We start from the raw sequence: 72,089 nt of genomic DNA on the forward strand, positions 1-72,089 counted from the left end.
GGGAGCCATCTTCCAAGCCGTGGCTTCCTTGTCTACGCTGGGCAACCCAAACTTTGTCGCTCATGCGGCAAGTCTGGTCATGTGGCGGCCAACTGCAGCGCCGCCCTCTGCAAGAACTGCAAACAGGAAGGGCACCGGACAAAGGACTGCAAACAGACTAAGTACTGTAACCTGTGTGACGAGGCAGGTCAACTCTACAGGACCTGCCCCAAACGCTGTCTCACTTATGCACGGGCAGCCAAAGCCAATGAGGGGGAAGCAGAAGAAATGCTTCGTGTCACTACTACCAAAGACACTTGCAACACTCCAAGCAACATGGCCCCCAGTGAGAACAACGGGACAAAGGAGGACACAGAGAGAGACAAGGTGGAGGAAAAGATTGAGGCAGCAGATAGCCAATCAACAGCACTGCCCCTGAACCTCCCACTCCTCAGGAGAGCGAATCAATGGAGGAGGAGGCAGCAGCGGAAAATCAGCAGGGGGAGTGGCAGCTGGTGAAGAGAGCCAAAAGGAAGAAGGGGCTAAGAAGGGACCAAGCCACTTCCCAGACAAGAGGCAAGAGGCGTCTCCCATCCGACACGGATGAAAAGGGCAGCTGCTCTTCGGACGAAGATGTGCCGGGGCGGCACCTACAGAAGAAGCGCAAAAGCTCTAGGGATTTGGAAGACGAGACACCCGAGCTCCAGAACATTGGAGACAATGAGGAGACCAGCGCACCCCGACTTTGCCTACAACCCGAAGAGGCCAGCTCACCCCAGCCCCAGCAATCTGGGAGCAGTGAAGCGCTCAGCACACCCCAGCTCCGGGAAGCCGGGAGCAGCGACGCCAAAGAGGGGGAGAGGATTGGGGAAGCTTCTCCAACAGAGGACATTTCAAATCCCGTCCTCTACACGAATCCCCAGATGCCACCTGAGCAGAACATCTCCAATGGGGAGGTTCAGGACAGTTTCCTCAGCCCATCCAAAGTGAGGCAATTTGTGAACACCATGGGTATGCAGGAGCAGACCAAAGTTCTGGGACTCTCGGAGACAACAGGTTTGGTAAGAGACTAAATGCTTTAAAATGGGTGTAAAGATTGTATCCATAAATGTGCGTAGCATTAAATCTACTACACGATGTGCTGCGACCTTGGACTACCTTGCCAAGGTCAAAGCTGACCTGTTGTTTCTGCAGGAGTGTGCGATACCGCACCTCAGCTCCTACAGGCAACGGTCACGATGGTGGTCCCACGGGCCATCGATCTGGTCGGGAGGAAACGACTCTCGTTCCTCCGGCCTGGGTATTCTGCTGCAGGGAGGCAACTTCGCCGTCTCCGAGGTTAAGGAGGTGGTGGGCGGGCACCTCCTGGTAGCAGACGCAATGTGCAAGAATGCTCCACTCCGGTTAATTAACATGTACCCCCCGGCACAAAAGGGCAAGCGGCTGGCGGTTTTTCAGCAGCTCCCATTGCTGCTGGCGACCTCCAGGCTGGTCATTCTGGGCGGTGACTTCAACTGCATCATCGATGCGGCTGGACGATCCGGCAGGGCCAACAGCACATTGGACGCTACGTCCAGATCCCTGATGGAAACAGTAAAGGATGCCAAGCTGCACGACGTCTTCAGCAACCCTGCAGACGGAGCGCAGCGTAGATACACCTGGTCGCGGCCAGAGGGGTCCATCCGTTCCAGGATAGACTTCCTGTTTGTGTCCCGAGCACTCGCAGTCAGATCCACCAACGTTAAGCCAGTGTTCTTCTCTGACCACTGCCTCCTACTGGCGGACTGCCACTTGGAGGAAGACCTGAGGGTGGGCAGGGGGGCATGGAAGCTAAATGTGCAACTGCTGACCCCAGAGAACATTGAGGAGCTCAAGAGGGATTACAAAGGTTGGAGAACCGTGAAACCCCTCTTTGAGTCCCTGACACACTGGTGGGAAGTGATCAAGGGAAGCATCAAGAGGTTTTTCATCCGCAAAGGCACCCAGAAAGCTAGAAAGGAACAGAGGGAAATGTCCCGACTCCAGGAAAAGATGCAGAATCTGCTCCGGCTGCAGTCGATGGGGGTCGATGTCAAGGAGGAGCTCCAAGAGGTGAAGGGCCAGCAAGCCTCGCACTTTGCCTCGGAGGCCTCCAAGATCATCTTCCGTTCCAGAGTCCGCTCCGTGGAGCAGGATGAGACGTGCTCACGTTTCTTCTTCCAAAAGGTACACAGAGAGCGCTCTGTGATCAGCAGCCTGAAGGAAGAAGACGGCTCAGTAAAGTCATCACGGTCCGACATTCTGAGGATCAGCAAATCCTTTTATGCCGGACTGTATGACGTGAAGCCCACGGACAGCACGGCCTCCCAGTCCTTCCTGTCCTCTATCACGGAGGTCTTAGACCACAGTACGCGGGAGAGCCTAGACAAACCGCTAACTCCTGACGAACTGACTAAGGCCCTCGAGTCCTTCGAGAAGAGTAAAACCCCCGGAAGCGACGGCCTGCCGGCGGAGTTGTATTCGGCTCTGTGGGACTTGATCGGCCCAGACCTGCTAGAAGTGTACGAGAGTATGCTCCTGGCCGGCAGCATGTCAGAATCCATGAGGAAAGGCATCATCACCCTCATCTACAAGCACAAGGGGGAAAGGGAGGAAATTAGAAATTGGCGACCCATTTCACTGTTGAATATGGACTATAAGATTCTGTCCAAGGTCATCGCCAATCGGGTCAAATCCGCTCTGGAATTGGTGATTCACCCTGACCAGACCTGCTCTGTGCCAGGCAGGAAGATCTCTGACAGCCTGGCGCTGCTCAGGGATACGATTGCCTATGTACAGGACAGGGGTGTGGATACCTGCCTCATCAGCTTGGATCAGGAGAAGGCCTTTGACAGAATATCGCACACCTACATGGGGGATGTGCTCTCCAAAATGGGCTTTGGGGAGGGAATTCGAAATTGGATCCAACTGCTCTACACTAACATCAGTAGCGCAGTCTCAATCAATGGGTGGGAAACAGATAGCTTTCCGATGAAATCTGGAGTCAGGCAGGGCTGTCCTCTCTCGCCTGTCCTTTTCGTGTGCTGCATAGAACCCTTTGCCGAGTCCATCAGGAAGGATCCGGGCATAAGAGGAGTGACGATCCCAGGCAGTGGAGGCACTCAGGTAAAAGCCTCCCTGTACATGGACGACGTCGCCGTCTTCTGCTCGGATCCGCTGTCGGTGCGCAGACTGATGCACATCTGCGACCAGTTCGAACTGGCCTCGGGAGCCAAGGTAAATCGTGGGAAGAGCGAGGCCATGTTCTTTGGGAACTGGGCTGACCGATCCTTTGTCCCCTTCACTGTCAGGGCTGACGGCCTGAAGGTGCTGGGGATATGGTTCCGAGTGACCGGGGCATGCGTTAGAAACTGGAAGGAGCGAGTGGCTATGGTGAAAAGGAAACTGGGCATGTGGGAGCGACGCTCCCTCTCCATTGCGGGTAAGAACCTGGTCATCAGGTGTGAGGTACTCTCGCTGTTGCTGTACGTGGCGCAGGTCTGGCCCATTCCAGACTCCTGCGCGACGGCGATCACTCGAGCCATCTTCCGCTTTATCTGGAGGTCGAAAATGGATCGTGTCCGCAGGGACGCGATGTACAAGCCTCTAGATAAAGGGGGAAAAAACGTGCCCAACATCGCCCTCATACTGATGGCCACCTTTGTGTGCGGCTGCATCAAGCGGTGCGTAGACCCTCAGTACGCAAACACCAAGTGTCACTACGTGCTGAGGTTCTACCTGTCCCCGGTGTTGCGAAGGATGGGTCTGGCCACGCTGCCGCGGAACGCTCCAAGTAGTTGGACCGTGCCGTACCACCTGTCCCTGGTGGAAAAATTTATGCAGAAAAACACCTTTGACCACAAGTCCATCAGGCAGTGGTCAGCACGTAATGTCCTAGAGGCCCTGAGGGATAAGGAGAGGGTGGACCCTGTGGGATGGTTCCCCGAGCAGACTGTCAAAGTCATTTGGCAGAATGCCTCATCGCCAGAACTTTCCTACAAGCACCAAGACGTAGCTTGGCTGGTGGTGAGAAAGGCCCTCCCCGTCAGATCCTTCCTACACGCCAGGAGGCTCACCCCCTCTGCACGTTGCCCTCGAGGTGGCTGTGGTGGGGAAGAGACCGTTGTTCACCTCCTTGTGGATTGTGCCTTTGCAAAGAAAGTCTGGAGAGAGATGCAGTGGTTGCTGTCGAGGTTCATCCCGAGCAGCTCTGTGACACAGGACTCTGTGCTCTACGGGCTGTTCCCAGGGACACACACCGAGACAAACATCAACTGCAGCTGGAGGATCATCAACTCGGTGAAAGAGGCGCTTTGGTCTGCCCGAAACTTGTTGGTCTTCCAGCACAAAGAGTTGTCCCCGACCGATTGTTGCGGACTGGCACAATCCAAAGTCCAGGACTACGTGCTGAGGGACGCACTAAAGCTTGGGGCAGCTGCCGCAAAGGCGCAATGGGGAAGGGTCGCTGTCTAAGACCTTTCTACCACAGCGCACCGAGAGACTGGGAACTGTTTCGAGCCCCTCGGGCTGTACAGATCAAAATGAAAGGCTGTAAATGATTGTAATATTGTTTGTACTGATGCACCTGGTGATACATTTTGTAAAAGTTTAACCTGGATTGTACCCTTGTAATGTTGTTTTTGAAATGGTTTTGAATGTGATTGAAGATATTTTATGAATAAAGTATATTTTTACAAAAAAAAAAAAAAAAAATCTGTTCTTATCAGTTTAATATCTGATACGTCCCTTATCTGGGGACCATATATTAAATTGATTTTTGGAGCAGGGAGATGGAATAGGGGCTTGCTCCGTCCACTCCACGCATCGACCCGGTATTGCAGTATCTCTGGGAACGGTGCACCCTCCCCTTTCCAGGGGATTTTCAATGCTAAAAATAGTTTTCTTACAAACATCTGCTTTCTTTACTTCTCAACATGTACATGTTCCAAAATCCAACTTTCTTTCTTTCTTTCTCTCTCTCTCTCTCTCTCTCACTCACTCACCCGCAGCAGCTACACACAAAAAACACGCACGCTCACCCAACACTCGCCGGCAGGGCCGGCAGCAGATTGGACGCTACGTCCAGATCCCTGATGGAAACAGTTAAGGATGCCAAGCTGCACGACGTCTTCAGCAACCCTGCAGACCGAGCGCAGCGTAGATACACCTGGTCGCGGCCAGACGGGTCCATTCGTTCCAGGATAGACTTCCTGTTTGTGTCCCGTGCATTCACAGTCAGATCCACCGAGGTCAAGCCGGTGTTCTTCTCTGACCACTGCCTCCTACTGGCGGACTGCCACTTGGAGAAGGACCTGAGGGTGGGCAGGGGGGCATGGAAGCTAAATGTGCAACTGCTGACCCCAGAGAACATTGAGGAGCTCAAGAGGGATTACAAAGGTTGGAGAACCGTGAAACCCCTCTTTGAGTCCCTGACACACTGGTGGGAAGTGATCAAGGGAAGCATCAAGAGGTTTTTCATCCGCAAAGGCACCCAGAAAGCTAGAAAGGAACAGAGGGAAATGTCCCGACTCCAGAAAAAGATGCAGAATCTGCTCCGGCTGCAGTCGATGGGGGTCGATGTCAAGGAGGAGCTCCAAGAGGTGAAGGGCCAGCAAGCCTCGCACTTTGCCTCGGAGGCCTCCAAGATCATCTTCCGTTCCAGGGTCCGCTCCGTGGAGCAGGATGAGACGTGCTCACGTTTCTTCTTCCAAAAGGTACACAGAGAGCGCTCTGTGATCAGCAGCCTGAAGGAAGAAGACGGCTCAGTAAAGTCATCACGGTCCGACATTCTGAGGATCAGCAAATTCTTTTATGCCGGACTGTATGACGTGAAGCCCACGGACAGCACGGCCTCCCAGTCCTTCCTGTCCTCTATCACGGAGGTCTTAGACCACAGTACGCGGGAGAGCCTGGACAAACCGCTAACTCCTGACGAACTGACTAAGGCCCTCGAGTCCTTCGAGAAGAGTAAAACCCCCGGAAGCGACGGCTTGCCGGCGGAGTTGTATTCGGCTCTGTGGGACTTGATCGGCCCAGACCTGCTAGAAGTGTACGAGAGTATGCTCCTGGCCGGTAGTATGTCAGAATCCATGAGGAAAGGCATCATCACCCTCATCTACAAGCACAAGGGGGAAAGGGAGGAAATTAGAAATTGGCGACCCATTTCACTGTTGAATATGGACTATAAGATTCTGTCCAAGGTCATCGCCAATCGGGTCAAATCCGCTCTGGAATTGGTGATTCACCCTGACCAGACCTGCTCTGTGCCAGGCAGGAAGATCTCTGACAGCCTGGCGCTGCTCAGGGATACGATTGCCTATGTACAGGACAGGGGTGTGGATACCTGCCTCATCAGCTTGGATCAGGAGAAGGCCTTTGACAGAATATCGCACACCTACATGGGGGATGTGCTCTCCAAAATGGGCTTTGGGGAGGGAATTCGAAATTGGATCCAACTGCTCTACACTAACATCAGTAGCGCAGTCTCAATCAATGGGTGGGAAACAGATAGCTTTCCGATGAAATCTGGAGTCAGGCAGGGCTGCCCTCTCTCGCCTGTCCTTTTTCGTGTGCTGCATAGAACCCTTTGCCGAGTCCATCAGGAAGGATCCGGGCATAAGAGGAGTGACGATCCCAGGCAGTGGAGGCACTCAGGTAAAAGCCTCCCTGTACATGGACGACGTCGCCGTCTTCTGCTCGGATCCGCTGTCGGTGCGCAGACTGATGCACATCTGCGACCAGTTCGAACTGGCCTCGGGAGCCAAGGTAAATCGTGGGAAGAGCGAGGCCATGTTCTTTGGGAACTGGGCTGACCGATCCTTTGTCCCCTTCACTGTCAGGGCTGACGGCCTGAAGGTGCTGGGGATATGGTTCGGAGGGACCGGGGCATGCGTTAGAAACTGGAAGGAGCGAGTGGCTATGGTGAAAAGGAAACTGGGCATGTGGGAGCGACGCTCCCTCTCCATTGCGGGAAAGAACCTGGTCATCAGGTGTGAGGTACTCTCACTGTTGCTGTACGTGGCGCAGGTCTGGCCCATTCCAGACTCCTGCGCGATGGCGATCACTCGAGCCATCTTCCGCTTTATCTGGAGGTCGAAAATGGATCGTGTCCGCAGGGATGCGATGTACAAGCCTCTAGATAAAGGGGGAAAAAACGTGCCCAACATCGCCCTCATACTGATGGCCACCTTTGTGTGTGGCTGCATCAAGCGGTGCGTAGACCCTCAGTACGCAAACACCAAGTGTCACTACGTGCTGAGGTTCTACCTGTCCCCGGTGTTGCGAAGGATGGGTCTGGCCACGCTGCCGCGGAACGCTCCAAGTAGTTGGACCGTGCCGTACCACCTGTCCCTGGTGGAAAAATTGATGCAGAAAAACACCTTTGACCACAAGTCCATCAGGCAGTGGTCAGCACGTAACGTCCTAGAGGCCCTGAGGGATAAGGAGAGGGTGGACCCTGTGGGATGGTTCCCCGAGCAGACTGTCAAAGTCATTTGGCAGAATGCCTCATCGCCAGAACTTTCCAACAAGCACCAAGACGTAGCTTGGCTGGTGGTGAGAAAGGCCCTCCCCGTCAGATCCTTCCTACACGCCAGGAGGCTCACCCCCTCTGCACGTTGCCCTCGAGGTGGCTGTGGTGGGGAAGAGACCGTTGTCCACCTCCTTGTGGATTGTGCCTTTGCAAAGAAAGTCTGGAGAGAGATGCAGTGGTTGCTGTCGCGGTTGATCCCGAGCAGTTCTGTGACACAGGACTCTGTGCTCTACGGGCTGTTCCCAGGGACACACACCGAGACAAACATCAACTGCAGCTGGAGGATCATCAACTCGGTGAAAGAGGCGCTTTGGTCTGCCCGAAACTTGTTGGTCTTCCAGCACAAAGAGTTGTCCCCGACCGATTGTTGCGGACTGGCACAATCCAAAGTCCAGGACTACGTGCTGAGGGACGCACTAAAGCTTGGGGCAGCTGCCGCAAAGGCGCAATGGGGAAGGGTCGCTGTCTAAGACCTTTCTACCACAGCGCACCGAGAGACTGGGAACTGTTTCGAGCCCCTCGGGCTGTACAGATCAAAATGAAAGGCTGTAAATGATTGTAATATTGTTTGTACTGATGCACCTGGTGATACATTTTGTAAAAGTTTAACCTGGATTGTACCCTTGTAATGTTGTTATTGAAATGGTTTGGAATGTGATTGAAGATATTTTATGAATAAAGTATATTTTTACAAAAAAAAAAAAAAAAAAATCTGTTCTTATCAGTTTAATATCTGATACGTCCCTTATCTGGGGACCATATATTAAATTGATTTTTGGAGCAGGGAGATGGAATAGGGGCTTGCTCCGTCCACTCCACGCATCGACCCGGTATTGCAGTATCTCTGGGAACGGTGCACCCTCCCCTTTCCAGGGGATTTTCAATGCTAAAAATAGTTTTCTTACAAACATCTGCTTTCTTTACTTCTCAACATGTACATGTTCCAAAATCCAACTTTCTTTCTTTCTTTCTCTCTCTCTCTCTCTCTCTCACTCACTCACCCGCAGCAGCTACACACAAAAAACACGCACGCTCACCCAACACTCGCCGGCAGGGCCGGCAGCAGATTGGACGCTACGTCCAGATCCCTGATGGAAACAGTTAAGGATGCCAAGCTGCACGACGTCTTCAGCAACCCTGCAGACCGAGCGCAGCGTAGATACACCTGGTCGCGGCCAGACGGGTCCATTCGTTCCAGGATAGACTTCCTGTTTGTGTCCCGTGCATTCACAGTCAGATCCACCGAGGTCAAGCCGGTGTTCTTCTCTGACCACTGCCTCCTACTGGCGGACTGCCACTTGGAGAAGGACCTGAGGGTGGGCAGGGGGGCATGGAAGCTAAATGTGCAACTGCTGACCCCAGAGAACATTGAGGAGCTCAAGAGGGATTACAAAGGTTGGAGAACCGTGAAACCCCTCTTTGAGTCCCTGACACACTGGTGGGAAGTGATCAAGGGAAGCATCAAGAGGTTTTTCATCCGCAAAGGCACCCAGAAAGCTAGAAAGGAACAGAGGGAAATGTCCCGACTCCAGAAAAAGATGCAGAATCTGCTCCGGCTGCAGTCGATGGGGGTCGATGTCAAGGAGGAGCTCCAAGAGGTGAAGGGCCAGCAAGCCTCGCACTTTGCCTCGGAGGCCTCCAAGATCATCTTCCGTTCCAGGGTCCGCTCCGTGGAGCAGGATGAGACGTGCTCACGTTTCTTCTTCCAAAAGGTACACAGAGAGCGCTCTGTGATCAGCAGCCTGAAGGAAGAAGACGGCTCAGTAAAGTCATCACGGTCCGACATTCTGAGGATCAGCAAATCCTTTTATGCCGGACTGTATGACGTGAAGCCCACGGACAGCACGGCCTCCCAGTCCTTCCTGTCCTCTATCACGGAGGTCTTAGACCACAGTACGCGGGAGAGCCTGGACAGACCGCTAACTCCTGATGAACTGACTACGGCCCTCGAGTCCTTCGAGAAGAGTAAAACCCCCGGAAGCGACGGCTTGCCGGCGGAGTTGTATTCGGCTCTGTGGGACTTGATCGGCCCAGACCTGCTAGAAGTGTACGAGAGTATGCTCCTGGCCGGCAGCATGTCAGAATCCATGAGGAAAGGCATCATCACCCTCATCTACAAGCACAAGGGGGAAAGGGAGGAAATTAGAAATTGGCGACCCATTTCACTGTTGAATATGGACTATAAGATTCTGTCCAAGGTCATCGCCAATCGGGTCAAATCCGCTCTGGAATTGGTGATTCACCCTGACCAGACCTGCTCTGTGCCAGGCAGGAAGATCTCTGACAGCCTGGCGCTGCTCAGGGATACGATTGCCTATGTACAGGACAGGGGTGTGGATACCTGCCTCATCAGCTTGGATCAGGAGAAGGCCTTTGACAGAATATCGCACACCTACATGGGGGATGTGCTCTCCAAAATGGGCTTTGGGGAGGGAATTCGAAATTGGATCCAACTGCTCTACACTAACATCAGTAGCGCAGTCTCAATCAATGGGTGGGAAACAGATAGCTTTCCGATGAAATCTGGAGTCAGGCAGGGCTGTCCTCTCTCGCCTGTCCTTTTCGTGTGCTGCATAGAACCCTTTGCCGAGTCCATCAGGAAGGATCCGGGCATAAGAGGAGTGACGATCCCAGGCAGTGGAGGCACTCAGGTAAAAGCCTCCCTGTACATGGACGACGTCGCCGTCTTCTGCTCGGATCCGCTGTCGGTGCGCAGACTGATGCACATCTGCGACCAGTTCGAACTGGCCTCGGGAGCCAAGGTAAATCGTGGGAAGAGCGAGGCCATGTTCTTTGGGAACTGGGCTGACCGATCCTTTGTCCCCTTCACTGTCAGGGCTGACGGCCTGAAGGTGCTGGGGATATGGTTCGGAGGGACCGGGGCATGCGTTAGAAACTGGAAGGAGCGAGTGGCTATGGTGAAAAGGAAACTGGGCATGTGGGAGCGACGCTCCCTCTCCATTGCGGGTAAGAACCTGGTCATCAGGTGTGAGGTACTCTCGCTGTTGCTGTACGTGGCGCAGGTCTGGCCCATTCCAGACTCCTGCGCGACGGCGATCACTCGAGCCATCTTCCGCTTTATCTGGAGGTCGAAAATGGATCGTGTCCGCAGGGACGCGATGTACAAGCCTCTAGATAAAGGGGGAAAAAACGTGCCCAACATCGCCCTCATACTGATGGCCACCTTTGTGTGCGGCTGCATCAAGCGGTGCGTAGACCCTCAGTACGCAAACACCAAGTGTCACTACGTGCTGAGGTTCTACCTGTCCCCGGTGTTGCGAAGGATGGGTCTGGCCACGCTGCCGCGGAACGCTCCAAGTAGTTGGACCGTGCCGTACCACCTGTCCCTGGTGGAAAAATTGATGCAGAAAAACACCTTTGACCACAAGTTCATCCGGCAGTGGTCAGCACGTAACGTCCTAGAGGCCCTGAGGGATAAGGAGAGGGTGGACCCTGTGGGATGGTTCCCCGAGCAGACTGTCAAAGTCATTTGGCAGAATGCCTCATCGCCAGAACTCTCCAACAAGCACCAAGACGTAGCTTGGCTGGTGGTGAGAAAGGCCCTCCCCGTCAGATCCTTCCTACACGCCAGGAGTCTCACCCCCTCTGCACGTTGCCCTCGAGGTGGCTGTGGTGGGGAAGAGACCGTTGTTCACCTCCTTGTGGATTGTGCCTTTGCAAAGAAAGTCTGGAGAGAGATGCAGTGGTTGCTGTCGAGGTTCATTCCGAGCAGTTCTGTGACACAGGACTCTGTGCTCTACGGGCTGTTCCCAGGGACACACACCGAGACAAACATCAACTGCAGCTGGAGGATCATCAACTCGGTGAAAGAGGCGCTTTGGTCTGCCCGAAACTTGTTGGTCTTCCAGCACAAAGAGTTGTCCCCGACCGATTGTTGCGGACTGGCACAATCCAAAGTCCAGGACGCACTAAAGCTTGAGGCAGCTGCCGCAAAGGCGCAATGGGGAAGGGTCGCTGTCTAAGACCTTTCTGCCACAGCGCACCGAGAGACTGGGAACTGTTTAGAGCCCCTCGGGCTGTACAGCTCAAAATGAAAGGCTGTAAATGATTATAATATTGTTTGTACTGATGCACCTGGTGATACATTTTGTAAAAGTTTAACCTGGATTGTACCCTTGTAATGGTGTTTTTGAAATGGTTTGGAATGTGATTGAAGATATTTTGTGTATAAAGTATATTTTTGCAAAAAAAAAGGTTCTCCCAGGACGAGGCTAGCCCATTGCACTTCGGGTGTGCTGACGCCTGCGATGTCCCCAAATGCGGGATACTCGACTGCAAAATTTGTGGTAGTGGGGGACTGCGTTCGCGCTCTCCCCTGATTCACGATTCAAAAAATAGACTTCACATCATATCTTTCATTTTGTCTTCTACTTCCTTTCATATAAAAACCCCCGGTGTGTGCTCTTCAAAATCTATACCACACTGGTTGGTTATTCATTTTTTCTTTCCGCCTCGCAAATATTATCCAACCCCCTTCCTTTTCCTCCCTGTCATTATCAGCCGGCAATTATTCCATCTCCACGTCATTTTCGCCCGACCATTTGTTTTGTCGCCACCAAATTACTCGCGCCATTTTTAACCCCGCATTTGCCCACTCAAAAATCTCTCTCAAACCCCCATGTAACACCCAACCCACCATCACAACAGTCCCCCGACTCCCAGCACCGCCCTCCACCCCCTACCTCTCTGGACTTTTGTGTAAATACAAACTCATATCAGTCAGCTATTAACTCATATGCATTCACCATTTAAAACATGTAGCAGCGACCCCTCACTACTTCAAACATGAACAAGCACCCTGTCCCCATGTTCATTCTAATTACCCCCCTCCGAAACGAACAGCTGCCTCCCTCCCCCTTGATCAGCCCCCTCTGTCACTCCTACCTTCTGAAACTCCTGCCCCCTCTCCCCATGTGTAAAGTCTTTCCCTGCCCCTTCTGCAGCTCACTTCCCCTGCTGTGGGTCCATCAATTCACCTGTGATTATTCCTTGAAGACTTAAATAGCGCAAAGCGAAGAAATAAACAGAAAGAAAACTGGAGAAAGGCAGATAGAAATCTAAACCCTCAGTAAAATGACCACCGGCAATCCCGTTTAACCGTCAGAATGATCGCACAGCCCAAAATACACGCATTATCCCTGAATTATAACAAGATTTTAGGCAGCTTCACATTAGGACTTTTCATTTCCTCTTGTGGGGCTCCTGTTCCTCACGCACCAGAGGCTAACATGTAAGTTTTAGATTGCAAGGCCGGGCTACTTTAACCCCAGGATTATCTTTTTGAAACTCCAGGCCCGCAGTCCAACAGGAACTGGTTAACCGGAGCCACCGAAAACCAGGGTCCCGGAGAGGAAATGAAATCTCAGGGTAAGAAACCGACACAAACTCACGTGGGCCCATGGGGCGCAGCCTTGGAGAAGGTCTCAGTCCGTCCCCTCTGGAGGAAGCTCCTGAAGAGGAAGAGTCCTTGTCCCGATCTGGATCTTCAGATTGCAAGTTTCAAAATAAAAATTCCTTGAGGGGTGGGGGAGAAAATTAATTTCATTAAAACAGAAAGCAAAGATCATTTTCAAACAAAATAGCACAAGAGCCAATGATTCACTCTCAGTTGCAACTCAGCAACATTCAAATACAAACAAGTCAAAAAGTTATAAAGCAGATTGAGACAGAGGGAACACACACACATTAAGCCAGAGTGGGGACTAGCTCCGCACTCTGGAGGCGGTCTTCGGATTGGGTTCCTAGACAGGTATACCCTGAACGAGCAGTTTGCAGACTCCACCCCTGGCATGTTGGGAGGTCTTTCAATCTGCTCCCCAGGAGGCCTGTCCGTTGATATGTTCAGACAAGGCCATGTTCTTCGGGAACTGGGCTGACCGATCCTTTGTCCCCTTCACCGTCAGGGCTGATGGCCTGAAGGTGCTGGGGATAGGGGTCGGAGGGACCGGGACATGTGTTAGAAACTGGAAGGAGCGAGTGTCTATGGTGGAAAGAAAAGTGGGCATGTGGGAGCGATGCTCCCTCTCCTTTGCGGGTAAGAACCTGGTCATCAGGTGTGAGGCACTCTCGCTGTTGCTGTACGTGGCGCAGGTCTGGCCCATTCCAGACTCCTGCGCGATGGCGATCACTCGAGCCATCTTCCGCTTTATCTGGAGGTCGAAAATGGATCGTGTCCGCAGGGACGCGATGTACAAGCCTCAAGATAAAGGGGGGAAAAACATGCCCAACATCGCCCTCACACTGATGGCCACCTTTGTGTGTGGCTGCATCAAGCGGTGCGTAGACCCTCAGTACGCAAACATCAAGTGTCACTACGTGCTGAGGTTCTACCTGTCCCCGGTGTTGCGAAGGATGGGTCTGGCCACGCTGCCGCGGAACGCTCCAAGTAGTTGGACCGTGCCGTACCACCTGTCCCTGGTGGAAAAATTTATGCAGAAAAACACCTTTGACCACAAGTCCACCAGGCAGTGGTCAGCACGTAACGTCCTAGAGGCCCTGCGAGAAAAGGAGAGGGTGGATCCTGTGGGATGGTTCCCCCAGCAGACTGTCAAAGCCATTTGGCAGAATGCCTCATCGCCAGAACTTTCCAACAAGCACCAAAACGTAGCTTGGCTGGTGGTGAGAAAGGCCCTCCCCGTCAGATCCTTCCTACACGCCAGGAGTCTCTCCCCCTCGGCACGTTGCCCTCGAGGTGGCTGTGGTAGGGACGAGACCGTTGTTCTCCTCCTTGTAGATTGTGCCTTTGCAAAGAAAGTCCGGAGAGAGATGCAGTGGTTTCTGTCGAGGTTCGTCCCGAGCAGTTCTGTGACACAGGACTCTGTGCTCTACGGGCTGTTCCCAGGGACACACACCGAGACAAACATCAATTGCAGCTGGAGGATCATCAACTCGGTGAAAGAGGCGCTTTGGTCTGCCCGAAACTTGTTGGTCTTCCAGCGCAAAGAGTTGTCCCCGACTGAGTGTTGCAGACTGGCACATTCCAAAGTCCAGGACTACGTGCTGAGGGACGCACTAAAGCTTGGGGCAGCCGCCGCAAAGGCACAATGGGGAAGGGTCGCTGTCTAAGACCTTTTGTGCTACAGCGCACCGAGAGACTGGGAACTGTTTACAGCCCCTCGGGCTGTACAGCTCAAAATGAAAGGCTGTAAATGATTGTAATATTGTTTGTACTGATGCACCTGGTGATACATTTTGTAAAAGTTTAACCTGGATTGTACCCTTGTAATGCTGTTTTTGAAATGGTTTGGAATGTGATTGAAGATATTTTATGAATAAAGTATATTTTTGCAAAAAAAATCTCTCTCCAGACCTTCTTTGCAAAGGCACAATCCACAAGGATGTGAACAACGATCTTGTCCCCACCACAGCCACCTCGAGGGCAACATGCAGAGGGGGTGAGACTCCAGGCGTGTTGCGGATTCCCTCCCCAAATCCCATTTTGGAGAGCACATCCACCATGTTTGTCCAGACTCTCCCATGTACTGTTATCAAAGCCCTTTGTAATGGTGGACAGGAAGGACTGGGACTCCGTACTGTCTGTGGGCATCACATCATACAATCCGACATAAAAGGATTTGCTGATCCTCAAAATGTCGGACTGCGATGACTTTACTGAGCTGTCTTCTCCCTTCAGGCTGCTGATCACAGAGCTCTCTCTGTGTACCTTTTGGAAGAAGAAACGTGAGCACGTCTCATCCTGCTCCACGGAGCGGACTCTGGACCGGAAGATCATCTTGAGAGGCCTCCGAGGCAAAGAGCGAGGCTTGCTGGCTCTTCACCTCTTGGAGTTCCTCCTTGATATCGACCCCCATCGACTGCAGCCGGAGCAGGTTTTTCTGGATAAAAGCAAAAAACTGCGGACGCTGGATATCCAAAACTAAAACAAAAATACCGGAAAAACTCAGCAGTTCTGGCAGCATCTGCGGAGAGGGACACAGTTAACGTTTCAAGTCCGAATGACCCTTCAACAGAGAAGTTCTGTTGACGGGTCATTCGGACTCGAAACATTAACTGTGTCCCTCTCCGCAGATGCTGTCAGACCTGCTGTGTTTTTCCAGGTATTTTTGTTTTTGTTCAGGTTTTTCTGGAGACGGGAAACGTTCCCCCAGCCTCTCCCTCTCTCTCTTGCCTTCTGAATACCTTTGAGGGTGAAAACCTCTTCATGTTACTAACAAAAACACATGAACATATGAATTAGCAACAGGAGTCGGCCTCTCAGCCTTTCAAGCCCACTTCGCCACTCAATAAGCTCCCGGCTGATCTGATCGTAACCTCATTTCCACATTACCCCCTACCCTCGATAACCTTTCACCCACTTACTTCTCAATAATTAAAAATATTCAACGATTCTGCTTCCATCGCCTGTTGAGGAAGAGAATTCCAAAGTTTCACGACTCTCTGAGAGAAAAGAATTTCCCCTCACCTCTGTCTTAAACAGTGGCCCCAAATACAAGATTCTCCCACAAGAGGAAACATCCTCTCCACATCCACCCTCTCAAGGCCCCTCAGCTTCTTGTATGTTTTAATCAAGTCGCCCCTTACTCTTCTGAACTACAGCGGATACAGGCCTAGCCTGTCCAATCCTTCCTCATAAGGCAATCCGCCCAATCCAGGTACTAGCTGGGTAAACCGTATCTGAATGGCTTCCAACACATTGACATTCTTCCTCAAATAAGGAGACCAATAGTGTACACAGTGCTCCAGATGGGGTCACACCAATGCCCTGAATAACTGAAGCATCAGCTCTCTACTTTTCTATTCAACAGTGAGGCCCGAGTGCGCAGGCGCAACTGTTGCTGACGCCTTTCCAGTCAGCGGAAGGAGTTACAGTATTTTCAGTGGTAGCAATAGAATCAACATCAGTGCTGCCTCTATTAAATAGCTCAAGGAACGCTGCTTATGGAAAACAAAGAAAAGATTGCTTTCTATTATTCTGCCTGATTGCGTTGGTTTATTTTAGATTTTACTTTTCTGATTGTGCAATTTAATTAACGGTAATTAATGTTCAGTTCAGGGATCTGTCACCTGCAACATTAAATGACATTTGATTTTGTGTTATTGGCCTGAGTTTGCTTCATTTGTTCTGCAGGTGCAGCGTAGGCCAATGTTTAATGATGCACCGAAATATCGCGAGAGTGCGCGTTGACGTTGGGACGCTCGGCTGATGTCAACATGTGTCATTTCAGGCTCGAGTGAATGGGACACGCGTCCGCCCGCCAAGCGAAAAATTCTGCCCATTGAGTTCAGTCTTTAGCCTGATTTGGGCAGTGAAAGAAGTTGTTTTGGACAATGGAGCCCCAAATACTGGAAAACCGTTCAAACAAAAGCACCATTCACTTGCAAATACACCTCTCCACCACACTCTCTCTCTCTCCCTCACTCCACTGCAGCTTTTACCTCACAACATTTTAAACCAGTTCTCTGCTGCCGCTGCTGATACCGCTCTTAAAAGTACAGCAAGCTCCCAGCTCAAAGCTCATAGACTTTACACAGCTGCTGACAAGCGTCTAAATTCACGATCACACAATTGTTACGGTGCATAAGCAGGCCAATCGGCCCATCGTGTCTGTACTGGCTCTCTGAATGAGCATCTCAATACCGAGTGTCATTCTCCTACCTTCTCCCAGTAACCCTACAGATTGTTTCTTTTCAACTAATTATCTAATTCCCTCTTGAATGCTTTGATTGAACCACACTCTCAGTCAGTGCGTTCTGGACCCTAGCCACTCTGTGTGAAAAAGGTTTCTCTCAAATCGTTTTTGCTTCTTCTGCCAGTTGCTTTAAATCAGAGCCCCTCGGGCTGTCCAGCTCACAATGCATTGAATGCATTGAATGCTAATTGTATTATAATTGTATTGAAGCACCTCAGAGAGCAACTTGATGGATGTTGATAACTCCAACCCCATTGTCTGATTGTCTGTAATGACCAGATTGAAATGATTGTAATATTCATTGATCGTATTGATGCACCTGGTGATCCATGTGTAAAAGTTGAATCTGACTGTACTTTTTGTGATGGTGAATTTGAAATATTTTGGAATGTTCTTCCAGATATTTTATGAATAAAGTATATTTTTCACAAAAAACGTTTCAGTTCTTCAAAAGAATCCCACCTCAGCAGCACCCCTCCCCTAGCCATGAGGTGGAACCTGGTGGGGGATGGGGGCAACAGCTAAAGCGAGACAAGACCTGTTGGAGTGGATGGCTCCCTTACATGTGCAAATCAGGACCCAGACGCTTCATGTGGGGCCGACAGTAAACTATTAAAAAAAGCTTTACTGCCGGACATTCGGAAAACAATCTCAAAATTACAGAAGCTGCAACATGACACAGCTCAGCCCAATTGAGGCCGTGCAATACAATGAGACAAATTATCAACTTTTGCCGTCACACCATTATTTCCTTCACAATCACTTGAGATTCCATTTTTACAATGTTTATCCGTCCTTCTCCAAGGTTATTTTCTACAACATTTTAGGAATTTTTCAACCTCAACCTGCATTTGAATGCAAGGCAAACTTGGGAACAAAATCACTTGTGAGCACAGAACAATATCTGCCAGGTTGCACCAATTTCCTCTCACTTTACTTTTAATCATCTCCCCATCATTTCATGAAGCCCCTGTGCGACAGGCAAGGTGAGTGGGAAGGGGCAGCAGAAAAGAACAACCGTGCAGATTGAGCAACTTGCAGAAAGGAAAAGGCTTGTTCTAGGAAAGTGAAAATTATCTGCGCTGTAAATACATCTTGCACAACATTTTGAACTTGATCTTCAAACTAGCATGCTTACCTGAGTGTCTTTGCTGCTCAATTCTCCCAGATCTCAGCTTTCCTCTTTTCAATTGAATTTGTCTTGGTCTCTTGTGCTTAGCACAGTTTTCAGGTTCCTCCTGGCAATGCACTGGGCTGGTCAATTCTTGTGAGTGCTCCGTGATAGATCAACACTCGGTATTTCTGTCCTCAGCAGTGGCTGCTAACCTTTGATTGTTTCAATCAAGGCTTGTATCAGTAACATCCATGCGAAAATTAAAATGCCGCTACTCTCTTCGCTCACTGCTCCTAGTCTGGTCTTTTCCTCACACTGAATTTGAATAAACATTCCAGGCTGCTGAATCGATCAGATATCAGGGACAGAGAGAAGCCCAACACCTTGACTCCTCCCCTCAGCCCAGTAAACAACAGTCACTGTACTTGATTTGCTGTTGATCTCTAAGCTTGTGAAAAAGTACATTTTGTTTCATAAAATGTGTAAAGCTACATTCCAGAACAGTTCAAATTTAACACATCAGTTTCATTCCATACAGGGTGCCTCACTACACTTAGAGTTACAGGTTACATTACAGCATTCATTTCATGTTAAACATACAGCCCGAGGGGTTTTACACAGCTTCCAGCAAGACTTGGCTTGGCCGGTGGTGAGAAAGGCTCTTCCAGTCTTTTTTCATTCATTTACACAGGACGTGGGTATCACTGGCTAGACCAGCATTTATTGCCCATCCCTAATTGCCCTTGAGAAGGTGGTGCTGAGCTGCCTTCTTGAACCGCTGCAGTCCATGTGCTGTGGATACACCCACATTGTGTTAGGGAGCGCTTCCAGGATTTGGATCCAGCGACAGTGAAGGAACGGTGACATATTTCCAAGCCAGGATGGTGAGTGGATTGGAGGGGAATCTGTAGGTGGGGGTGTTCCCATGTGTCCGTTGTCCTTGTCCTTCAGATGGTAGTGGTCGTGGGTTTGCAAGGTGCTGCCTAAGAAACTTTGGGGAGTTCCTGCTGTGCATCTAGCAGAAGGTACACACTGGTGCCGCTGTGCGTTGGTGGTGTTGGGAGTGAATGTTTGTGGATGGGGTGCCAATTAAGCGGTCTGCTTTGTCCTGGATGGTGTCAAACTTCTGGAGTGTTGTTGGAGCGGCACTCACCCAGGCAATTGGAGAGTATTCCATCACACTCCTGACTTATGCCTTGTAGGTAGTGGACAGACTTTGGGGAGTCAGAAGGTGAGTTACTCGGCGCAGGATTTCTGGCCTCTGACCTGCTCTTGCAGCCACAGTATTGAGATGGTAGTCCAGTTCATTTTCTGGTCAATGGTAACCCCCAGCACATTGATAGTGGGTGATTCAGCGATGGCAATGCCATTGAATGTCAAGGGGTGATGGTTAGATTCTCTCTTGTTGGAGGTGGTAATTTCTTGGCACTTATGTGGCGTAAATGTTACTAGCCACTTGTCAGCCCAAGCCTGGATATTGTCCAGGTCTTGCTGCATTTGGACATGGGCTGCTTCAGTAACTGAGGAGACACGAACGGTCCTGAACATTGTGAAATCATCAGCGAACGTCCCCGCTTCTGACCTTTTGATGGACGGAAGGTCATTGATGAAGCAGCTGAAGATGGTTGAGCTGAGGATACTACCCTGAGGAACTCCTGCACTGTTGTCCTGGAACTGAGATGATTGACCTCCAACAACCACAACCATCTTCCCTAGTGCTGGGTATGACTCCAACCAGCGGAGAGCTTCCCCCCATTTCCCATCGTCTCCAGATTTGATCGGGCTCCTTGATTCCACACTCGGTCAAATGCTGTCTTGATATCAAGGTCAGTCACTCTCACGTCACCTCAGGAGTTCAGCTTTTTTGTCCATGCTCGAACCAAGGCTGTAATGAGGCCAGGAGCTGAGTGACCCTGGCCAAACCCAAACCTGTCAGTGAGCAGGTTATTGCTAAGCAATGGCCGCTTGATTGCGCAGTTGATGACCCCCTTCCATGACTTTACTGATGAACGAGAGTAGAGTGATGGGGCGGTAACTGGCTGGGTTGCGTTTGCCCTGATTTGTCTGTACAAGACATACCTGGGCAATTTTCCACATTGACGGGTAGATGCCAGTGTGGTAGCTGTACTAGAACAGCTTGGCTAGGGGCACGGCATGTTCCGGAGCACAAGTTTCAGTACCGTTACCGCAATATTGTCAGGGCCCATAGCCTTTGCAGTATCCAGTGTCTTCAGCCATTTCTTGATATCAAGTGGAGTGAATCGCTTTGGCTGAAAACTGGCATCTGTGATGCTGAGGACCTCAGAAGGAGGTCGAGATGGATCATCCACTCGGCATTTCTGGCTGAAGATTATTGCAAGTGCTTCAGCCTTATCTTTTACACTGATGTGCTCCGCTCCACACTTGGTCAAATGCTGTCTTGATATCAAGGTCAGTCACTTGACTCTGTCTGTCATTTGCTGCTTATGCTGTTTGGCTCGCAAGTCATCCTGTGATGTAGCTTCACCAGGTTGACACCTCATTTTTAGGTATGCCTGGAGCTGCTCCTGACATGCCCCCCTGCACTCTTCAATGAACCTGGGTTGAAACCCCTGGCTTGATGGTAATGGCAGAGCAGGGAACTTGCCGGTTTATGAGGTTAGAGATTGTTTCGAGTACAATTCTACTGCTGCTGATGGCCCACAGAGCCTCATGGATGCAGTCTTGAGTTGCTAGGTCTGTTTGAAATCCATCCCATTTAGCACAGTGGTAGTGCTACACAACACAATAGAGGGTATCCTCAATGTGAAGATGGGACTTTGTCTCAACAAGGACCGTGTGGTGCTCACTCCTACTGATACTGTCATGGACAGATGCTTCTGCAGCAGGTAGGTTGGTGAGGATGAGGTCAAGTATGCTTTCCCCTCTTGTTGGTTCCCTCACCACCTGCCACAGACCCAGTCTAGCAGCTATGTCCTTTAGGACTCGGCCAGCTCGGTCAGTAGTGGTGCTACCGAGCCAGTCTTGGCGAAATGGACATTGCCGTCTCCTACCCAGAGTAAAGGGCACAGCAAACGATGACCCTCAGCCACCAGTCACCTCAACGGCAAGGCTGCACTTGCCCCCCACTCCCCCTCACCCACAAAAGTCGCCTCCGAGGCAGGGCAGCACATACCCCCGACCCCCCCTGTGCCCCTGAAGCCTGGAAAGCAACAGGCAACCCCAGTGAGCTGTTCACTCACCTCCAGTTTACCCAAAGTGCAGCCGCCAAGTGCACGTCACCTCTGTGCTGTTGTGAAACACGTCAGCGTGCTTTCCCGCTGACGTGGACGGATGATCCAGCGGGGGTGCAAGAGCCTGGCGGGATGGCCTGATAATGATATGCTGGTGTATTACAATGAGGTTCCCGATGACCGATGGTGGGAAACGCGGCCTGTCGTTGGCGGGCTGAGCGGACAATCACAACCTGCCTTCCCACCATCGTGAAACCGATCGCGCCACCTATCATGCCCACCACCAGCGGGCACGGAAAATTCAGGGACAAATGCGGGTTAATTAAGAAGAGCCAGCATGGATTTCTTAAGGGAAAATGGCGTTTCCCTAACTTGCTGAAATTTTCTGAAGAGGTAACAGAGAGGGTTGGTGAAGGTGATGCTGTTGATGTGGTGTACATGGACTTCCAAAAGGCATTTGATACAGTGCCACACAGACTTGTGAGAAAAGTTATATCTCATGGAATAAAACAGACAGTAGCAATGTGGATAGAAAATTGACTGAGTGACAAGAAACAGAGAGTAATAGTTAATGGATGATTTTAGGGCTGGAGGCGGGTTTGTAGTGGAGTTCCCCAGGGGTCAGTATTGGACCCTTGCTTTTCCTGATATATATGAATGGTTTAGACCTTAGAGTAGAGGAAAATTTTTCAAAATTTGCAGACGATACAAAACTTGGAAGCAACTGTGAACCGTGAAGAGGGCAGTGGAGAACTTGAAAAGGACACAGACTAGTTGGTCGAATGGGCGGATATGTGGCAGATGAAGTTCAGTGTGGAGAAATATGAGCTGATGCATTTTGGTAGGAAGAACATAGAGAGACAGCACAAAATAAAGGGGGCGTCGACACAGATGGACCTGGGTGTGTATTTGCATAAGTCATTAAAGGTGGCAGGACAAGTTGAGAGAGCAGTTAACACAGCATTCAGTATCCTAGGCTTTATTAATAGGGGCTTGTATAAGACACGAGTTAGACCACAGCTGGAGTACTGCGTACAGTTCTGGGCGCCACATTTTAGGGAGGATGTGAAGGCATTGGAGAGAGTGCCGAAGAGGGATGTGGAAGATCAGTTACGGAGTAAGATTGGAGACGTTGAGACTGTTTTCCTGAGAGAAAAGAAGGCTGAGAAGAGAGTTGATAGAGGTATTGAAAGTCATGAGAGGTCTGGAGAGAGTAGATAGGGAGAAATTGTCCCCACTTGTGAAATGATCGAAAATGAGGGGATACAGATTTAAAGCAACGGGTCAAAGAAGCAGAAGTGACATAAGAGAAACCGATTTCACACCGTGAGTGGCTAGGGTCCGGAATGCACTGACTGAGAGTGTGGTTCAATCAAAGCATTCAAGAGGGAATTAGATAATTAGTTGAAAAGAAACAATCTGTAGGGTTATTGGGTGAGGGCAGGAGAATGGCACTGGGTATTGAGATGCTCATTCAGAGAGCCAGTACAGACACGATGGGCCGATTGGCCTGCTTACGCACCGTAACCATTGTGTGATCGTGAATTTAGACGCTTGTCAGCAGCTGTGTAAAGTCTATGAGCTTTGAGCTGGGAGCTTGCTGTACTTTTAAGAGCGGTATCAGCAGCGGCAGCAGAGAACTGGTTTAAAATGTTGTGAGGTAAAAGCTGCAGTGGAGTGAGAGAGAGAGAGAGAGAGTGGTGGAGAGGTGTATTTGCAAGTGAATGGTGCTTTTGTATGAACGGTTTTCCAGGATTTGGGGCTCCATTGTCCAAAACAACTTCTTTCACTGCCCAAAATAGGCTAAAGACTGAACTCAATGGGCAGAATTTTTGGCTTGGTGGGCGGGCGCGTGTCCGATTCGCTCGAGCCTGAAATGAAACATGTTGACATCAGCCGAGCGTCCCAACGTCAACGCGCACTCTCGCGATATTTCGGTGCATCATTAAATATTGGCCTACGCTGCACCTGCAGAACAAATGAAGCAAACTCAGGCCAATAACACAAAATCAAATGTCATTTAATGTTGCAGGTGACAGATTCCTGAACTGAACATTAACCGGTGTTGTTTGTCACACCATTAAAAAACTCAAAGCAAAATGGGGGAACAAAACATCACCCGTGACAAGACCATCTTGTGCTTAAGGTGCTTTAAATTTACATTTGTGGGTGCTATGTCTAGGTGCTGCCCCCTCGCTGGCACTGGCATTGGAGGCAGCCTGCTGACTCTGCTGTCTTGTTGGCCTGGGTGACCTTGGCGGTCGTCCTCTGGCCAGTGGAGCCTGTGCTGTCCCCACCTGGGAGGGAGCGGCCAGTGCCATGGCTGCCATCTCCCCAGTCGCCGCAGCCTCATCAGATGCCACGGTCACTGGCAGAGGGGCAGAGGGGCTGCTGCCATCATCCGTAGGGCCCTGAGAGGAGCCCGCAGAGACAACAGGCAGCTCGTGCGCCAACGTGAGGTCACTCAGGACCTCCCTGCTCACCATTGATGGACGGGCACCTAGCTGGTATACTGGGTACCCCATCCATCTCACACACGGACACTGACCACCTGAGGTCATTGCCGGTGTGAGCGCTTGCAGGTCCGAGTGTATCCCCAGGGACCCCTGATCCTGTCCCTGGGGCAGCCTCTCCCCGACAGTCACCACTCTCTCCTTGGCTGAGGCAGTGCGCTCAGTGGTCATGCTCCGCATGGACTCCTCCATAATGGAGACCATGGCGCACATACCCTCATAGATCTCCGCTAGATCCTCCCGCACACCCCGCTGGACGTCCAGCATCTGCTTCCTAATGGACGACTCCAGAGGCTCATCATCAGCCTTCGACTGAGCATCGTCCTGGTCTCCAGCAGTCCTCCGACTGCCAGCACCCTGGGCACTCTCTGCCTCTGCCTGCACCTCAAACGAGTGTGAAGTTCCCTCACCAATGTGCACTGAGATACTGGACGGCCATCTAATGCTGGTATCTGCGCTGGTGCCTGCTTGACAGAGCGGGTGTGAGGCAGGTGCGTGGGGAACATGGTGATCTTCCGGGGTCAGGGGTGGCCCTTCAGGGTCCTGAGTGCGAGCGCCTGCTGCTGAACCCAAAAGGGAGAAGATGAACATGTCGTTAGTGAAAGTCATCAGACTCTCACTGTACATGCCAGGCACCCTGGTGAGACAACGGAGATCTGCTTCATGGTGCCCTCGTCTTTTGATTGTCAATGGGGACTCCAGGTTCGAGGCGCACATCAATGAAGAGGCTACACTAGAATGGTTGCACAAGCTGAAGTTCTCACCTCAGTGCGCTGCACTCTGACCTTCGTCTGATACCCCAACCTCACCATGGCTGGTTGACCGAGGTACTTGCTGCCCCTCGAGTTCCAAGGCCTTCTGCTTATAGTGAGTGAGGATGAGGAGGTGTGGGGTTCCCCGCCAGTCTGTGACCTCTCAATATTGTTATGGGATGTCTTCTCCTGAAAGTATAAAGGAGCAGTGAGTCCACTCTCTACCTGCAGCGCCATTGCAGCCAGTCCAACCCCAGCTGAGGACCATCTCGCAGGGCACATCCGATTCGTGGCACTCGACCCGCAAGGCACTCAGTCCATGCAGCCAGGGCTCACCCCCTTGGCGAACTTCGGCATCATTGGCAGCTGCCACTGACTGTAACACCCCTGAGGTCCATGGGGGATGGCCAGCCCCTAACTGTTCTCCACACTGACCCATGCCAACATGCTACTCATGGGCACTCATCCTTCCTAAGAATGGGTTTGGGTGCATGCCCAGTGCTCTTATTACCATTGCCACTCATTCCTTCCAGTTTCTAACACATGCCCCGGACCCTCCGAACCATATCCCCAGCACCTTCAGGCCGTCAGCCCTGACGGTGAAGGGGACAAAGGATCGGTCAGCCCAGTTCCCAAAGAACATGGCCTCGCTCTTCCCACGATTTACCTTGGCTCCCGAGGCTAGTTCAAACTGGTCGCAGATGTGGATCAGTCTGCGCACCGACAGCGGATCCGAGCAGAAGACGGCGACGTCGTCCATGTACAGGGAGGCTTTGACTTGAGTGCCTCCACTGCCTGGGATCGTCACTCCTCTTATGCCCGGATCCTTCCTGATGGACTCGGCAAAGGGTTCTATGCAACACACGAAAAGGACAGGCGAGAGAGGACAGCCCTGCCTGACTCCAGATTTCATCGGAAAGCTATCTGTTTCCCACCCATTGATTGAGACTGCACTACTGATGTTAGTGTAGAGCAGTTGGATCCAGTTGCGAATTTCGTCCCCAAACCCCATTTTGGAGAGCACATCCACCATGTAGGTGTGCGATATTCTGTCAAAGGCCTTCTCCTGATCCAAGCTGATGAGGCAGGTATCCACACCCCTGTCCTGTACATAGGCAATCGTATCCCTGAGCAGCGCCAGGCTGTCAGAGATCTTCCTGCCCGGCACAGTGCAGGTCTGGTCAGGGTGGATCACCAATTCCAGAGCGGATTTGACCCGATTGACGATGACCTTGGACAGAAGCTTATAGTCCACATTCAACAGTGAAATGGGTCACCAATTTCTAATTTCCTCCCTTTCCTCCCTTCCCCCCTTGTGCTTGTAGATGAGGGTGATGATGCCTTTCCTCATGGATTCTGACATACTACCGGCCAGGAGCATACTCTCGTACACTCCTAGCAGGTCTGGGCCGATCAAGTCCCACAGAGCCGAATACAACTCCGCCAGCAAGCCGTCGCTTCCAGGAGTTTTACTCTTCTCGAAGGACTCAAGGGCCTTAGTCCCTGGAACAGAAGATGATCTTGGAGGCCTCCGAGGCAAAGAGCGAGGCTTGCTGGCTCTTCACCTCTTGGAGTTCCTCCTTGACATCGACCCCCATCGACTGCAGCCAGAGCAGATTCTGCATGTTTTTCTGGAGTCGGGACATTTCCCTCTGTTCCTTTCTAGCTTTCTGGGTGCCTTTGAGGATGAAAAACCTCTTGATGCTTACCTTGATCACTTTGGAGAGAGAAACTGAGTGAACTTTTCAGGTGAATGACCTTTCATCACAACCTGAAACGTTAACTCTGTTACTCCACACAGAGGCTGAAAACCTGCTGTGTATTTCCATCATTTTCTGTGTGTATTATCACAGAGATATTCTGTTTCTGCTCATTACTGAATATTCCAAACACTTTACTCCATGAAGCACTTTTGAAGTGTTGAAATGTGTTTTGCTGTTGTAAGTGTGGCAGTTATTTTGTACCCAGCAAGGACCCATATACAACAACGGGATAATGACAAATAACCTCTTTTGACTGATGTTGGTTGAAGAATAAATGTTCAGCAGGAAACCAGGGAGAATTCCCCAGCTTGAATCGTACCTGGGATCTTTTTCAGCTACTTGTTAAAGCCTTGATTTCCGATCTCCTCCAACAGGACTGTCAGCTTGGATTAAGTGCACAAATCTCTGGAGTGAGATTTGAACCCACAACCTTCTGCTTGAGAGGCTACAGAGTCAGCAAGTGAAGCACAGGAGAAAATGGAGCTGGATCGTGAGTTTGGAGCTATACTGATGTAAGTGAAGATACTTTTAGTCAGCTGAATGGAGTGTCTCTTTAAATCTCTGCGTAGCTCTTTTCACAGACATTCTGTAAACAGCTTTTGGCTGGGTGGGTGGGGGAGGGGGGGAAGCTGTGTTGTTTTTTGCAACTGTCCCTAACCTGTTTGACCAGAATTTTCTATTTTAAATTCAGACTTTAGCGACATGTCCTCTTTGTTTTCAGTTGTCTCACTGCCCCCCTCACATCAGTGTCTTAGCTTTTCACATTGACATTTTTTTTGCTGATGTCTTGAAATTCTTTAATGTTTCTTTCCATTCCCTGGTGTAAATATCATCTCAGTCGTCTGCACACAAGTTTACAGCACAGAAACCGGCCGGGACAATTCCGGTTCGACTGTCATCTGGAAATTGGGCCCAAATAGCGTTTGAAAGTGCACTGGTATGGTTATGCTTCGAGTTACCGTTAATTAAATTGCACAATCAGAAAGGAAAAATCTAAGATCAACCAACGCAATCAGGCAGAATAATAGAAAGCAATCTTTTCTTTGTTTTCCATAAGCAGCGTTCCTTGAGCTATTTAATAGAGGCAGCACTGATGTTGATTCTATTGCTACCACTGAAAATACTGTAACTCCTTCCGCTGACTGGAAAGGCGTCAGCAACAGTTGCGCCTGCGCACTCGGGCCTCACTGTTGAATAGAAAAGTAGAGAGCTGATGCTTCAGTTATTCAGGGCATTGGTGTGACCCCATCTGGAGCACTGTGTACACTATTGGTCTCCTTATTTGAGGAAGAATGTCAATGCGTTGGAAGCCATTCAGATACGGTTTACCCAACTAGTACCTGGATTGGGCGGATTGCCTTATGAGGAAGGATTGGACAGGCTAGGCCTGTATCTGCTGTAGTTCAGAAGAGTAAGAGGCGACCTGATTAAAACATACAAGAAGCTGAGGGGCCTTGAGAGGGTGGATGTGGAGAGGATGTTTCCTCTTGTGGGAGAATCTTGTATTTGGGGCCACTGTTTAAGACAGAGGTGAGGGGAAATTCTTTTCTCTCAGAGGGTCGTGAGACTTTGGAATTCTCTTCCTCAACAGGCGATGGAAGCAGAATCGTTGAATATTTTTAATTATTGGGAAGTAAGTGGGTGAAAGGTTATCGAGGGTAGGGGGTAATGTGGAAATGAGGTTACGATCAGATCAGCCGGGAGCTTATTGAGTGGCGAAGTGGGCTTGAAAGGCTGAGAGGCCGACTCCTGTTGCTAATTCATATGTTCATGTGTTTTTGTTAGTAACATGAAGAGGTTTTCACCCTCAAAGGTATTCAGAAGGCAAGAGAGAGAGGGAGAGGCTGGGGGAACGTTTCCTGTCTCCAGAAAAACCTGCTCCAGCTGCAGTCGATGGGGGTGGATGTCAAGGAGGAACTCCAATAGGTGAAGAGCCAGCAAGCCTCGCTCTTTGCCTCGGAGGCCTCCAAGATCATCTTCCGTTCCAGAGTCCGCTCCGTGGAGCAGGATGAGACGTGCTCACGTTTCTTCTTCCAAAAGGTACACAGAGAGAGCTCTGTGATCAGCAGCCTGAAGGAAGAAGACGGCTCAGTAAAGTCATCGCAGTCCGACATTTTGAGGATCAGCAAATCCTTTTATGTCGGATTGTATGACGTGAAGCCCACAGACAGTACGGAGTCCCAGTCCTTCCTCTCCTCCATTACATAGGGCTTTGATGACAGTACATGGGAGAGTCTGGACAAACATGGTGGATGTGCTCTCAAAATGAGATTTGGGGAGGGATTCCGCAACACGGCAGGAGTCTCACCCCCTCTGCACGTTCCCCTTGAGGTGGCTGTGGTGGGGACAAGACCGTTGTTCACCTCCTTGTGGTTGTGCCTTTGCAAAGAAGGTCTGGACGTCGGTGATAGACGCTCTTTGGTCTGCCTGAAACTTGTTGGACTTCCAGCGCAAAGAGTTGTCCCCGACCGAGTGTTGCAGACTGGCACGTTCCAAGGTCCAGGACTACGTGCTGAGGGACGCACTAAAGCTTGGGGCAGCCACCGCAAAGGCGCAATGGGGAAGGGTCGCTGTCTAAGACCTTTCTGCCACAGTGCACCCAGGGACTGGGAAATGTTGAGAGCCCCTCGGGCTGTACAGCTCCAAATGAATGTCTGCAGTGAATACTAATTATATTGAAGCACCTCAGAGAGCAACATGATGTATGTTGATAACTCCAATACTTTTGTCTGATTGTCTGCATTGACCATATTGAAATGATTGTAATATTCATTGATTGTATCGATGCACCTTGTGATCAATGTGTAAAAGTTGAATCTGATTGTAGTTTTGTGATGGTGATTTTGAAATGTTTTGGAATGTTCCTCCAGATATTTTATGAATAAAGTATATTTTTCAAAAAAAAATCTGTTCTTATCAGTTTAATATCCGATACGTCCTTTATCTGGGGACCAAATATTAAATTTATTTTTGGAGCAGGGAGATGGAACAGGATCTTTCTCCGTCCATTCCACACATCGACCTGGTATTGCAGCGTCTTCAGGAATGGTGCAGTTTTGCCCTCTACAGGGTGAAAGGGAAACTGAAAAGAAGAAAAAGTCATTCAGAGCATTGTCCTGCTTTCCATCATTGATCTGGTTGAACTGAACTTGTGCTGAGTGGCAGGACAGGCTCATTGGTGCCAGACTGAGTGATGCCCCCTTTACCTTTAATTTCTCCTTTAACTCCTCTCAATTCCTCCAAATAAAAGGTGTGGCCATGGGTACCCGCACGGGCCCCCGCTATGCCTGTCTCTTTATGGGGTATGTGGAACATTCCTTGTTCCAGTCCTACTCCGGCCCCCTCCCACAACTCTTTCTCCGGTACATCGATGATTACTTCGGTGCTGCTTCATGCTCTCGTCGGGAACTGGAAAAATTTATTAATTTTGCTTCCAATCTCCACCCCTCCATCATTCTCACATGGTCCATCTCTGACACTTCCCTTCCCTTCCTTGACCTCTCTGTCTCAATTTCTGGTGATAGACTGTCCACCAATATCCATTACAAGCCTACCGACTCCCACAGCTACCTTGACTACAGCTCCTCACACCCTGCTTCCTGTAAGGACTCCATCCCATTCTCTCAGTTCTTTTGCGTCCGTCGCATCTGTTCTGATGCTGCTACCTTCAAAAACAGTTCTGCCACCACCAAACACACCTTCCCTTCACCCCCCTTGGCGGCATTCCGTAGGGATCGTTCCCTCCGGGACACCCTGGTCCACTCCATCACCCCTACTCCTCAACCCCCACCTATGGCACCTCCCCATGCACACGCAAAAGATGCAACACCTGCCCCTTCACTTCCTCTCTCCTCACCGTCCAAAGGCCCAAACACCCGTTTCAAGTGAAGCAGCATTTCACTTGCATTTCCTCTGACTTAGTCTACTGCATTCGTTGCTCCCAATGCGGTCTCCTCTACATTGGAGAGACCAAACGTAAACTGGGCGACCGCTTTGCAGAACACCTGCGGTCTGTCCGCAAGAATGACCCAAACCTCCCTGTCGCTTGCCATTTTAACACTCCACCCTGCTTTCTTGCCCACATGTCTGTCCTTGGCTTGCTGCATTGTTCCAGTGAAGCCCAACTCAAACTGGAGGAACAGCACCTCATCTTCCGACTAGGCACTTTACAGCCTTCCGGACTGAATATTGAATTCAACAACTTTAGATCTTGAACTCCCTCCCCCATCCCCACCCCCATTTCCGTTTCTTCCCCCTCCCTTTTATTTTTTCCAATAATTTATATAGATTTTTCTTTTCCCACCTATTTCCATTATTTTTAAATTTATACCTTTTATGCCCTGTTAGTCTTATATCACCCCACCCCCACTAGAGCTGTACCTTGTGTGTCCTCCCATCCATTCTTAATTAGCACATTCGTTTAGATAATACCACCACCTTCAACACCTCTTTGTTCTTTTGTCCCTGACATCTTTTGGTTATCTGATCCTATCACTGCTTGCTTGTCCCTACAACCACACCCCCCCCCTGCCCGACTTCTCTCCCCCCACCCCCCCACCTTAAACCAGCTTATATTTCACCCCTCTCCTAGTTTTACTCAGTTCTGTTGAAGGGTTATGAGGACTCGAAACGTCAACTTTATTCTTCTCCACCGATGCTGCCAGACCTGCTGAGTTTTTCCAGGTAATTCTGTTTTTGTTTTGGATTTCCAGCATCCGCAGTTCTTTGTTTTTATATCTGAATGATGCCCCCCGTTGGATTTTGGTGCAACTGCAGGGCTGCTGCTGGTTTGCACTTGTGCTGCTTGTCAGGGTGGAGCCCGGGACTGGACGATGCCCCCTGTTGGATTTTGGTGCAACTGCAGGGCTGCTGCTGGTGTGCACTTGTGCTGCTTGTCAGGGTGGAATCCTGGACTGGAAAATGCCCCCTGTTGGATATTGGTACAACTGCAGGGCTGCTGCTGGTGTGCACTTGTGCTGCTTGTCAGGGCGGAGCCCGGGACTGGACGATGCCCCCTGTTGGGTTTTGAGGCTGTTGCAGGCGCTGCTTCAGGGAGGCAGCATCAAGCAAGAAAGGTCCTGATGCTCAATGCTGGCTGTCGGGTCTTCAGCCCGTGTTCGGCCACACGCAGCAAAACGGACGGTGAAGCCGGAGGCCGAGGAAGACGGGACGGGCGCATGGGTTTCTGGGTTATCGCTTCTCGGCCTTTTGGCTAAGATCAGTTGTAGTGAAGCGACGGCTAAAACCAAAGGAGCCCCAAACCAGGGGGTACGTAACACCGTTCGGGTGACAGTGAAGGACAGTGAAGGAGGAGCACCCATGGATCGGGCCTTCTTCATCAAGCGGATCCTGTTGAAGGCGTTTGGATTGGAAGCGGAGGAGATCTACTCCCTGCAAGACTTCCCCAGCGCTGGATATTTCGACGTGACCTTCAGGAATGTTGCTGCCTGCGTCAAGTTCCTGAAGGTGTTCGAGAAGAAGAGACACCAGCCGGAGATGAAGATCCTGACGGTGGAGCCGCTCTTTGCTCTGCCGTTGCAACGGGACCGTGTGGTGACGTTGCATCTCTACAACCCCCACGTCGCTGTCGCCGACGTGTTCACCTTCCTCGCCAGGTACGTCGACAAGGTTGGGAGCTGCACCGAGGTTAGAGACGCCTTCGGGATTTGGACCAGCAAACGCCAGGTTAAGGTCACGCTCAAGACCGACGGTAAGGGAGCCGTCTTCCACCCTCCTTCCAGATTTGCTATCGGGGGAAGCCGTGGCTACCTGGTCTACGCTGGACAACCCAAACTTTGTCACTCATGCGGCAAGTCTGGTCATGTGGCGGCCAACTGCAGCGCCGCACTCTGCAAGAACTGCAAACAGGAAGGGCACCAGACAAAGGACTGAAAACAGACTAAGTGCTGCAACCTGTGTGGCGAGGCAGGTCACCTCTACAGGACCTGCCCCAAACGCTGCCTCACTTATGCACGGGCAGCCAACGCCAATGAGGGGGAAGCAGAAGAAATGCTTCGTGTCACTACTACCAAGGACTCTTGTAACACTCCAAACACCATGGCCCCCAGTGAGAACAACGGGACAAAGGAGGACACAGAGAGAGACAAGGTGGAGGATAAGATTGAGGCAGCAGACAGCCAATCAACAGCACTGCCCCCTGAACCTCCCACTCCTCAGGAGAGCGAATCAATGGAGGAGGAAGCAGCGGAAAATCAGCAGGGGGAGTGGCAGCTGGTGAAGAGAGCCAAAAGGAAGAAGGGGCTAAGAAGGGACCAAGCCACTTCCCAGACAAGTGGCAAGAGGCGTCTCCTATCCGACACGGATGACAAGGACAGCTGCTCTTCAGACGAAGAAAGGTAAGGGCGGCACCTACAGAAGAAGCGGAAAAGCTCTAGGGAGTTGGAGGACGAGACACCCGAGCTCCAGAACATTGGCGACAATGAGGAGACCAGCGCACCCCGACTTTGCCCACAACCTGAAGAGGCCAGTGCACCCCAACCCCAGCAATCTGGGAGCAGTGAAGCGCTCAGCGCACCCCAGCTCCGGGAAGCCGGGAGCAGCGACGCCCCAGAGGGGGAGAGGATTGGGGAAGCTTCTCCAACAGAGGACATTTCAAATCCCGTCCTCTACACGAATCCCCAGATGCCACCTGAGCAGAACATCTCCAATGGGGAGGTTCAGGACAGTTTCCTCAGCCCATCCAAAGTGAGGCAATTTGTGAACACTATGGGTATGCAGGAGCAGACCAAAGGTCTCGGACTCTCAGAGACAACAGGTTTGGTAAGACACTAAATGCTTTAAAATGGGTGTAAAGATTGTATCCAGAAATGTGCGTAGCATTAAATCTACTACTCGATGTGTTGCGACCTTGGACTACCTTGCCAAGGTCAAAGCTGACCTGTTGTTTCTGCAGGAGTGTGCGATACCACTTCTCATCTCCTGCAGGGGTCCAAGTGAGGCCTCACCCTCCCACTTCAATCCAGCTTCACTCTCTGCAACATCAAACATTCCAGTTAGAGAGGGGAAAGGGGGACGTCCAACATCTAGAGGATCAATGTCCCACCAGCTTCAGGTACAAGATCTCTCCTTCCTCTGGGACCTAACCACAACTCCCTTGTGGCACCACAGTTACCCACATGGCAACAGGCACAAATGTCAATGCTCGATTCCTCCAATGGGGTCCAGCTAAACAAGAGAAAGAGCCCATCAACCAGGTTGTGCATCACATCCCCACACAACATCCCTGAGGGAGAGAGAGGGGGAACTGACACATTCTGCACCTTCTGGAAAGTACAAGCTTTGTTCCTGGAATCCCTCTGATCCAATGGAGCAACTTTCAGGTGACAGGTGATGAAAATCTGAGGGACACATTCAACACAAGTCATGATTCAGTGACTCCCTCCCAACATGGAGACCCCAATGATCAGCTTCCTCTTACCAAGGAACGGTCATCTCCAAGGAAACGGAACACATCCAGGTCAAAGCGGAGCTTGTCCAGCTCCCGCTCGTCTCTTGGCAACACAAAAGTTGAAAAGGAGTCCTCAGCTTTGCTGTCCAGGAGGCAACTGAAGAAAGATTAAAAAGGGACAGGAAGTGAATCAAGTGAAGCCATTGAGATGGGACCAGCTGGAGAAAGCAGAGAGATCCTTGCCCATTGTGGTCAATGAAGCTGTATCTCCGGGTGGAGTCCTTGTCTGGGCTCAGTGTAGCTACACAGCGGTCAATGTAGAGCTTCAGGGGCATGTGGTTGATCATTGAAACAGAGGCCTCAATGTGAATGAGCTCACCCAGGTAGTAGACAGTCGAAGTGCGCTCTGTAAGCCAGTCACCTGAAGTACAGGAGGACAAGGGTTAGAGACAGTGGCTGTAACTCCCAGTGAGTGACTACAGGAAATCACTCCCCATCCACCCATCACATACCATTCATTAGGCGCAGAGAGAATGACAGATGCCCTTCTCCAGACTTGGTGGAGCTGAATGGGATCCAGGTGGGCTTGATGGGGTCACTGCTCACATTGCCCTTCCTGGAAAGGCAGGGGAGTCATTTTAGGACATCTTCAGAGACCACCAGCAGCTGTAGATCTTATTGACAAAGCGAATAAAGATTCTCACCTCAAATAACGACACTCAATGGGAACGACAGCTCCATTTGTTCTCACAATGACAGATCCATGATACTCTGGGGTGTGGTTCAGGTGGGTGGTGTAGATGAGGAAATCTCCAATCATCTGAAAGAATCAGGTGAAGGAATGAAGAACTGATCTGAAATGAGAATGTTCTCCACAGGGGCTAACAATGAAGTCATCCCATCCCCTGAAAACAATTCTGAGGGGGATGGACAGGATCAGTGTGAAGAGGCTGCTTCCCCCCAGCCGGAGGAGAGTTGATTATTAGGGGTAGGCATCTCAGGTCAGGGGGTCACTTAAGATTAATGTGACAGGGAATTACTTCATACAGCAGGTGGTGAATGTTTGGGATTCTATCCCAGAGAGCTGTGAATGCTCAGTCACCGAGTACATTGGAGACAGATGGATTTATTTTGGGGAATGAAGGGAATGTTATGATGTGGCAGATGATGCTAGTCAGGTGGATCAAATCCACGAGGGAAACTTGATTAGGCACTCAACTGTTTTGCAATTAGTATTTTATTTTGAGATCAGTGCCCGGAATTCAGGAACAGCAAAGACTGCCACAAATTCAGGAGGTTTAGATAAAAATGTAAACATTTAAAGAAAAGATTAAGCACATCCATTATGTCTACAAATTACTATAAGAACTCCCAAAATTCTGATTAATCTGGCTCCCAGTGACACCTTCATTAAGGCAACAGTTAAAAAACAGATTTGTACAGACCCAGGCAAAGCAACACCACCTGGACAGGAGAATTCAATACGAGTTGACACATCCTTGGTTCCTTTAGACAGGAACTTGATGCAGAGGCTGGAGGCTTCTCACATTTATGAAAGATCTTAGGATGTCTTCAATACTGACTCAGCCTCATCCTCTCTACAGGTAAATTCCATTGTTCCCATATCTTGTTGCAACTTCACTTTTCATAATATAAAAGTTTAGTACTAATTTATCAATAACCTTTTGAAAAAAATTAACACTTCAGCTTAGTTTCTGAAAGCTGGGTGTCACATCCCACCATTGCTTGGAAATTCAAGCTATCCAAATTTATATGAAAAAGCAAATTTTCATCACATCTCATTCTAAACCTGGTTCGATTAAACTGGACTGAAACCTCCAGTTGGATTGATCTGAATGAGGGGAATAGAGCTGAAAATCCTCAAAACAACAAAAGGAAAAGCTTGGAGGATCCAAAGAGAAGGTTCAAGACCAATGGGGCTGATGTCATAGGTTGGAGAGACTCAGGGATCAGTTAAAGTAAAGTACAATACAAGATAGAAAGCTAATTTGTAGTTTTATAAAGCAGGAGACAGCTATCTCCTCAATATCATTGACATCTCACCCAGTGTTGGAATGAAGAGTGGGGAACAACCTACAGCCCAAGCTTAGAGCAAGAGCTGAGGATTCCCATTACCTGCAACCTGCTGCCACACTCATGGAGTCCATAGTCAAAGAGGACAGTGTGGTTCTGAGAGTAGATCCTGGTTGGCCAACAACCTGCTGTCCCCAGGGTCAGGTCAGCAGCTTTGATCAGGTGCCAGGTTCCAAATAAATCCAGCTGGACCCTGAGCAGCAGCTTGTCCTCTCCACACTGCACCATCACAGTCTGCAGTGGAGACACACTTCCACCCTCAGACACACGGAAATGGGAACCAAAGGGAGGCCCAGGCGGAGAGAATTTTCTTTCGAGTTATCAACAGATCGCATGTAACTCTTTTCGAGTACATTCACAGTTCTTGGTTTCCAGGAGTGGGACATGAACCCACAACCCTCTGATTCAAAGGCAAGGGTGCTATGAACTGAGCCACAGCTGACACCAATGTCTGAGGCACAGGGGTGGCTTTGACTCTGCTCCATGGAAACCTCTGGCCGAGAAACAGTTGCCAAGTATCAGAGCCACAAACAGCTCCAACTAACACCAGCCCTGGGAACAAAGCCCTCACTACAAAATCCCCCATGATACCAAACAACTCAACCATCCCTTCAGGCACCGAGCAGCACCTTTTATACACACAAGCCGCACTCACCTGACACCAGTGAGACCAGAAGCAGCAACATTGAACCAATTAACCAGCCACAATCTCCACCAATGACAGAACTCATGGATTTATTACCAGGAAGGCCGATTTTATTTGGACCAATAGGAGTTGGTCTGGGGAGGGAATGATGTCGATGAACAAAAGGGAAGGTGTGTGATAGGGTGGAGGGCAGGAGACATTAAAGGATAAAAGGTTTCATGGTACAAAAGCCAGAGGCAGTGGTAATGGGTAAAGTAAAGAAACAAAAGATGTGTCCAGATGAGGTGTGAATGGCTGCATAGCAACCGTCTGAATGTACCGTAGAATCGTAGAATGTTTACAGCACAGAAAGAGGCCACTCGGCCCATCGTGTCTGCCCCGGCTGAAGAACGAACCCCCCCCCCCAAGCCAAATCCCACTTTCCAGCACTTGGTCCGTAGCCCTGCAGGTTCCGGCAGTTGAGGTGCATATCCAGACACCTTTTCAATGAGTTGAGGGTTCCGGCCTCTACTCCCCTTTCAGGCAGTGAGTTCCAGACCCACACAATCCTCTGGGTGAGAAAAGGTTTTCCTCATCTCCCCTCTAATCTTTCTATCAATCTCTTAAAATCTATATCCCCTCGTCAATGTGCTCTCTGCTAAAGTAAATAGGCCCTTCCCATCCAGTCTATCCAGGCCCTTCACAATTTTGTACATCTCAATCAAATCTCCCCTCAGCCTCCTCTGTTCTAAGGAGAACAACCCCAGCCTCTCCAATCTTTCCTCATATTTGCAATTTTCCAGCCCAGGCTACATCCTGGTAAATCTCCTCTGTTCCCTCTCGAATGCAATTACATCCTTTCTGTAACAAGGTGACCAGAACAGCACACAGTACTCAAGTCGTGGCCTAACTAATGTTTTCTATAGTTCCAGCATAACCTCCCTGTTCTTATATTCTATGCCTCAGCTAAGAAATGAAAGGATTCCATCTGCCTTCTTAACCACCTTCTCAACCTGTCCTGCTACCTTCTGGGATCTGTGGACATTCACTCTATGACCCCTCACTTCCTCTACACCTCTCAGTTTCCTCCCATTTATTGTGTAATCCTTTGCCTTGTTTGACCTCCCCAATTGCATCACCTCACACTTCTCTGGGTTGAATTCCATTTGCCACTTTTCTGCCCACTTGACCAGTGTATTGATATTTTCCTCCAGTCCACAGCAACTCTCCTCGCTATCAACCAATTTTTCTGCTGTCTGCAAACTTCTTGATCATTCTACTTTTATGCCCAAATCATTAATATAGACCACAAAAAGCAGGGGGCCCAGTACTGAGCCCGGCAGAACCCCACTGGAAACAGCCTTCCAGTCACAAAAACATCCATCCTTTGTTTCCTGCCACTGAGCCAATTTTGTATCCAGCTCGCTACGTTCCCCTGGATCCTATGGGCTGTTATTTTTTTAAGCAGTCTGCCATGTGGAACCTTGTCGAAAGCCTTGTTATAATCAATGTGTATCACATCAACTACACCACCCTCATCAATCCTACTTGTTACTTCCTCAAAAACTTCAATCTAATTAGTCAGATATGACCTGTGTACTATAGGCCCCCAAACAGTCAGGGAGAGATAGAGGATCAAATATGTAGACAAATTTCAGAGAAGTGTAAGAATAATAGGGCAGTAATGGTAGGGGATTTTAACTACCCAAATATTAACTGGGATAGTTTCAGTGTGCAAGGTAGGGAGGGAGTAAAATTCTGAAGTTGCATCCGGGAGAACTTTCTTAGACAGTGCGTAGAAAGCCCAGCAAGGGAGGGGGCAGTTCTGGACCTAATATTCTGAACTGAGCCCGGGCAGGTGGAAGGCATATCAGTAGGGGAACATTTTGGAGATAGTGACCATAACTCAGTTAGATTTCGGATAGTTATGGAAAAGAATAAGGTTGGGCCAGGAATAAAAGTTCTAAACTGGGGAAAGGCTAATTTTACTAAGATGAGATGCGATTTGGCACAAGTGGACTGGGAGCAGCTACTTGCAGATAAAACTGTGTCAGAGCAGTGGGGGTTCTTCAAGGAGGTAATAGCAAAAGCACAGGGCAATTATGTTCCCATAAAGGCAACGGGTGGGGGGAACCAATCCTGAAGAACCCTGGATGTCAAGGGGCATAAAGGTTAGGATGAAGAAAACAAGAGAAGCTTATGGCAGATACCGAGGGCTCAATACAGCTGAGTCCTTCCTGGAATGTAAAAAGTGTAGAGGGAACTTAGAAAGGAAATTAGGAAAGCTAAGAGAGTGCATGAGAAAGCATTGGTGGATAGAATAAAGGAAAACTCAAAGGGGTTATTTAAATATATATAGAGTAAGAGAATAACTAGGGAAAGAGTAGGGCCAATTTGGGATAACAGAGGTAATCTGTGTGTGGACCCGGAAGACATGGGTGCAGTCCTCAATGAATCCTTTACGTCGGTCTTCACAATGGAAAAGGACGACGCAGATACAGATATCAGGGTGGAGGACTGTGAAATATTAGAGGAAATTAACATAGAGAGCGAGGGGGCACTTGCAGGTCTAGCGGCCTTAGAAATGGATAAATCCACAGGCCCGGATGAGATATATCCCAGGCTGTTGAGGGAGCCTAGGGAAGAGATTTCAGGGGCCCTGGCAATAATTTTCAAATCCTCTCTGGCCACAGGTGTGATGCCAGAGGACTGGAGGACCGCTAAAATTGTTCCAATATTAAGAAAGGGAGGAAGGGATAGACCAGGAAATTACAGGCCAGTCAGTCTAACCTCAGTGGTGGGGAAGTTACTAGAAAGAATTCTGAGGGGCAGAATATATCTGGCCTTGGAGAGACAAGGATTAATCGGGGACAGTCAGCATGGGTTTGTTAAGGGAAGGTCGTGTTTGAAAAATTTGTCCGAATTTTTTGAGGAGGTAACCAGGAGTGTTGATGAGGATAATGCATTTTACTTTAGCAAGGCTTTTGATAAAGTCCCTCATGGCAGACTGGCCATGAAAGTAAGAGCCCATGGGGTCCATGGCAAAGTGGCATGTTGGATCCAAAATTGGCTGAGAGGCAGGAAGCAGAGTGTGATGGTAGAGGGATGTTTCTGTGACTGGAAGTCTATTTCTAGTGGGGTTCCACAGAGCTCGGTACTGGGGCCCTTGCTGTTTGTGGTGTACATAAATGATTTAGATTTAAATGTAGGGGGTATGATCAAGAAGTTTGCAGATAAGAGGAAAATTGGTAGAGTGGTAAATAGCGAGGAGGATAGCCGTAAACTGCAGGAGGATATCAATGGACTGGTCAGGTGGGCAGAGCAGTGGCGAATGGAATTCAACCTAGAAAAATGTGAGGTAATGCACTTGGGGATGGCTAACAAGGCAAGGGAATACACTATGAATGGTAGGACCCTGAAAAGCACTGAATATCAGAGGGACCTTGGTGAGCATATCTATAGATCCCTGAAGGTAGCAGGGCATGTAGATCAAGTGGTTAAGAAGGCATGAGGGATACTTGCCTTTATTAGCTGAAGCATAGAATACAAGAGCAGGGAGGTTATGCTGGAACTGTATAAAACGCTGGTTAGGCCACAACTGGAGTACTGTGTGCGGTTCTGGTCACCACATTATAGGAAGGATGTGATTGCACTGGAGAGGGCGCAGAGGAGATTTACCAGGATGCTGCCTGTGTTGGTGTGTCTGAGCCATGAGGAAAGATTGGATAGGCTGGGGTTGTTTTCCTAGGAGCAATGAAGGTTGAGAGGGGACCTGATAGAGGTGTATGAGATTATGAGGAGCATAGATAGGGTGGATATGAAGGCACTTTTTCCATTAGTAGTGGGGTCAATAACCAGGGGGCATAGATTTAAGGTAAGAGGTAGAAGGCTAAGAGGGGTGTTGAGGAATATTTTTTTCACCCAGACAGTGGTGGGAGTCTAGAACTCACTGCCTGAAAGGGTGATTGAGTCAGAAACTCTCGTAACATTTAAGAAGTATTTAGATATTCACTTGCGTTGACATAGCCTCCAGGGCTATGTGCCAAGCATTGGAAAATGGGATTAGAGTAGTCAGATCCTTGTTGACTGGAGCGGACACAGCCCGGGGTACATTTCATCCAGCCCTGGTGATTTATCCACTTCTGGCGATGCTAATCCCCTTGATACTTCCTCTCTCCCTACGTTTATCACATCCAATACTTCACACTCCTCCTCCTGAACTACAATGTCAGCATTCTCCCCCTCTTTTGTTAAGACAGACGCAAAGTATTCATTCAGACCCAAACCCACATCCTCCGCCTCCACCCACAGGTTACCTTTTCGGTGTTTTATGAGCTCCATTCTTTCCTTCGTGATCCTCTTACTCTAAATTGATCAATCATCTTTGTGTTGATTTTGCTTGCCAATATTCTTTCATGCCCTCTCTTTACTGTCCTAATTTCCTTTTTGATTTCACCCCTCCGCTTTCCCTACTTCTCTCAGCTTGATCTCTTTGTCTAAATCATTAACAGGGATTGTAAATAGTTGAGGCCCCAGCTCTGATCCTTGCAGAAATCCCCTAGTTAGCGGCTGAGAAAGCGAAAATGTCCCGTTTATCCCTACTCTCTGCTACTTCTCCATTGTCCAATCATCCACCCATGCTAAATGGATACATGGATCCATGTCAGAAGGTTAATGGTTAATTTGAGACAATGTCAGAAGAGTAAAAATACAATTTTAGAAGCAAACAAGTTCTAACAAAATGGCCCAGGGAACTTGTTTTCAATAACATCCATTGCATCCGTGATCCCGGGCTGGAGTAACAGAGAATTCCTCTGAATACATTCAGAAATCCTTGGATATACTCATCAGGTCTGACAGCATCTGTACAGAGAGAAATCGAGTTAACGTTTCAGGCATCAGAACTGGACAAGTTTGAAATGACATCGACTTTAAGCAACAGGAGGGTGAGAAAAAGGACAATAGGGAAGCTCTGTGATTGGGTGTAAGACAGGGAGAGATTAAATGACAGAAGAGCTAGTCGTGCGGAGTCAAAGGGAGTGGAAATGGGACAAGTAAAGAAACAAAAGATGTGCCTCGAGCAGTTGTGCTGCATTCCGAATGTGAGAACAAGAGTAAGAGTGAAACATGAAAAGAAATGGAGACAGAGATTCCAGTCTGTAATGGTTGAACTCAGTGTTGATTCTGGAAGGCTGTAAAGTATCGAATTGAAAGATGAGGCCGGAGTCTTCCGAGGAATGTCAATCACTGTCGGATTGCCACCCCACTCCTACTTTCCTCCAGCACACAGGAGCGCGGCGTTCCTGACCAGGTCTTCCCATCCCGGCTTCTCCAGAAATGCGGAGCGAGTCTGAAATGGAACTGCTTCTTCCTAGCGTCGGATCGTTGGGAGAGGACAGGCCACGCCCCCTTTTTACAACACCAGCTGCCGGATTTTCTTTTATTCATTCACTTGATGTGGGCTTCACTGGCCGGGGCAGCATTTACTGCCCATCCCTAGTTGCCCTCGAGAGGGAGGTGGTGAGCTGCCTTCTTGAACCACTGCAGTTCATGTGGTGTAGGTACACGCACAGCGCTGTTAGGAAGGGAGCTCCAGGACTTTGACCAGTAAGTAAAGAGTTTAAATGTCCCAAAGCTTCTTTGGAAAGCTACGGAGAGAAGGTAAGTGAATAATAGGGGTGGGCGGGCAAGGGGGTAGGTTGTGTGAGGTAAATGGGTAAGGGGATAGGGTGTCAGGTAGGTAAGGTGGAAGCTGGGAAGGTTGGCAGGTGGGTGAGGTGGGTAGTTTGGCAGGTGGGTAAGCGGGTAGCTGGGGCAAAGGGTGGTCAGGTTGAGTCGGGGGAATAGGGTGCGTCGGCGGAGTCGGGTGGAGCAGCTAGTCAGGTCGAGTTGGGGGTTTTGGGAGGTCAATGGGGAGTCAGGGGTCGGGGGTAGTTGGGGGTCACGAGGCAGTCAAGTTGGGGGGACATTGTGAGTGATTGGTCGGTCAGCTGTGCAGTTACCCAGGAGTTAGACTAGGTTTTCATCGGTCTAACATTTCCTGGGTATCTATTCAGGTAAGTACGTGGGAACTGTCTGAAGTTGGAGACTTTTGCGGAGGGTCCCAGTGAGCAGGTGAATTGCCCATCAGATGTTCAAACTTCCCTGGCAGTTCCCGCAGAGTCAGTGCGTTGGGACTTCCGATAATGTCCCATGGCGCATCTTCCGGGGTACATCCATCCGGACTCCGACTATCCGAAGATCAGAAGCTCTCTGCTGAGGAATTCAGAGCTGGAGATCGCCTGTGAAATCAACCTAAAAACTGAAAGATGCCTCACAGTGTTGGACAAGGAGTTAAATACACCGCAGTGTTTATTAAAAGTTCATCTCATGGGGTTTGTTACTGAGCCCCCAGAGCAGGACAGGCCCAGGCTCCAGATTATGCTGTGTTAGCTGAAGTCTCGTGGTGTGATAGCGAGCCACACGGAGCAGGATGGGCCCTGGCTCCATCCCGGGCCTGCGTTGAGTGAGCTGATCCCCCTGTGTGTGATACTGAGTCACACACGGAGCAGGATGGGCCCTGGCTCCATCCCGGGCCTGTGTTGAGTGAGCTGATCCCGTGCCAGAGATCACCCAATACCCTCCCCTACGTCCTGTCACCATGTGGAAATCTCCCAATTCCCAGTCCCCTGTCACCTTGGCAACAGGCCTCTCCCCTAATGCTTTTTCACCATGGGAACAGGCCCCACCCTCAGTCTCCCATCACTATTGGCCGCAGGCTGTACCCTCACTTCACTGTCACTGTGGGAAACAGGACCCACCCCCATTCCCTATCACCATGGGGAACAGGACATGGCCCCTGCTGGAAATGTGAAATAAAATGAGAAGGTGCTTGAAGCTCTCAATGATTCAGTTTTTCTGATCAATGAATGAGTCGAACAATTTGGGTGAAGGGATATTTCAGCATATCCTTCAGATGTTCTCTAAACTTAGTCTGGGTCACGGCATAAATACAAGTGTTTGTGCAGCAACTCAGGAGCTGCAGCATGAAGCCCAGTTCCAGCACAACTTCATCAATCCAAACAGAACCATATCCCAAGTCCCACATCCGGTACCACACGGAATAAACCATTAACGTCGTCCATAACAGGATGAAATTTGCCGAGATAACAAACAGTAAAATGATGGATTTCCTTCGACTCTCCATCTCTGGGTCTCTGGGACTCTCCCCACTGCTGTCAGCCCGGAGTCTCCTGTGGGCTCTGCTGCTCACTAAAATGTGTCTGACAGTGAAAACGTTGAGCAGCAAAATCACAACAAATGGGACCGCTGGGTTTAGAATATTATGGAGGAACTCGATTGATCCCCAGACTTGAGAATACTGAATACCCCCTGTTACATCACAAAACCAGGGGACATTCAACAGCAAATATTCACCTATGAACATAAAATACCAGAAAATGTTCTTTAAACAGCTCAGCACAGTCACTGTTCCCAGAACCACAGTCGCTGTTTTCTCAGTGCAATATTTACTTTTCAGCTTCTGGCCACAAATGGCCACAAATCGGTCAATGGTGAAAGTGACAGTGAACCAGACAGAACAGTCAGTGGCTGCATAAAGGAAAACAGCGTGTATGTTACACACGGGAATGGAAAACAGGAACCGGAACTGCTCCCCATAAACAATTGGTATGTGTCTTAATATCAGGTCCAGGATAATGACCAGTAGATCTGCCACTGCCATGGCCACCAGGTAGCAAGTAACACATTTGGAGAGACCGCACTTTTGCTGAGACAGTATTCTAATCGCCATTAAGTTAACTGTGAAGAAGGAAAATAAAGTGGGGTAAAATACATCAGGTTGAGAACAAAGTTACTAGCTTGATTGAGAACTTATTAAGGTTTTAACATTTGTTATTGAATTCAGTCATATATTGAAACGAGGCCCAAACAATCCTCATCCACCACCACTCTCCTCTGTCTGGCTGAACTTGTTCTCCCACTGAATAACTTTTCCTTTAACTTGTCTCACTTCCTCCAACTAAAAGGTGTGGCTATGGGAGCGGAGCAGAGGCAGGTCAGGAACCAGGATCAGCATAAATAGATACTTGGGCTCAGAGCACAGCCTTTCCTGCCTGAGAGCGGAGCAGAGGCAAGTCTGGAACCAGGAGAATTTCAGCTTCTGTAGAAGCTGAGTGGTAAAAGCAACTGTGACATCGCATGAAACCAGTAAGCTGATTGGCTGGTAAGAGCTTGGTGTAAGGGTTAGTGTGTTAAAAGCCAGCTTAGAATGCAGGAGTTAAAGTAGGTCTTGTAAATAACAAGAAGTAAAACTTTAAAATAAAAAATATATATACAGCAAAATAAGTAAAATAAAATAGCTAAAATAAAATAATTAAAATAAATACTTAAAACACATTCCCGTGTAATTAAGGAATGTGTAACTTTTAGTTGTAATTGTGGGTGATGCTAGCCTTTAATAAACACAGTACTGTACTATACGTGGGAAATATTCCAAATTAATGAAGAAAATAATTGTTTTAAATGAGTAATTTAGAATAAATTATGAAATAAATACCGTAGTAAATGCTTCATACAAAGTTTAAGGTATGTCAGCGCAGCTCGGCCATGTGGAATGTACATCCTGTGGGATGTGGGAAGTCGTGCAGGCACAGAGTGGACTCAATGATCATATCTGCAGGAAGCGTCACTAGTGGCAGAAAGTTGAGCTCTGATTTGCGGAGCTTGAGTGGCTGCTGGAGTCACTGCAGTACATCCACAAGGCCGAGGATTACGTGGATAGCACTTTTAGAGAGGTAGTCACACAGCAGGTTCGAAGAACACAGAGAGGGAATGGGTGACCGGCAGAGTATCTAGGAGAAGCAGGCAGGTAGTGCAGGAATCTGCTGAGGCTACCTCACTCTCTAACTGCTTTTCCATTTTGGATACTGGTGAGCGAGATGGTTCCTCGGAGGACGATATCAAGAGCCAAGTTCATGGCACCACAGGTGGCTCAGCTGCACAGGAGGGGAGGAGGAAGGGCGGGAGTGCTAAAGTAGTAGGGGATTCCATAGTTAGAGGAGCAAACAGGCATTTCTGTGGCCATAGACATGACTCCAGGATGGTACGTTGCCTCTCTGGTGCCAGGGTCAAGGATGTCACAGGGCAGCTGCAGAACATGCTTTTGGGGGAGGGTGAACAGCCAGAGGTTGTGGTCCCCATTGGTACCAATGATATAGGTAGGAAAAGGGATGAGGTCCTGAAACCAGATTTTAGGGAGTTAAGAAAATAATTAAAAAGCAGGACCTCAAGAACAGTAATGACAGGATTATTCCCAGTGCCACGTGCCAACGAGCACAAGAATAGGAAGATCGAGCAGTTCAACACGTGGCTGGAGAAATGGAGGAGAAGGGAGGGCTTTAGATTTCTGAGGCATTGGGTCAGGTTCTGGGGGAGGTGGGACCTGTACAAGCTGGACGATCTACACCTGAATAGGACTGAGACGAATGTCCTCGCGGGGAGCTTTGCTAGTGCTATTGGGGAGGGTTTAAACTAGATTGGTATGGGGATGGGACCCTGAGGGGAAATTCAGAGTGGAGAGGAGAAAAACTGGCAGTGGGGAGTAGGGAAGCATCAACTGATACCAAGGATATATCAGCCAGTTGTATCAAGGTTAATAGAACCTTGGAGAGTTTGTTAGAACTAGAGTAGGCAACAGCAAGTCATTAGATGGGGCCAGAATGAGGGGGAGAGGATAAAAAGCCTCAATCAGGGCTAATGTGCATGTGTGTGAAAGCACAGAGTGTGGTTAATAAGATTGGTGAACTGCAGGCACAGGTTAACAAATGGAATTATGATACTATTGTTATAACAGAGACCTGGCTCAAAGAAAGGCAGGACTGGGTTAAATATTCCTGGTACAAGGTGTTCAGGAGAGACAGGAAAGGAAGAAAATGTGGTGGTGGGGGTTAGGGTGGCAGTGGGAAGTGGCAATTCTGGTTAAAGATGGCATTACAGGATTGGAGAGAGAAGATGTTCCAGACGGTCAAGGACAGAATCTCTCTGGCTGGAGGTAAGGAATGAAACAGGTGCAGTAACATTGATTATATACGACACAGACCACAAACTAGTGGAAGGGATATGGGGAAACAAATTTGCAAAGAAATTATGGAGAGGTGCAAGAGTTATAGAGTAATCAGAATGGGAGATTTCAATTATCCGAATATGGACTGGGATAGGAATAGTACAAAGGGAAAAGTAGGCAAGAGTTCCTGGAATGTGTTCAAGATAATTTTCTGCATCTGTATGTTTCCAGTCCAACTAGAGGACATGTACTTTTGGACCTGGTTCTGGGGAATGAGTTGGCCCAAGTGGATCAAATATCAGTGGGAGAGCCTCTAGGGGACAGTGACCATTGTATCATAAGGTTTAGGTTAATCATGGAAAAGGACAGGGAACAATCCAGAGCGGGGATAATTAATTGTGGGAAAGCCAAGTTCGGTGGGATGAGAAGGCATCAGAGATGAGTGAGTGGGAATCAAATGTTGGCAGAAAAGACGGTGGCCGACAATGGGCCACCTTTAAAGAAAAAGTATTGCAGCAAATGTCAAGGGATATTCCCTGAAGGGGAAAGTTAGGACAAATAAATCCAGAGAACCATGGATGATGAGAGAGATAGAAGATGAAAAGGAGAAAGTGCGCACACAACAGATGTCAGGTCGAAAATACAATGTAAAATCAGCCTCAATATAGCAGGACCGGGGGGAAATTTAAAAACCAATAAGAAAAGCAAAGAGAGAGCATGAAAAGAGGCCGGCAGCGAACAGAAAAGGAAATCCCAAGGTCTTCTACAAGCATGTAAATAATAAAAGGGTGGTAAAAGAAAGAGTAGGGTTGATTAGGGTCAAAAAAGGGACTTGCATATGGAGGCTGGAGAAAGAGTGCAGGTGTTGTCCGAGTACTCTGCATCTGTCTCTACAAAGGAAGAGGATCCTACCCAGGCCAAGGTGAGAGAGGAGGTAACTGGTACACTAGAAAAACTTACAATCAAGAGGAAGGAGGTGTTGGAAAGACTACCTTTACTTAAAATAGATAAGGTACCAGAACCGGATGAGATGCATCCAAGAGTACAGAGAGAAGTGAGTGGAAATTGCAGAGGAAATAATGATAATCTTCCAGTCTTCCTTAGACACAGGGGATGTGCCACACAACTGGAGAATTGCAAATGTTACACCCTTGTTCAAAAAGGGGTGCAAGGATAAAGCCGGCAACTACAGAGCAGTCAGAATGACCTCAGTGGTAGGGAAACTTCTGGAAACTACAGTATGGGGTAAAATCAATAGTCACTTAGACAAGTACATGATATTGAGGGAAAGCCAGCATGGATTCATTAAGGGAAAATCATGTTTAACTAACTTGCTAGAATTTTTTGAGGAAGTAACAGAGAAGGTTGATAAGGGAAACACTGTTGATGTGGTGTATATGGATTTTTAAAAAAGGCTTTTGATACAGTGCCACACAACAGACTTGTGAGAAAAATTCTAGGTCATGGAATAAAAGGGAAAGTAGGCACTTGGATAAGAAATTGGCTGAGTGACGGGAAACAGAGAGTAGTGTTAAATGGTGGTTTTTCTGATTGTGAAAGGTTTGTAGTGAAGTCTCCCAGGATCAGAGTTGGGACACTTGTCCTTCATGATATATATTAAGGACCTAGACTGTGGTGTGCAGGGCATGATTTCCAAATTTGCAGATGATACGAAGATTGGAAATGTTGTCAACTGTGATGGGGATAGTCTTGAACTTCAAAAGGACATAGACATGTTGGTGGATTGGGCAGACAAGTGGCAGATGAAGTTCAATGCAGAGAAGAGAGAAGTGGCAGGAAAAAGATGGAGAGCACCTAAAGGAGCTGCAGGAACAGAGGGACCTCGGTGTATGCGTACATAGGTCATTGAAGATGGCAGGGCATGTTGAGAAAGCAGTTAATAAAGCATATAGTATCTTGGGCTTTATTAATAGGGACATTGAGTACAGGTGATCATGCTGAACTTGCATAAGACACTAGTTAGGCCTCATCTGGAGTACTGGGTCCAATTCTGGACACCATACTTGAGGAAGGATGTAAAGGCATTGAAAAGAGTACAAAGGAGATTAATGAGAATGATTCCAGGGATGAACAACTGCAGCTATGAGGATAGACTGGAGTGGTTGGGACACTTTTCCTTGGAAGAAAGAGGGCTGAGAGGAGACTTGATAGAGGTATTCAAGATCCTGAGGGATATGGACAGGGTAAATAGTGAGAAACCTTTCCCACTCAAGAAAACATCAAGACCCAAAGGGCACAGATTCAAAATAATGGGCAAGAGGAGTAGAAGTGATGTGAGGAAAATTTTTTTCACCCAGAGGGTGGTGGAGGCAGGTTCGATCAAGGTATTCAAAAGGCAATTGGATTGCTAACGGAAAAGAGAGAATGTACAAGGTTATGGGGATAATGCAGGGGAGAGGGAAGAGGTAGAATGTTCTTTCAGAGAGCCAGTGCAGACTTGATGGGCCGAATGTCCTCCTTCTACACTGTAAAGATACTGTGATACTGTGGGTACCCGCATGGGCCCCAGTTATGCCTGTCTTTTTGTGGGATATGTGGAACGTTCCTTGTTCCAGTCCTACTCAGGCCCCCTCCCACATCACTATTTTCGATGCATTGATAACTGTATCGGTGTCGGTTTGTACTCTCATCGGTACCTGGAAAATTTATCGATTTTGCATCCAATTTCCACCCCTCTCTCACCTTCACATGGTCCATTCTGACACTTCCCTTCCCTTCCTTGACACGGCCCTCAACCATGTCCGACCCCTCTCCCACACCTCTGCCCTCACCGCTTCCTCTCCCTCCCAGAACCATGATCGTGTCCCCTTTGTCCTCACTTTTCACTCCACCAGCCTCCGCATTCAAAGGATCATCCTCCACCATTACCGCCAACTCCAACATGATGCCAACACAAAACATATCTTCCCCTCACCCACCCCCCCTATCAGCATTCCGTAGGGACCGTTCCCTCCCTACACCCTGATCCACTCCTCCATCCCCTTCCCACGGCACCTTCCCATGCAATCACAGAAGGTGCAACACCTGCCCTTTTACCTCCTCCCTCCTCACCGTCCAAGGGCCTAAACACTCCTTTCAGGTGAAACAGTGCTTCACTTGCACCTCCTTCAATTTGGTCGACTGCATTCGCTGCTGCTAACGCGGTCTCCTCTACATTGGGGACACCAAACGCAGACTGGGTGACCGCTTTGCGGAACACCTTCGGCCTGTCCGCAAGCATCGGACAGAGTCAGCATGGATTTACGAAAGGGAAATCATGCTTGACAAATCTACTGGAATTTTTCGAGGATGTAACTAGCAGAGCTGATGAGGGGAAGCCAGTGGATGTGGTTTATTTGGGCTTTCAGAAGGCTTTCGACAAAGTCCCACATAAGAGATTAGCGTGAAAAATGAAAGCGCGTGGGATTGGGGGTAGTGTATTGAGATGGATCGAAAACTGGTTGGCAGAAACAAAGAGTAAGAATAAACGGGTCTTTTTCCGAATGGCAGGCAGTGACTAGTGGGATATCGCAGGGATCGGTGCTGGGACCCCAGCTATTCACTATATATATTAATGATTTAGATGAGGGAATTAAATGTAATATCTCCAAATTTGCAGGTGACACAAAGCTGGGTGGGAGGGTGAGCTGTGAGGAGGATGCAGAGATGCTTCAGTGTGATTTGGACAAGCTGAGTGAGTGGGCAGATACATGGCAGATGCAGTATCATGCGGATGAATGAGAGGTTATCCACTTTGGTAGCAAAAACAGGAAGGAAGATTATTACCTGAATGGTGATAAATTGACTGGAGGATGAGGAGCATGATGGACGCTGGGCTATTGGAGGACTGGTGGATAGGAGGTTGTTCGAGTGGGAGAATCAGATCCTCTTTCCCTCCCCCTACCCGGATTTTAACCTAGCGACAGATTTAAAGATAAATCTGTTGAATGAGTTAATAAATTTTATTTATTCTGAGAGGGGAATGTGCAACGAGACCGGCGTGTCCTTGTACACCAGTCGCTGAAGGTAAGCATGCAGGTGCAGCAGGCGGTAAAGAAGGCAAATGGTATGTTGGCCTTCATAGTGAGAGGATTCGAATACAGGAGCAGGGATGTCTTGCTGCAATTATACTGGGCCTCTGTGAGACCATACCTGGAATATTGTGTGCAGTTTTGGTCTCCTTATCTGTGGAAGGATGTTCTTGCTATAGAGGGAGTGCAGTGAAGGTTTACCAGATTGATTCCTGGGATGGCGGGACTGACATATGAGGAGAGATTGAGTTGATTAAGATTATATTCGCTGGGGTTCAGAAGAATGAGGGAGGATCTCATAGAAACCTATAAAATTCTAACAGGGCTAGATAGGGTGGATGCAGGAAGGATGTTCCCGATGGTGGGGGAGTCCAGAACCAGGGGTCACAGTCTGAAGATACGGGGTGGACCATTTAGGACTGAGGCGAGGAGAAATTTCTTCACCCAGAGAGTGGTGAGCCTGTGAAATTTGCTACTACAGAAAGTAGTTCAGGCCAAAATATTGTATGTTTTCAAGAAGGAGTTAGATCTATCTCTTGGGGAGAAAGGGATCAAAGCATATGGGGAGAAAGCGGGAGCAGGGTTGGATGATCAGCCATGATCATAATGAATGGTGGGGCAGGCTCGAAGGGCCGAATGGCCTACTCCTGCTCCTATTTTCAATGTTTCTATGACCCAGACCTTCCTGTCGCTTGCCATTTCAACACACCATCCAGCTCTCATGCCCACATGTCTCTCCTTAGCCTGCTGCAATGTTCCAGTAAAGCTCAACACAAACTGGAGGAAAATCACCTCATCTTCTGATTAGGCACTTTACAGCCTTCCGGACTGAACATTGAGTTCAACAACTTCAGACCATAAACTCTCTCAACCATCTCTAATCCTTTATTAATCCCACTTGTTTTATTTCAATTTTAATTTCAATTTTTCTTCTTCTTTATTTTTATTTATTTATTTTTATTTATTTATTTTTATTTATTCATTGATTTTTCCCCCCACCCCTGCTCCCACAGGGCTTTCTGTCACTTGTTTCTATGTTGTGCTTTCACAGAGCGCTGACCCTTGTTCTGCTATTAACACATTCTGCCGCTATCAGCACCTCCTTTAGTCCTCACAAAAAAAGCAGCTCTGAAGAAGAGTCACACGGACTCGAAACGTTAACTCTGCTCCTTGCTGCACAGGCGCTGCCGGGTCTGCGGAGCTTTTCCAGCAGTTTTTGTTTTTATTTCAGATTTCCAGCATCTGCAGCATTTTGCTGTCATTTCATTGAAATGATTGTACCTGAAAGAACAAATGTTCTTTCAAAGGGAAGGTCTATGATATGATGGAAGGCAGGACAGATTAAATGCTAAAAGGATGATACTGAAATTGTTGATGATGTCAGTGTTGATCCAAATGCTCCTCTCCAGCCTTTCAATGTCTGGCTAAAATAATTAAAATTCCCCAAGTGCCCCCAGTAATGATGTAGATCCATGGACCGGAAACATTAGCTCTGTTTCTCGCTCCATAGATTCTTCCAGCCATGCTGACTATTTCAACAACAATAACATCTTTACACAGCACTTTCAGTGTATTAAAACATTCCAAGACTCTTAACAGGAGCATTATAAAACAAAAGGTGACACTGGAGCCACACAAGGAGTCCACAGCATTAAGCTTTGTCTGAGTGCAGCGAGTTTAAGTGTTTAGCTCCGGGAATTTGGGAAGTGAAAGAATTTTAAGGATTGATTCCTTTCTAAAATCTAGTTGAGTTTGCATATTATGTTTAACTTAAGTGTAACAGAAAATTGTAGTTTCTTTCAGTGTTAGTCATTTATTCTTTCATGGGATGTGGGCATCACTGGCTGGACCACCATTTATTGCCCTTCCCTAATTGTCCTTGAGAAGGTGGTGTTGAGCTGCCTTCTTGAACCGCTGCAGTCCATGTGGTGTAGCTTCACCCACTGTACTACAAGGAAGGGAGTTCCAGGATTTTGACCCAGCAATAGTGAAGGAACAGCAATATAGTTCCAAATCAGAATTGTGTGTAGCTTAGAGGGGAACTTGAAGATGGTGGTGTTTCTATGCATCTACTGCCCTTGTCCGTCAAGGTGTTAGTGACTGTGGGTTTGGAAGGTGCTGTCGAAGGAGCCTTGGTGAGTTTGTGCAGTGCATCCTGTAGATGGTACACACTGCGGGCACTGTGCGTTGGTGGTGGGGGGAGTGGATGTTGACGGTGGTGAATGGGGTGCCAATCAAGCCGGCTGCTTTGTCCTGGATGGTGTCCAGCTTCTTGAGTGTTGTTGGAGCTGCACTCACCTCGGGAAGTGCAGAGTATTCCATCACACGCCGCACTTGTGCTTTGTGGATGGTACAGGCTTTGGGGAATCAGGTGGTGAGTTACTCACTGCAGAATTCCGAGCCCCTGACCTGTTCTTGTAGCCACAGTATGTTTTTGGCTGGTCCTGTTCAATTTCTAGTCAATGGTCAGCCGCCCATGGGGTGGAATTTTCCATGCCCGCTGGCATTGGGCGTGATCGGTGGCATGAGCGGACAATATGGCCACGATGGCGGGAAACCAGTTCTCGATTGTCCGCTCAGCCTGCCGACAGCGGCCGTGTTTCCCGCCATCGGACATCGGGAACCTCATTGTCATACATCAGCCCATCATTTTCCGGCTAAGCCGCCGGAATCACCCTCCCCCCAACACCTCTCCCGCTGGATTGTGCGTCCAGGTCGGTGGGAAAGCACGCCGACGTGTTTCACAACAGCACAGAATCGACCTGCACTTGGCAGCTGCACTTTGAGGGGAATTCGGAGTTGAATACCTCGTATTAGGGAAACCTGTATGAAGTGACCATTCCTCTGAAACTCAGACAGTTCAGGCACAGCCACATTGATATGATTGGGGTCGGGCTCCGAGCTTATCTGCCCACTCAAGCAACGCAGAGGCATCAAAGAGCCACCAAGTTCTCCAGAGCTCCCCCCAGCACAGACTGCACATTCAGGAGCACTTTAGTGGACTGCAGAGCAGTTGGACTGCACACGTTGTACAATCTCCTCGCTAAAGCTGGCCATGGAGCAGTCACTGCTGGAGGTGTTCACAGCCTCTTGCAATGTAAACATCCCGGTTTGGACCAGCCTCCCCCATGGTTCAAGCTAACAGGGCAGCCATGCAGCGCACTAATCTCTGGCCATCCAAGTGGGGATCAGCTCTCTCCGGGAAATGTTAAGGGGCCGTCACACTTAACCAGGACAGGTTCTTAGTACACCCATGCTAACCAGGTGTCTCTCTCTTTAACCCAGCAGGAGGAGTACATTAGGATCATGGAGCCTGGTGAACTAGCTGTATGCCTGATGGCCTACAGAGAGCGAAGACGACGGAGGAGAGAGTGACTGAGGCTCCTGGCTGCGCAGAGGCAGGAGCAGCAACCTCAGGAAGAAGTGGGGCTGTGGCTCCTGCACACGCAGCCCAAGAGCCAGAGCGAGCCCTGGCTGGTTGGCGCCTAGTGACACCCAGGGTCTATAGACGCCGCCTTTCATTCCTGCAGATGACCAAGAACCAATGTCTCCGCAGACTGTGCATTTCTAGGGAACTGGTTGGTCACATCTGCCAGCTACTGCAGGATTTGGCACCACGGGGACATGGAGGGCACCCACTGCCAGTGGCCATGAAAGTGACCACAGCGCTCAATTTCGACGCCAGTGGCTCCTTTAAGAGCTGCACAGGTGACCTCTGTGGGACATCACAAGCCTCCACCCATAAATGCATCCATGAGGTCACGGATGCCATCTTTTTGAGGGCACACAACTTTGTGCATTTTGCCCGGGACCAGGAAAGCCAGGATGCAAGAGTGATTGGATTTGCCCAGACCTCGGGTTTCCCACTGGTGCAGGATGCGATCGACTGCACTCGTGGTGCTCAGATATCCGTCACAACACATGGTGGACTACATCAACCGCAAGGGGTTCCATTCGCTGAATGTGCAGCTGGTGTGCGACCACCAGAAACACATCCTGCAGGTGTGTGCTCGGTTTCCAGGGAGTGTGCACGATGCCTACATCCTCAGTCGGTCACAGATCCCTGGAGACTTCCAGGATCCACTGAGGCTGCAGGGATGCTCCTCGGGGACAAGGGCTCCCCGCAGAGTCCATGGCTGATGATGCCGAGCGGCAGCCTCAGACTGCAGCAGAGCGACAGTATAATGAGGCTCATGCTGCAGCTCGCAACTTGCTGGAGGTAACCATCGGGATGCTGAAGGTGAGGCTCCGGAGCCTGGAGTGGTCTGGTGGAGCGCTGCAATACAGTCCACAGAGGATGTCACACATCGTCATCGTTTGCTGTGCCCTTTACAACCTGGCGCTCCAACAGGGAGACGAGCTGACTGAGGAGGAGCTGGAGGAGCTGCAGATCTCCTCCGATGAGGAGGACGCTGAAGGGGATGAGGCTGAGGAGGTCCTCGGAGGCGATGATGACGGGGATGAAGACCTCGCACAGGCTAGACGAGGCAGGCACGCTCGGGAGGCCCTCATAGTTGCTAGATTTGTGGAGGATGATGACGACATGCAGTGAGGAGACACCATAGACCCTCACATCACACTTGTGAACGTTTGACTCCCGTCTGGCTTATGGCAGAATGTGAGAATGCTCCTGTCATGGAGACGCAGGGGAGGCCCTAATAGTCACTCAATTGCAGGAAGATGATGATGACCATGCACTGCGCACACTCCATAAATCTTCACACAGCCTCTAAGAATGTCTGACTCCTGTCTGGCCGAGGGCAGCTCACTTGTTCTTTGTGATCAGGGTCATATCATAGAGATGCAGCCATAAAACTGTTAAAGTATCTGATCCTTTATCCACCTTCAGCACCTGTTGCTGTTGCTGTCCATCCTGCGGCCAGAGCGGGCGTAGAGGACATCCTGGCAGGTCTCTACGGCATCCAAAAGGTTCTCGAGGAACGTGTGGCTGAAGCTGGGGCTGCAGTCCTCTTTAGTTTCAGGGCCATGTCTTCCATGCAGCAGTGGTGGTCTGGATGAACTGAGATATGTGCTTGTGGCTGGACTTTAAACATGGCGCCTGGCGAGATGCAGCGGCTGGGTGATGGCAGGCGGGTGAATGGGAGCCCGTTCGCCATGGAAACGGCGGGTTTCCCAGGAATGCAGAAATAATGTGCCGGGTTTGGAATGATACAGTGTGAAAACCCGACATCGAGGCCCACGGGTAAAACATCATTTTACCCACCCGCTACCGCACTTAGTGCCAACCTGGGAAAATTCCACCCATGATGTTGATAGAGGGGGGCGGGGGGTGCAGTGATGGTAATGCCATTGAATATCAAGGGGGGATGGTTAGATTCTCTCTTGGTGAAGATGGTGGGCATTTGTGTGGAGTGAATGTTACAAGCTCTCTACTAAGAGGTAGTTGTACATACGAACATACAAGTTAGGAGCAGGAGTAGGCCACTCAGCCCCTCGAGCCTGCTCTACCATTCAATAAGGTCATGACTGATCTGATTGTAACCTCAACCCCACATTCCTTCCTACCCCTGATAACCTTTCACCCCTTGTTAATCAAGAATCCAGCTAGCTCTGCCTTAAAAATATTCAGACTCTTCTTCCACCGCCTTTTGAAGAAGAGCGTTCCAAAGACTCCCTACCCTCTGACAGAAAAACATTCTCCTCATCTCTATCTTAAATGAGCGACCTCTTATTTTCAAACAGTGACTCCTAGTTCTAGATTCTCCCACATGAGGAAACACCATCTCCACATCCACCCTGTCTAGACCCATCAGGGTCTTAAAGGTTTCAAGCAAATCGCCTTTTACTCTTCGAAATTACAACCTTTCCTCATAAGACAACCCACCCATTCCCAGTATTAATCTAGTAAACCTTCTCAGAACTGTTCCTAATGCATTTACATCTTTCTTTGGATAAGGAGACCAGTACTGTACACAATGCTCCAGATGTGGTCCCTCCAATGCCTGTACAACTGAAGCATAACCCCCCTACTTTAGTGATCAATTTCCCTCACAATAAATGATAACATAGTATTAGCTTTCCTAATTACCTGCTGTACCTGCACACTAAGCTTTTGTGATCCATGTGCTAGGATTCCAAGATCCCTCTGAATCTCAGAGCTCTGCCCTCTCTCACCATTTAGTTAATAAGCTTCCTTTTTATTCTTCCTGCCAAAATGAACAATTTCACATTTGCTCACATTCTAGCCCATTCGCCAGATCTTTTCCTACCCACATAACCGATCTATGTCACTTTGTAGCCTCATGTCCTCTTCATAATTTACATTCTTACCTATCTTTGTGTCATCAGTAAATTTAGCAACCATTCCTTTGGTCCTTTCATCCAAGCCATTTATATAAATTGTAAAAAGTTGAGGCCCAGCACTGATCCCTGGCACACCACTCGTCATATCCTGCCAACCACAAAAAGACCCATTTATGCCTACTCTCTGCTTCCGGTTAGTCAGCCAATCTTCTATCCATGTCAATATGTTACCCCCTACCCCATGAGCTTTTATTTTCCACAATAACATTTGATGTGGCACTTTATCAAATGCCTTCTGGAAATCTAAGTTAAGTTCATCCACTGGCTACCCTTTATTCACAGCATATGTGACTCCTCCAAAGTGCTCCAATAAATTGGTGAAACATGATTTCCCTTTTACAAAATCATGTTGACTCTGCCTGATTGCCTTGATTTTTTTCTAAGTGCCCTGCTGTAACATCTTTAATAATAGCTTCTAACATTTTCCCTATGACAGATGTTAACTGGCCTGTAGTTTCCTGCCTTCTGTCTCCCTCCCTTTTTGAATAAGATAAATAAATAACCTTTGTTATTTTGCAGTCTAATGGAACCTTCCCCAAATCTTGGGAATTTTGGAAAATTAAAACCAATGTATCAATTATCTCACTAGCCACTTCGTTCAAGACCTTAGGCTGAAGTCCATCTGGACATGTGGATTTGTCATCCTGCATTCCAACAATTTGCTTAATATCACTTCCCTGGTGATTGTAATTTTCCCAAGTTCCTCCCTCCCTTCCATTTCCTGATTCACAGCTATTTCTGGGATGTTACTTGTCTTATCTACAGTGAAGACTGAAGCAAAATGCCTGTTTAATTCATCCACCATCCATTATTTTCCACTAGCAATTCCTCAGACGCACTTTCTATAGGACCAATGCTCACTTTGTTAACTCTTTTCTTATTTAAATACCTATTGAAGCTCTTACTATCTGTCTTTATGTTACTAGCTAGCTTTCTCTCATACTCAAATTTTTCCATCCTTATTAATCTTTTTGCCATTCTTTGCTGTTCTTTATATTCTTTCCAATCTTCAAGCTGCCACCCATCTTTGCGTAATTATATGCTTTTTCTTTAAGTTTGATACTGTCTTTAACTTTATTAATTAACCACGGATGGTGGGCCCTCCCCTTGGAATTTTTCTTTCTCATTGGAATGTATATATTCTGTGTATTCTGAAATATCCCTTTAAATGTCTGCCACTGAACCTCTATTGACCTATCCCTTAACCTCATTTTCCAGTTCATTAACTAGCTCTGCTTTCATGGCCTAATAATTGCCTTTATTTAAGTTTAAAATACTAGTCTTGGACGTAATCATTTGTCCCTCAATATGGATGTAAAATTCAATCATATTATGATCACTGTTACCCAGGGGGTGCCTTCACTAAGAGGTTATCAATTAATCCTATCTCATTGCTCAATACCAGGTCTAGTATAGCCTGTTCTCTGGTTAGTTCCAGAATGTGCTGTTCTAAGAAACTATCCCGAGAACATTCTATGAACTCCTCATCTATGATACCTTTGCCCATTTGACTTTTCCTGTCTATATGTAGATTAAAATCCCCCATGATTATTGCCGTACCTTTCTGACAAGCTCCCATTATCTCTTCCTTTGTACTCTGTCCTACTGTGTGGGGGGCCTGCAAACCACTCCCACAAGTAACTTCTCGCGTTTATCATTCCTCTTCTCAATCCAAACTGCATCAAAATCCTGGTTTCCTGAATTTAGGTCATCCCTCTCTAATGTGCTAATATCATCTTTAATTAACAGATCCACCCCTCTAGCTTTTCCTAACTTCCTGTCCTTCCTAAATGTCACACACTGTTAAATATTCAGATCCCAATCTTACATCATCCTGTAGCCATGTTTCTGTAATTGCTATCAGATCGTATTTATTTGTTTCTATTTACGCTATCAGTTCATCCGTTTTGTTTTGAATGCTACGTGCATTTAGATACAGAGACTTTAGTTTTGTCCATTTATTATTTTTGTAGTGTATAGCCTTATCTGCTGATTTACTCTGAGTGCACTCTTTGTCCCTTTCTGTCATGGATGGTTTATCATTTCCCACATTAATAGCTTTCCCCCTTGTCTTATCTCTACTCTTTGCTTTACCACATTTTCCCAGATTTGATGCCTTGACCCCACTATTCAGTTTAAAACCATCTCTACTTCCATAGTTATGCAGCTCACGAGGATACCAGCCCCAGCACAGTTCAGTTGTTGACCGTCCCAATGGTACAGATCACACTTTCCCCAATACTGATGCCAGTGCCCCACAAACCGGAACCCACTTCTCACACACCAGTCTTTGTCCCACACATTCATTTCTCTCATCTTACTTGTCCTAGGCCAATTTGCATGTGCTCAGGTAATAATCCAGCGTGTAATAGAGTTGATCTTTCAGACAATTTTCTTTGTGGACACAGTTAACTTTATTTATAAGACAGCAGCAACTACTTACAGATGTGTATCAAACTCCATAACTAAAGAGGAACTCTCTACTAGAGGTTCCCCATGCTGCTCACACATTGGTTTACACAGGTCATGTGATCTTACAAAACAGGATTATTCTTAAAGCTGCAGTCCTATGTTTATCCAAACTATAATTGCTACATTCCTCCCCCTTTAACATTTCTGTACATTTTGCATTTACAAGGATATTTATCTCATGAACTTAGAATACTTACACAGGTCATGAAATTACAAGTTCAGTCTTTCAGGTGGTTTTCTGATCCATAGCTTTACGACTTCAATTCTTTTGCAGGGAACACATTCTCTGGAACTGCATTAACATCAGATACCTCATTAGGCACATGCAGTTCAGTGTCTTCCACTCTAACAGAGGCATTGGTCATGTCTGTCCTTGGTTGAGCGACTTCAACAGGAACCACTGGTTCAGTAATGGTTACATGTGGAACATTTTTTTTTGGGGTATCTCTCTTCTTCTTAAATGATCCACATGTTTACTGCTGATCCGGCCTTCCACTTCCACATGGTACAATAATGGCTCAGTGACGGAGCTCACTCTACCAGCTATCCACTTCAGTCCTCGACCGAAAGTCCTTACATATACTGCTTCTCCAACAGTAAATTGTAGCTCACGATTATGCAAATCATGAATCTCTTTTTGGATTCCTTGACTTTTCTCCACCCTCCCCTCCAAAATTGGGAAGTATCAGGCTTAATCTTGTTCGAAGACAACGCCTCATCAGTAATTCTCAGGGGTTGCTCCTGTTGTAGTGGTGGGTGGGGTGGGGGGTGGGGGGGGTGGTTGTTCTGTCGTGAAATAGGAAATGAGCAAGTCTAGTTTTCAGTGATTCACTTTAACTTTTTCATTCCCACTTTAAAAGTTTGTACTGCCCTTTCTGCCAGTCCGTTAGATGACGGATGGTCCAGTGCAGTCTTCACGTGGTTGATATCATTGATGTTGATAAATCATTGAAATTCAGCGCTCATAAACGTAGTACCATTATCTCAGACAATTACCTCTGGCAATCCATGGTTGGCGAAGTTCTGGCGTTGGTGATTTTACCTCATAAACCATAGAACCATAGAACACTACAGCACAGAAAACAGGCCATTCGGCCCTTCTAGTTTGTGCCAAAATACTATTCCACTAGTCCCATTGACCTGCACCTAGTCCATAACCCTCTAGACCTCTCCCATCCATGTATCTATCTAATTTATTCTTAAAACTTAAGAGTGAGCCCGCATTTACCACATCAGATGGTAGCTCGTTCCACACTCTCACCACTCTCTGAATGAAGAAGTTCCCCCTAATGTTCCCCCTCAACCTTTCCTCTTTCACCCTAAAGCCATGTCCTCTCGTGTTTATTTCTCCTAATCTAAGTGGCAAGAGCCTACTCGCATTTACTCTGTCTATACCCCTCACAATTTTGTAAACTTCTATCAAATCTCCCCTCATTCTTCTACGCTCCAAGTAATAAAGTCCTAACCTGTTTAATCTCTCCCTGTAACTCAACTCCTTAAGACCCGGCAACATCCTAGTAAACCTTCTCTGCATTCTCTCAATCTTACTGATATCCTTCCTGTAGTTAGGCGACCAGAACTACACACAATACTCCAAAGTTGGCCTCACTAATGTCTTATACAACCTCACCATCCCAACTCCTATACTCAATACTTTGATTTATGAAGGCCAGTATGCCAAAAGCTTTCTTTACAACCTTGTCTACCTGTGACGCCACTTTCAGGGAATTGTGTATCTGAACTCCCAGATCCCTTTGTTCCTCCGCACTCCTCAGTGCCCTACCATTTACTGTGTATGTCCTACCTTGGTTTGACCTTCCAAAATGTAACACCTCACACTTTTCCACATTAAATTCCATCTGCCATTTTCTGGCCCATTTTTCCAGTTGGTCCAGATCTCTCTGCAAGCTTTGAAAGCCTTCCTCGCTGTCCACAACTCCTCCAATCTTAGTGTCATCAGCAAATTTGCTGATCCAATTCACCACATTATCATCCAGATCATTGATATAGACAACAAACAACAATGGTCCCAGTACAGATCCCTGAGGCACACCACTAGTCACAGACCTCCAGTCTGAGAAGCAATCATCCACTACCACTCTCTGTCTTCTCCCACACAGCCAATTTCAAATCCAGTTTACAACCTCTCCATGGATACCAAGTGTCTGAACCTTCTGAACTAACCTCCCATGTGGGACCTTGTCAAAGGACTTACTAAAGTCCATGTAGACAACATCCACAGCCTTTCCTTCATCTACTTTCTTGGTCACCTCCTCGAAAAACTCTACAAGGTTCGTTAAACATGACCTACCACGCACAAAGCCATGCTGACTATTCTTAATCAGCCCTTGGCTGTCCAAATAATTATATATCCGATCTCTCAGAACACCTTCCAATAATTTACCTACTACTGACGTCAGGCTCACTGGCCTGTAATTACCTGGTTTACTTTTGGAGCCTTTTTTAGACAACGGAATAACATGAGCTACCCTCCAATCCTCCGGCACCTCACCCGTGGCTAAGGACATTTTAAATATTTCTGCCGGGGCCCCTGCAATTTCTACACTAGTCTCCCTCAAGGTCCGAGGGAATATCATGACAGGCCCGGGGGATTTATCTACCTTTATTCGCTGCAAAGCAGCAAGCACCTCCTCCTCTTTAATCTCTATATGTTCCATGAAACTACTGCTTGTTTCCCTTCCTTCCTTATACACTATGCCAGTTTCCTGAGTAAAGACTGATGCAAAAAAACTGTTTAAGATCTCCCCCATCTCGTGAGGCTCCACACATAGACGACCACTCTGATCTTCAAGGGGACCAATTGTGTCCCTTACTATCCTTTTACTCTTCATATACTTGTAGAAACCCTTAGGGTTTACCTTCATATTATCTGCCAAAGCAACCTTATGTCTTCTTTTTGCCTTCCTGATTTTCTTTTTTAGTATTTTCTAACATTTTCTATACTCTACAAGTACTCATTTGCTTCTTGTTGCCTATACCTGCTATACACCTCTCTCTTCTTCTTAACCAGATCGCCAATATACCTTGAAAACCAAGGTTCCCTATGCCTGTTAACTTTGCCTTTAATCCTGACAGGAACATGCAAACTCTGCACTCTCAAAATTTTGCCCTTGAATGCCTTCCACTTACTGAACACATCCTTGCCAGAAAACAACTTATGCCAATCCACTCTTCCTAGACCCTTTCTCATTTACACAAAATTGGCCTTTCTTCAATTTAGAATCTCAACTCGAGGACCAGACCTATCCTTATCCATAATTAGCTTAAAACTAATGACATTGTGGTCACTGGACCCAAAATGTTCGCCTACACATACTTCTGTCACCTGACCTGTCTGGTTCCCTAAAAGGAGATCAAGTATTGCATTCTCTCTCGTTGGTACCTCTACATATTGATTTAGAAAACTGTCCTGAACACATTTGACAAACTCCAAGCCATCCAGCCCTTTTACAGTATGGGAGTCCCAGTCAATATGTGGAAAGTTAAAATCTCCTACTATCACAACTTTCTGTTTCTTACATCGGTCTGCTATCTCTCTACAGATTTGCTCCTCTAATTCTCTCTGACTATTGGGCGGTCTATAATACAACCCTATTAGTGTGGTCACACCTTTCCCATTCCTCAGCTCCACCCATATGGCCTCTGTAGACGAGCCCTCCGGGCTGTCCTGCTTATGCACAGCTGTGATATTTTCCCTGACTAGTAATGCCACTCCTCCCCCTTTCATCCCTCCCCCTCTATCACGTCTGAAACAACGGAACCCCGGAACATTGAGCTGCCAGTCCTGCCCCACCTGCAACCAAGTCTCACTAATAGCAATAATGTTGTAATCCCACGTGCCAATCCACGCCCTAAGCTCATCTGCCTTTCCGACAATACGTCTAAGTGCTTGGAATGAAAGATGATTCCGAGGCAAGGACCAACGTAATCTCTGTGCAATTGCACCCAAGGTCTACCAGGACACTCCCATGGGTGTAACCGGACTGCCACTGGTAACTCTTGCAGCTGTTGACATTGCACACAGTGTTTTACCCCCCGTCCAATATCACCGTCCATCCCCGGCCACCAAAGATAACTTTGCGCTATCGTCTTCATGCGTGAGATTCCTGGATGGGCATGTGTAGCTCTACTAAGAGTGGTTCCCTTCCTTGTGAAGGAACTACCACTCGTACACCCCATAATAGAATACCATCTTGACTGCTCATCTCGTATCTTCGGTTGCAAAATGGCTTCAATTCATCAGAGACTGATTTCTGGGACCAGCCATGTAACACTTAGTCTCTCACTCGAGACAGGACTGGATCACAATTCGTCCAGTTTCTTATCTGCCTGGCACAGACTGGCGAGGAATCTGGGAAATTCATCACTAATATGAGTGCTTGAGGAATTGGGATGTGGTCATTGTTCTCTTGTAAAGGAAGGCGACTTAGGGCATCGGCATTTGCTATATGAATCCCTGGTCTATGTACAAATGTTATTCATATGCTGCCAAAATTAGGGCCCATCATTGTATATTCATGCTGACGCTATGAGTGGTATAGCCTTTTCCTCACTAAAGACCCAAAAGTGGTTTATGGCCTAATACGATCTTGAAATGTCGCCTGTGCACGTATTGGTGGAATTTTTTACGCCAAAAATAATGAACACACTTTCCTCTTGGAGCTGAGAATATCCTTTTTCAGCTGTGATAAGTGTTCTGGATACATAGCCTAATGGCCTCTCGGTGCTGTCATCCATTTTGTGAGATAGGACCGCTCCCAATCCATAGGGGGACCCGTCACAGGTTAGCACCAATTCCTTTGTCTGGTCATAATGCACTAACAAATTTGAAGAGTATAAGAGCTGTTTTACTTTCACAAAGGCTTCTTCTTGGGGTAACTCCCAAAACCAACCCTGTTTTTTTCCTAGCAGAGAATGTAGAGGGGCTAGAACTGTGGAATAATTTGGTAGAAATCGCCCATAATAATTTACCATCCCTGAAAATGATTTAAGTTCAGAGATGTTCTTAGGTGCAGGTGCCTCTCTTATTGCTTTACCTTTCTCCACAACAGGGTGTAACCCTTGGGCATCTACCCAAAGGCCCAAATAAATGACTTTGTTTGCCTGAAAAGTGCATTTTTCCTTCTTCAGGAACACTCCTGCTTCCATAAATCGTTCCCAAACTTCCTCCAGGTTCGCCAAGTGTTCCTTTTCTGTGAACCCAGTTATCAGTACATTGTCCAGGTAGACCATTACTTGAGGTAGGCCCTGTAGTAAGCTCTCAATTGTCCTTTGGAAAATGGCACAGGCCGAGGAGACACCGAAGGGCAGGCATGTATGTTGATACCCTTTGTGGGTATTTATGGTCACAAATTCCCGGGAGGCATCTTCCAACTCCAGTTGCTGATATGCATGACTCATGTCAAGCTTTATATACGTTGTACTTCCTACTATAGGTCTTCAATCTTGGGAATGGGGTACCTGTCCAGTTTGGCTGCTCCGTTGATTGTTAGTTTATAGTCCCCGCAGATCCGGATGGTCTGGTTTGGTTTAAGGACAGGGACCTTGGGTGCTGCCCACTCTGAGAACTGGACCAATCTTGATACCCAGCCTCTCTAGCCGGTTCAACACAGCATCAAACTTCTCTCTCAGGGCGTATGGCACCGGTCTTGCTTTCAAGAAGCGAGGGGTTGCTTCTGGGCCCACATAAATCCTGGCCTGTAGGCCTTGGATTTTTCCCAGTTCATCCTTGAAGACAGTGTCATATTCTATTAGCAGCTCGAGTGGTCTCCCTGCTCGTAACTGGAAGATTTCGGACCAGTTTAATTTAATCTCTTTCAACCAATCACACCCTAGAAGGCTTGGTCCATCACCTCCTACCACCATCACTGGTAGCTGTACCGATTGGTGTCTAGAATGAACAGTTGCTCTAGTGATACCTATTACCTGGATTTCTTCATCTGCATATGTTTTCAACTTGGCAGATGTTTGTTCCAAATTTAATTGTTGATCACCTTTATTTAAATATCTGAAAGTGTGTTCTCCTATAACAGTGGGAGAAATACCTGTGTCTCCTTCCATTTTTAATTGTTTACCATTCATTTGCACTGTGACAATAATTGGCTCTGTCTTTCCAACTTTCATGTTGAATAATGAATAAATGTCAGAATTGGTTCTTTCCGGCCCTTCTACACTACAGAATTCATTGAACTTCGATTGTTGTTTGGAGGCCTGTTTAAATCTCACTTTGCAATGTTTCAATATGTGTCCACTCCTGTGACAAAAATAACACTCTACTTTTAAATTGCCAATCGCAAGAAGAATGATTGTTTCCATGTCAATACAAATTCGTTTTTGATTTTGTTGCTGAGCGATTTCCTCGCATTTTTTGGTTTGCAGGGGCTGTTTCCCACTTCGTAGCAGAGTTCTGGCTTTTCACGCCACTTTCTGCTGACTGTTCCCGCCCAACTAGGAGGACAGCACTATTTTGTGCCCCTTGAATTGCTTGTGAATCCCTTCCGGAGCTTTCCATCACCAGCGCTATTTCTAACGCTTTCTTAAAATCAAGATCCACTTCAGCCAGCAATCTTCGCTGAATAGCATCCTCCTGCACGCCACATACCAAACGATCTCTGAGCATGTCATTCAGGGTTTCACCCAATTCACAATGTTCCGTTAGTTGTTTTAATTTCACCATGTAGATAGCAATGGACTCCCCTGGGACTCCATTCCATCAATTAAACCGGAATCTCTGCATTGTGACTGAGGGCTTGGGTTGAAAATGTCCCTGAATGAGGTCTATTAATTGAATGAAAGTCTATGAATCCAGGGCACTGGGGGCCTTCATGCTTCAAATTAAACTGTAGGTCTTGCCTCCACAAATACTCAAGAGAATCGCTCTCCTCCTTCCCACCTCTGTGATTTTGTTGGCTTGAAAGTAGAACGCAAGTTGATCTATATATTGAGAATAATCGTTTGTGATTGGTTCAAAGGGTTTGGTTCTGCCAAACTGTGGCATTTCAGATCAGAATATCTTCTTTTCTTTTTAATGAACTTAGATACCGACAATCTCTGGGCAAGTTACAGCAGCGCATCTGATGTTTCCTCATCACCAGTTTGTTATAGAGTTGATCTTCCAGACAACTTTTCTGAGTGGACACAGTGAACTTTATTTACAAGACAGCAGCAGCAACTTACATATGTGCATCATACTCCATAACTAAAGAAGAACTCTCCCCTAGAGGTTCCCTGTGCTGCTGAGATGTTGGTTTACACAAATCATGTGATCTTACAACACAGGATCATTCTTAAAGCTACAGTCCTAAGTTTATCCAAACTATAATTACCACAGAGAGATTATTACCTTTAAGGTTCTGCTTCTTAGTCTGGTGACTAGTTCCTCATACTGACTATGCAGAGCCTCCTTCCTCATCCTGCCTTTTTCTTGGTACCTACATGGACCACGACCACTGGAACCACCACACCCACTGCAAGTTCCTCTCCAACCCTGAGCAGATACCAGAACCCTGGCACCGGGCAGGCAACACAACCATCTGCACTCTCGCTCTTTGCTACAGAGAACAGTGTCAATCCCCCTCACTATACTGTTCCCTACTACCACTATGTTCACTTTTGCTCCCCCAATTTGAATGGCTTCCTGTACTACGGTGCCGTGGTCTGTTTGCTCATCCACACTGCTGTCTCTGCTCTCATCCAAACAAGCTGAGTGAACCTCAAACCTGTTAAATAATTGCTGAGGCTCACACTCCTGCACTCCTGCCCTCTGGGTCCCCTTATCTTCCTCACTCGCAGTCATACCCTCCTGTCCCTGGCCACTGACCAAGTCAGAAGACCCTGTCTTAAGAGGTGTGATTGCCTCCTGGTATAAAGCATCCAGGTAACTTTCCCCCTCCCTGATGTGCCGCAGTGTCTGCAGTTCAGCCTCCAGCTCAATGACTCTGAGCCAAAGCTCCTCAAGCTACAAACACTTACTGCAGACGTGTTTGACCTGGATCACAATGTTATTCAGGAGCTCCCACATGCTGCAGCCTCGACACATCACCTGCCCTGCCATCCTTAATGTGTTTTAAATAATTACTCAATTATATTAATCATTTACCTATGTCATTTCCTTGTATATTTTATTAACTTTACCACACATTTGTGTACCTTTTAAAGCCTTAGGGATAGAATGGAGCTTATTCACTAGCCCGATACTCACCAAATTGCTCACTCCTTTCCCTGGACTGGAGCAAGAACCAATTCCTATGGGATGAGAAAGATAGAAAGAGGAAATAAACATCTCCTTCCCTGCTTCACTGAACTTCCCCTCTCACCAATCTCCAAGTCTCCACTCAGTTAGCTCAGCTGAACTCCGTTTGCCTTGGCTGCACTAAAGAATCCTGAATCCATTGTAGACTGAACTGCGGCTTCAGTAACCAGGTTCAGGCAGGTAGCTAGTTAACTACTCAGCTCCTACAGCTGAGAGTGAGTTTACCTTGTCTAAATTGCCAGAATGAAAGAACTCAGCCTGCCTGCACAGTACTTTCCAGTTACTGCTAATTACAGACTAGATTAGCTTTTAAGAACAAAATTTAAGAGTAAAAATTAACACTTTAACACCCCCGCACGCCCAACCAACAAATTCCAAGTCTTCACTCAGTTATCTCAGCTGCACTCCACTTGCCTTTGTTTGTAATTTGTTAATTAGGTAGTTAGTCAGAACTAGTTTCCTAGCCATAAGTGGCTGAATCAGCTGACTAGGATTTCAACTGGTATAAATACAGGAGGTTTCACAGACCCATGAAGTAAGTAGTACAAAGGTGAAACTTTGTCTGAATGGAGTGAGGCTGAGAGCTGAACTCTGGGAAGTGAGGGAGGAGGTGCTTTCTGGTCTTGTACAAGAATTGAGTGGTCCAAGAGAAGGAGCTGGAGACAGTGAAATCATGTCAATGTATTTGCCCACTCACTCAAGCTGTCTAAGTCCACATCCTGGGATTGGCTGGTTGTGCAGTTTACAATATTCTTAGAATCAAGGCTTCTGGAACATTGTTGATGCTGGAGAGACAAAATTCATGACCAAGAAAGAGAAGGAAAGAAACTGATTTTATAAAGAGGTTTGGATAAACACTTGAAGGGAAAGATATGCAGGAACATGGGAAATTAACAGGGGAATGAAACTAAATGGAGGGGAAAAGGCATGGGGAGGTTTGAACACAGGAATGGGAATATTAAAATTGAGGAGCTGCAAGACCAGGAATCGGTGGAGGTCAGTCAGCACAGGGATGATGAGTGAATGGGATTCGGTATGAGGTAGGACATGGGAAGCAGAGTTTGGGATGAGCAGTAGTTTATATGGGGTCATAAATCAGCTCAGGGTCGAATAGAAATCAAAGGTTGCATCAGCCTGGTTCAGCCTCAGACATTGGCCAGGGAAGTGGATGCACTTCATGGGTATGGAATGGAGTTTATAGTGGGGACCGATGACACTGACTTCAGTCTTCCCAAGAGTTTAATGAGAAAGAATAAGAGAATGAATCATGGTTTACAGAATTATCAGGGACACCAACTGCAACACAAGTGAAAGAAAATTACAAAACCAGGAATGCAGTTAGCAATGGGGTATAGAGTTAATAACTGATTATAGAGAGTCACCAGCAGCAACAGCAGCAAAGAGGGCAGAGTAAATGATGGGAACAGTAATACAGTTAAACATGGTGGACAGAGTTAATAGAGAGACTTACCAGAGACACCAACAACAGCCAGGATGGGATAGTAAAAGTACTGAACGATGTAAAGTGAATATTTGATCTGAATTTTTAACGATAGACGATCATAATATGTGGAAAGAAAGTAAAAATCCCAGGAGAAACTCCTGTCCATTGTTGTAACATTCCAGTCGATTGTTCTCAGATTCCAATCCATTGTTGTAACATTCCAATCCATTGTTCTCAGATTCTGATCCATCCTCTCCTCCTCTCTGGAGCCGCTGATCCCTGTCAGTGTTGGTGGTGACGTTCCCGCTGACATTATGGGATAATACATTGAAAGGATTCCCTTTTAACAGAAGAGGGAAACCCTCCAGTGACACAATTAGGATCCGTGGAGAGTGACATTAATTACAGTCACTGAACAAACAAGTTCAGTTAATCCCTTCCAATCCAACACTTTTTAAACCAAAATAAAGTAAAACATTTACCCGGTCTGGATGGGATGTGTGAGGGTAACTGAGGGAAGGAATGGTGGAAATAGTGGACACACTGACCCTAACCTTCCAATCCTCCTTGGATATGGCGGTGGTGCCAGAGAACTGGAGGGTTGTAAATGTTCCACCCGGTTTAAAAAAGGAGAGGGGATAAACCCTGTAACTACAAACCAGCCAGTCTCACATCAGTGAAACATTGGGGGAAACTTCTAACTTCTAAAATCTGTAACAACTTAAAATGTGGTTTGGAAAACATGAGTTAATAAATGAGCAGCAGCAAAGGTATGTTCATGGGAAATCGTGTCTGACCAACTTGGAGTTCTTTGAGGAAGTAATGGAGAGGGTTGATGAGCTCAGCCTGGTTCATGTTATGTATATGGACTTTCAATTGTCACATGTTAGGAAAGTGAAACCCATAGATTAAAGGGGCAGTGACATTGTGGATATGACACTGGCTATGGGACAGAAAGCAGACAGAAGAGGTCAACGGTGACAATTCAGGATGGAGGGGAGTACACAGAGATGTTCCCCACGAGTCAGTATTAGGACCACTGCTCCTTCTGATACAGTTAAATGACCTGGACTTATATATAAAGGATAGAATTTTGTTGTTTATAGATAACAGGAATACAGAATGTAAACAGTGAGGAGAATAGGAATAGGCTTTAGGAGGACATAGATTGGTGAAATGGAGAGAGAATATGTGGTGTCCAATGATTCAATTGTTCTGCCTTTGATTATGTCTGTCTGTTGACTGATCAGTGCTCATGGTGCTTGATTAATTAAGCCTGAGTGTGGACTCAGAGAAAAGTAAATAAAGCTGGAGAAAGTGCTGGAAGCTGGAGCAGACATTTAAAACACTGCGAATAAAATCTGTTAGACACGTAGAAAATCAACATCAATGTGAGATATAAAATATAAAACATACCTGAGAAATGTAATTTAATGCAGAGCAATGTGAATGATTTATGTGGGAGGAAGAATGAGGACAGATGATATAAATAATATCAGGTGATTTTAAATGAGGTGCAGGGACAGTGGAGAACATGTACACAAATCCTCGAAGGCTTTTACACTCGATGGGTGTGAATTTCCAGCCCCATCCACCACCGGGATCGTCTGCTCCCATCGAAAGTCAATGGGCTTTTGGCTGGGCCACCAAATCTCCCGCAGCAGGTCCCACCATGGCGTGGCTGGAAAATCCTGGCCTCTGTCTCTGTCTAAACCAAATATCCTGCAGGGATTTTTAACAATTTGATCAACTTCTCCTGCCACCTTCAAAGATTTGTGCATTCCAGATTGGAACAACTCACTGGATAAAAATGTTCTCTTTCTCTCCCCTCTGGTTCTTTTGACAATTATTTGAAATCTTGTAACTGAGTGTTGTTCTGGTGGAAACAGTTTCTCCTCACTCTGTCAATACTCCACATTAATTTGAACACCTCCATTCAATCTCCCCTTGACTTTATCTGCTCTAAGGAGAACAATCCCAGCTTCTCTGATCTCTCCATATAACTGAAATCCTCATCCCTGGTACCATTCCAGTAAATCTCTGCTGCACTCCCTCCAAGACCCTCACATCCTTTCTCATATGAAACACCCAGAATTCGACACAATTCCTTTTATCCAGTGAGTTGTTCCAATCTAGAATGCACTGCCTGAAGACATGCTGGAAGCAGATTCAATAGTAAGTTTCAAAAGGGAACAGGATAAATACTGATAGGGGGGATTTGCAGGGTTATAGGGAAAGAGCAGGCAGGAGAGACAAAGCAAAATCGCTCTTTCAAAGATGGTACAGACATAATGGAGCAAATGAATTCCATTCAGGCTGTATGATTATCCAAACCTGTGATTACAGAATCCAGTGAGTCCACACCTCATGTGTACAATTGACATTCAGCTGTTAACTAGTGCACCATCCAGATTCCATCACTTACTCATCAAAATACAAGGCTACGACTGTGACATACGCTACAAACTGGCTTGTTCCATGCTCACATCTGATCCAAAACTGCAGATATTTCCTTAGATCTGCAAGTGGATTTCATCGAAATGGAAATTGAAGACATCTTTCATATCGACCGGCTGAATTTCGGGAAGAATAGATGCCAGCAACTGCAACAAGAGATGTCCAATGTTCCTGTATTGCAACAGTTATGGAAGACTGTGATTGGAGGGTGGCCAGAGTCCTTCCAGGATGTTCCAGAGGCTCTAAGACTATTTTGGCCTCACAGAGATGAGCTTGGGATTCCCCAAGGGCCAGAAAGTCCTTGTTCTCTTAGACCTGACATCCTCCAGCAATTGCACCAAGTGTA

General features: G+C 47.8%; 1 non-coding gene and 3 pseudogenes across 1 annotated transcript; all 4 read left to right on the plus strand.

Moving 5' to 3' along the window:
* Positions 1–4,682: 4,682 nt before the first annotated feature.
* On the plus strand, positions 4,683–4,863 carry LOC144669035 (U2 spliceosomal RNA; annotated as a pseudogene).
* Positions 4,864–8,210: 3,347 nt separating this feature from the next.
* On the plus strand, positions 8,211–8,392 carry LOC144669043 (U2 spliceosomal RNA). The gene has a single exon (XR_013573589.1). It is a non-coding gene; the product is annotated as a U2 spliceosomal RNA (small nuclear RNA).
* Positions 8,393–11,723: 3,331 nt separating this feature from the next.
* On the plus strand, positions 11,724–11,867 carry LOC144669127 (U1 spliceosomal RNA; annotated as a pseudogene).
* Positions 11,868–29,441: 17,574 nt separating this feature from the next.
* Positions 29,442–29,612, plus strand: LOC144669204 (U2 spliceosomal RNA; annotated as a pseudogene).
* The last annotated feature ends 42,477 nt before the right edge of the window (positions 29,613–72,089 follow it).

The sequence above is a fragment of the Cetorhinus maximus genome, chromosome 28 (assembly GCF_964194155.1).
Source record: "Cetorhinus maximus chromosome 28, sCetMax3.hap1.1, whole genome shotgun sequence".
NCBI lineage: Eukaryota > Metazoa > Chordata > Chondrichthyes > Lamniformes > Cetorhinidae > Cetorhinus > Cetorhinus maximus.